This window comes from Tauraco erythrolophus, chromosome 17, assembly GCF_009769465.1.
Source record: "Tauraco erythrolophus isolate bTauEry1 chromosome 17, bTauEry1.pri, whole genome shotgun sequence".
Lineage (NCBI taxonomy): Eukaryota > Metazoa > Chordata > Aves > Musophagiformes > Musophagidae > Tauraco > Tauraco erythrolophus.
The window spans coordinates 10,454,098-10,526,186 of NC_141481.1; the positions used below are offsets into that span (position 1 = coordinate 10,454,098).

The 72,089-nt window shown below is 40.6% G+C and overlaps 1 protein-coding gene across 1 annotated transcript; it reads right to left on the reverse strand.

Annotated features, from left to right (window-relative positions):
- Positions 1–8,790: 8,790 nt before the first annotated feature.
- On the reverse strand, positions 8,791–54,624 carry CARD11 (caspase recruitment domain family member 11). Its single transcript, XM_086622078.1, has 24 exons — positions 54,598–54,624; positions 32,255–32,467; positions 31,489–31,626; positions 30,524–30,849; positions 29,439–29,618; positions 27,340–27,492; positions 27,121–27,246; positions 26,431–26,628; positions 25,764–25,943; positions 24,672–24,726; positions 23,312–23,427; positions 22,046–22,149; positions 19,331–19,383; positions 18,373–18,505; positions 17,599–17,800; positions 16,615–16,741; positions 15,267–15,507; positions 14,757–14,853; positions 13,579–13,674; positions 12,495–12,627; positions 11,777–11,956; positions 10,505–10,629; positions 9,551–9,666; positions 8,791–8,995 (listed from the first exon to the last, which is right to left on the reverse strand). Exons 1-24 carry the CDS (start codon positions 54,608–54,610, stop codon positions 8,791–8,793), a joined length of 3,510 nt encoding a protein of 1,169 aa, XP_086478204.1. The 5' UTR covers positions 54,611–54,624.
- Between the last annotated feature and the right edge of the window lie 17,465 nt (positions 54,625–72,089).

Below are 72,089 nucleotides of genomic sequence, written 5' to 3' on the forward strand. Positions count from 1 at the left end.
CCATCCTTTGTCTTTTTGTTGACCCACGTGCCAACTTCCATAAACCACCACGTACCTCCTGACAGTAATCATCTGGTCTTCCCTGATGTTATAGCTGTGCTGGCTGAAGTCTGCAAGATCCAGCTTGTGAACAGTGATCTAAGACGTCAGAAAAGAGCTTGGAAGAACCAGGAAAAAACATGTGTCATCATCACCACCATCTCCGTTAATTTTACTGCAAGACAAAACCTCATCCTAAAACCACCAGATCATCCTCGCCTAAGCATATGTATATGCCTGTTCTGCATGTTCTTTATTATATCTTCTAGCTGCTTCAGCTATAGCCATGGTTCTGGTCAGTGCTGAGAATTTGTAAGATGCCATCCTGGAGATCTAATTTTCAGATGTGCTCAGTATCCATGATTCTCATGGATTTCCCTAGGACTCCACCTGCAGGACTTCACACGCTGGTGGAGTCTAATTATCACAAAATCTCCATATGCTGTTTTATAGCGGAGAAGGTCACGACTTAGTTGCCGGAAGAACCTAGTGTTCTGACTATCATAATAGAAATAGCAAGAGCTAAAAAGAAGAGAAATTCAAATATGTACCCCTACTGCACAGTGCAATTCAATCTTCCTGAGGCATACAAAGTAAATAGTGGTAATAAAATGTGATAGGAAAATCAATTGGAACAAATGAAGCACTGTCTGTGCTGTATTCCAGCTCCTCTGTCCCATTGTTACTGCTGATTAATAAACAGCAATCTGATAATGAGCAAATCAGCTCAGCACCAGAATATGGTGAAGTAAATGCTGCAGACATGCTACAATGACAAAGCTAAATCTCACCAGCATGAGGTTGTCTTTGGAAGAACACTTGACTCTTTCAGGAGGGTGGTCAGAGAAGGACCATTCCTACAGCAGGGCAGGCAGTGCGTGGAGGGCAGAGCTGTTTGGGAGGGAAGCTGTTGTAAGCCACTGGATTTGATGTTATAAACGTGCACTTAGAACCAGGCATCAGTTTTTCACATTCATTTAGCAGCAGTTTACCCCACTGATTTTCTCTGGGGTGCAAAAATGAAGGTAAGAACTAAAAATTGGCTCTTAAACCAGTATTTTAACAATACAGGAATGTTACTTTAAAGAAGTTCGACTAGGTCAGAGTCAATATCCAGCTTAATTCCTTCTGTCTTAGGTGCATAGACAGAACTGAAAGGTAATGGAATTGTGTCCATTTATGCCAGGAATCAATCAGTTTAATTATGAATTATTCTATTTCTTGCCATGTTTATTTCTTTCCTGATGATTCTGGATGTCATCATGATCACAGCTAGAGATTGCCTTGTGCAGCCCTTCCTGAGCGCTGTCCTGATGTGCCCTGGTGCCTTCTTAAGCACTATGTTAGGAGATACTCTCCAAATGCTGTTTTTTGAGCAGGGAATGGAGCTTCATCGCATTTCCATGCCTGTTTCTGTTTCCTTGCTGTTTTGCTAATGCCCTGGTAGATGCAATCACTGCAGGCTGTGCCAGAGATCCTTGTTAGTTCCCCACTTCTTCTGTGAGCAAAAATTATCAGATTCACTGACATTTCAGACAGAGAGACAAGGAGAAGTGTACATAATTGATGTGAGACCACTAGTTGCAGTGAATTTAAATCAGAAAAAGGAAGCTGTTCTCCGAAGGACTGGATATACCCAACACCTGTCATCAACAAATGGTTCCAGGATCTGACCGCTGACCACAAGAACACTTTCCTACCAACTTGTGAAAAAGAAGTTAATGAGGCAGAGAATAAAGGAAAAAACAGTTGCATCTTAGTTCTTAGGTGGAATTTTCCAGATTGCCAAGGTGGCAAAATGGCTATTTTGCCAGCACCCTGAAAAGTCAGGATGGCTGCTGTATCTGAGAGTGGGACAGGTGGAGTGGTAGCTATTCCTGTTCAGTCTGATTTGTAGCAGTTAATGAATGTATCCGCTGAAAACAGCAAGGGAAGCAAGCTACGCTTCAGGGCTCTTCCACACTCCATCTCAGCTCCACTACTTTACACTACTTCCCATTTTCCTTGGTGGAAGCAGCCTGGTCCTGGCCCCAGTCCCAGTTCTACATCCCTGGGATGGTAACACTCCATTCGCACTCGCTGCCTAGAGGCAGCTGCAGTAGGTGTTTACCATGTTGATGGGGACTGGGCGTTGCAGGTACTTTACTGTCTGGTGATCTTGTCTTGTTATGTGCCCAGGCATGATGGGGATCCTACCAAGGAGCTGTCTCTCCGTCTTTGTCTTTCTGTGTCTGCAGTTTGGAAGAAAATCAATATTGCTGTTTGCTGCTAAATTGTCAGGCAGCTTTTGATGCTAATATCTGATGAAGCAGACATGCTGCTGTAGATATTTACTCTCAAACAGGTTCTCTATCACCCACCATCTGCTTTTAAAGGGTCTTTTTTTTCCCTTTTTTCCAGTGACTAATGGTGCATTTAACCCCGGAGAGTCTCTGATCTGAACATCAGAAAGTTTCTGCAGCAGAGGAACAGAAAAAAGGAGGTGGGGGAGGGAGGGTGGATGAGCTTCCTGTTGTTCTAACTTGGCTTACTGGTAGAGTTCTCAAATCAAACTAGAAATCTCACCTCTTAAGGCAGCCACCACTCAAATCCTTGATACAGCTGCCAGACTTGCCTTATACTCTTGTTCAGAGTCTTGAGACTAGAGCAGCGTAGATCGAGGGGAGCCAGACCACGACATTGACCTGCGTGAACAAACCACATCAGCTCTCTGTCCACTTGCTCTATCCGTACAAAGATTTTAACAACACCTCTTTGATAAAAAAGCATTAGTTCCACAGATGAAAACTACAGGGATGGGAGACCTTCTGTTTGCTTTTGCAGGGCCAGAGGCAGAGATCAAAATTCACACTAGAAAGAGTTGGGGGAAAGTCCAGGAGAACAGCACAGATTCATCAGTGTTTGAGTCCGGTATCGTCCTTGAGGGCCAGAGATATTTTGCAGAAATATCAAGTGTGATTTCTGGGAGTACAGCAGAATTCTGCAGTACCTGAAAGATATGGGAGGAAATTTTGCGTCATAGTCTTTCAGCACTGTGTTGGCTGAGTTAGGTTTTCTGTTCAGAAAAGCGTCAAGACAGACTGGTTACCCCAGTTCCTCCAGGTACTGCGTGGGCAGGACTGTTGCACAGAGGTGTCAGTGTAACTCCTGCTGTGCCAGGAGGGTTGTCCCAGGCAACGGCTGCACTGCCATCCAAGCTGCCAGAGCAGAAGAACCCTATTCACTGTGCTTGAACCAAAAATCACACTGGGATATGGTCTCCAAAGTCAAAAGGCACATTGCATTGATCCACGAGAGAGCTCTTTTTTCTTCTACAGACAAGTCTGCTAAAGCACAAGGTTTTTCTGGCATTACAGTCTCAATTGACACACTTTCCTTAATCTTTTGGTGCACGAGACCACTGCATAGAGTAGTGCTCTGATGAAGGATCTCAATGCTACAAATCCTGAATCAGCCCACGCATGATGTGGAGTGGAGAACAAACAAGAACTCTGGAAACTGAGCAAGCTGGAGAAATAGAGAGAACAAAGAAGCTTATAAGAAAGAAATCACAATCTTTTGGTTGAAATCTTGTATTCCTTTTAATGGCGTATGGCACAAAACAGTGCAAGAGAGATAGCAACTGCACCAAAGGGGAACACATTTGGTAGGCTTCAGAGTATAAGTTGATTAATGCTGAATGACTTGGAGTACTCAATTCAAATAATTGCAAAATCCTTGAATGTTGCTCTCCCAGAAGTCCCAAACCCCTAGCAGTGACTGGCTTCTCCAGTCTCCAGGGGACAGCATAAAAACTTCTGCTTAAACATCTCAGCTGTATGTGCCCATGCAGCGTTGTAACCCGTGTGACAGCTCCAGGGTTCGCACAACCTGACTCCCTCGGAGCTGAAGTCAGTCTATCTGAATAGTGTCTCTCCGACTTCATCCTTGCTACAGAGTTTTCGAACCCTAGGCCATGAAAATAGCTTGGCAGAAAAGAATACAGAAACCTCTAACAGGTTTACAGGCGCTTTTCCAGCTTTGGCAACTATCTCCACTTAAGGTTCATAGGCAAAAGTCTGCTTTGTGTGTGTTCCTGCTTGCAAATTGTGCTGCCAGAGCTGTCTGTGCTGCAGACAGACCGATTGACAGCTTAGCCTCCAGCCAGAATCCTGATTCAAAGGAATATCAAATTCTGTGTAATAAAGTTTGCATGAAATTTTACCTGCAACAATTCCCCAGTGTGGTGGACTGCATGGTACTGACTTACATAATACATCATTTTAGCAGCAGAGTTAAACAAAATGCAAAGCCAGATTCAGTTTGATTTTTTTTCTTGTGATCATAGACATTATACCACATCTGACAGCTATAAACCATTACTTCCATATTTTGTAATATATAAACATCAAACTTTTCTCCAACAAGTGTTTCAATCAAATCAAATGTTTTTATGTAGACTTTTAAAATATTTCCACTGCACAAATAATAATAATAAAAAACAACAAAAACTGTTTTGAGGTAAAAGATTGAAAGTATGTCAAATATCCAAATGGACTTCTTCAGTATTATTGAAATATCTCAATTTTTTAAAAAATTGAGATGTTAGACTAAAAACATTTCCATAGTCAATTGATTTGGATTAAAACACATTTTCTAACAGAACAATATTCCATTGAAAAATTTTCCAATTGCATTTTCTAGTGGACAATTTTTCAATTACATTTTCCAAAGAACAATCTACATCTGAAAAGTTTTCAGCAAGCTCTTGTGAGCTTTTAAAGGAAAGAAGTAGTTTTCCAATAATAGATTTTGAAAGGTGGTTATTATTCTATGCTTTACACATTTTTACAGAAAAAAAGTAGTATACCAACTGTATGGCAATTGCTCACACTTTTTGTTAACTCCTTTTCTAACTTAAAATACAAATTTCTGAGAGAGGTTCTCAGACGTCAATTAAAAACCTTGAGTGATTGATTTTAAAATGTATTAATGTAAATGTTGCTTACCTTAGATAGACCTATCCAACGTCAGGCAGCTTGGTCTGAACTCCAGTGTCCAACCATGGTACCAAGCTCAAACTCGGGTCTGCAGCTTGAATTTTCTTTTATTAGACTGAGTTAGAGAATTCATCTGAATTTCAGTGGTACATGCAAGTCCAGTTATTGATCACAAATTTTGCACCAAGTGCTGCCTAATGATACAAAACCACCCAAATAAAACCTGTCAATCTTTACACTTTGATGAGATCAGGCTGAGATCCCGCTTTGGCTTCAGTTGTGATACTGTTTACAACAAACGTTTAACAACATTTCCAATTTCCATTTTGTTTCTTAGTCATTGCTTCCAGTTTTCCACCACACAATCACTGCTGAGCTGGCTATGCCTTGGTGGGCATTTGTCTATGTGCTGAGGAGCTCAGGTTTGTATATATTTCATGTATACGGAGGAGGGAAGTCGTTGGTAGCTTAAAGCAATACCTCACAAGTGAGACTTAGCAGAATGAAAAATACTGCAATGGTCCAGAGCCCAAGTTCCAAGTTTATGCTTCAAATTCGCCAGTTCAGGACTTGGACTCCACGCTGATTCCAACACTCTGACATTTAGGGAAATTTATGGCCTCTTTTCAAACCTGCAGATTTGAATATATTTCAAAAGATGCAGAGGTTAGTTTATTCCAGTTTAGATGGACAGCATTTGGATCTAGATCAGAAGCACCTCTCCAGTTAGTGTAAATGATAATGGCCCCTTTGCTCTCTTGCAGTTCTGCAATTCATGCTCCAGCTATAGCTTTGCTCTTTGAGTTCACATCCAGAAGTCAAGAGGGAATATTGTTTTCAGTCCTCCACTGAGTCAAAGAGAGATGAGAGTTACGTGGGCTACAGCACACGGCTCTGTCAGTGAGCTTCACTTAACAGAGTCTGGTTGCTTTGCATCACATGAGCAGAGAACCACAATGCCTTATAGCATCTGCAGAGCTGGAAATTTACAGGAGATGCACTCAGATACCAAGAGGAAAAGTCTGTTCCATGTATCTACTCCTCTTGTTTCACAGAAATAATTAGATCTCTTATTGTTCTCTGCCTCAAGCTCTTGTTCCACCTTTCCCATAAGGTGGGTTAGCTGTCCTAAAATACAGATCAAAAGCTAAATGCTAAAGGCTTGGCTAATTCTCTAGTTTCTTACGAGAAAAACCCAGACAGTTCAGAGGGCAATTAATCTCATCCTTAGATAGCCATCTACAGTAAGTTAGACAAATAGCTCTTTGGAGGTGTATCTCCATTCATTGTAAAAGGAACCTCCTTTAGACTTTGGCATATACCTTTCCTATGACTGAAGTTAAGTGAGATAAATCACGTCCACAGCTGTTGTCCATGTAAAGAGGGCTCAGAAATGATGCTGTGGTGAGAGGATCACTGCAGAAACCACCATGGCAGTTGGAGATGCTTCATCCCCTCTGCCCCACTAGCCGTCTGTTCCAGCCATTCCACCAGATGTTACCAATCCCTGCGGCACAGTCAGTGGGACATGGACATCCTACAAGTTCTGTCTGGTGAGCAGTCTGTTGGTTGCTCCTGAAGGGATCAGACACTGACCTGGCTTACTTTTTGCTGAAGCAGCTGGGAAATGTTCTTACAGTCCCTCCCATTGCTCCGCTGTTGACTCGAAACTATCACAAGAGGGGCAGTAACAAACCACAGGCAGCTGTTGCAAAAGGCTGGGTTATCAGGACATTAGGAATGAATGCAAAATGCGCCTGAAAGGCTTAGCTTTTCCAACTGATGCTTCTTATTTCTGGTTGACAGACGATCTCTGAAGAATGATCCAATTTGTTCTATATATACCCCAATTAGTGTTATTCTCTGCCCTGCAGGGAGTTGCAAATTCTGCATGCAGCCCGTACTTTGTAAAGAGATGGCAAAATAGTAGTATCCTCCTGTTTGCACAGTCCAAACAGATGGCATTGGGCAGGTAAAGAGCTATTCTCTGAGAAACACTAGCTATAAACAGTCTTTCAAACATTAATAATCTGAGAAACACAGCAGCAGAAAGTTAGATGTAAAGTGACATAAATGACTTCTAGAAGATACCGTTACTTAAAAAATGATATGCATAAAAGAGAGGAGCAGAAAAGCACAATCACACAAGCCAACACGAACTGACCAAATCTACCTGAGAGACACTCATCTCAGAAGCTCATTGCAAGGACAATGGAGCAGTTAATCTAGTCAGGGCAACCAGGCCAGAGGTTTTGCCTGGATTCTGTTTGTCTTTTTTTTGCCAGCAGCTGCACACCAGCCTGAAGAACCAAGACGGAGGACTTGGGACAAACACAGAAGCAAAGGTGAATTTGTTATTAAATACGTCATAAAAGGGAGGGATATGGCAAGGAATGAAGGATCTAAGGACAACAGGATGTGCAGCTCTTCACCTGTAGGTCAATTTTTATTGCATTTCAGATCAGCAGTTGTGCAGGTCATTATTATCTGGTCAGTTTTATTGAATCAATTTGGCAGTCTCAATACAGTATCTAATGTGTAGAGGAAAAATTTTAAATGCCTGGAGGGATTTAGGAGTCTAAGTCCCATTCATTATCAGTGGAACTTAAACTCTCTGAGGACTTAAGTGCTTTGAAAATGGGATGTGGCCTCCTATGTCACGTACACACTTTTGAAAATATTATTCTACTTGGCCACAGCACAGCGTGATGCTTGCTGGTCTCCTTGCTGTCAATCACGGCAGAGAGTTCAAGGACTGAGTGGCTCGCAGCTATTACTGGCTTATGAAATTCTCCTTTTCTTCTTCTCAGAACAGTCCCTCCTGTTGAGAGCAGGCATGTTGGCAGGCGATGATGTTGCAGAGAAGTATAGATTTCAGTGGAGAAACAGAGAAACCTGTTGTCTGGAGAAGGCACCATGGTATTTTCCATGAGTAAAAAATGTTAAAAATTGAGAGATGTACAAATGAATACAATGCAGGGATAAACTAAATGAAACATTGCAGGGGTGGGATAAACTAAATGAAACATCGGCAGATCTGGAAAGATCTGATGTGCCACTGGGACAGTGGAATCTATTTTCCTGTAAGTGCCAAGACTACAAAGGAAACCAGCAAAAGTGTTAATAAAACTAGGGTTTAAAAAGGAAGGGAAAATTGTCATTTTAATTAATGCCAGGAATAATAGCTATTTTCTTCTGACTAAAATGGTTATGGGAAAACAGGGTTACAGAGCTGTTATGGCCATCAGCGGTAGTGTTTCTGTTGCTACCAACCAGCCTTCAGCTTCCTTCGGAGTGTGTTCAGAACCTCACCTCAAGGTATGTGTGAGGCACATCTCAAGTCCATACCCTTTAGCCCAGTCCCCATGCTTTATTCCTCTTAGATTCCACTTATCTGGTCTCATCAGAAGTTTTCAATGAGCCAAATGATATCCATATTTTCAATGTAATAAATTACCCCAAGCTCCCTCTCGAGATCTTGTCCTTCTCACATGTTAAACAGCTGCCGTCCCTTAAGAGATGCTGGTGGGTCAGAAGTAGTGGTGGCGGCTGTGGTCTGACCCACATCCTAGAGCTCCAGCATCTGAGCCGTTGGCTATTTAACACAGCTCCAGTCCCATTCCATACATACATTCTGCCAGCAGGAAGTCCCCAGCCAGCAAGAGCGAAACAGGAGTGAGCGCTGGGCACCTAACCAGAGAATTCTGTGAGCCCCTGCTCCACCTGGGTATGTCCTTTTGTCATCAAAGAGCTCCATTTTACTTATTGTTTCTTATAGCTGATCTTCATCTATCCAGATGGTTTTACGCTGCTCCTCTCCAATCCTGTCTTTTATTGTTCGGATAAGATCTTCAATACTGCTCCATGCGTCTGCCTCTACAGAGGCATAAAGACATGGCAGCGCTTCCAGTTCTTTCTCCTTCAGACGGCACATACGTAAAAACTCATCTTCAGTCTCTGGCTTTGGCAATAGTTTCCTGTATCAAACGAGCAAACAAACAAACAAAAATCTTACATTTTAAGTAAGTAGTAGTCCCAGCTGTCCCATCAAGAATTTATTTTCTACTGACCATATACAAGCAACAGAAGCAGTGGAGAATACAGCTACTCCAGGTCTATCCTCCCCTTGCCTCCATGCTGCACCCAAGGGAAAATACTTGCTATGGGGAAACAATTTAAGAGGACTGAAAGCAGGGAGAGTGCAAGTATTTACAACCTTTCCTCTTCCAGCTAGCATTACCTTAAAAAATGCTGTGGGAGTGCTGAGCATGGAAAAAACCCCACGTATTCTCCAGTCTCATCCTCCCACAATGCTCACTGCTGCCAGTGACAGACTGCTAAATTTGGGGAATTCCTGCTTTCTCCAGTTGTAAGATTTCAGGGAGGAGCCATGGGAGGAAAGAGAGCACATAGAAGCACCAGATGAGGAGAGAAGAGGTTCTTTATTTCTCTCGGTGAGAACATTATTGGACTTGAGAATTATTCACTGAATAAAACAGAATATCAAACACACGAAAGGTTTGATATGTTACCTGAACCTCTTGATGTTTTTCTCTGAGACTCTGATAAAGAGAACAATAGGGTATATCTTGGCTTTGATTAAATCCTTTGTGCAGCTTATTCCAGCTTCCAGGAGACAATGCTTATTCTAAAAACAAAGTGAGAACTGTGTCACAAAGGAACATTCACTGCTGTGGGATCTCGGGATAAAGGTATCCATAACTTATGGGGTCAGCTGAAAAGCTCTCCATTTACCATTGTACAGATTTAAAACCTTTTAATCAAATATAAAGTCCAAACTCCTCCTACTGGTTTACAATAAGTCAGTTAAATAACAGGTGAGCCTAACAACTTTCTGAAAAAGTTTAAAAAAGAAATGGATTGATCTAAAGATGAAGAGTATGATAAAATACCTGTTTTACATACATACACAAACACACATACTTGCTCTTTGTTCAGAGAGAACATCTACTGCGACTACTTGTGAGAGAAAAAAACATCACTTTAATTCTCCTTTTTTTTCCATGCTGTGCATCAAATCTACTCTACTTGATATAAGATCTCTGTCTTTGACATTGTTATCTTTGTACTGTACACCCCTGTGCCTGTGTTTCAGGCTATCCTTTCTTTTGTCTGGGTCCGTGGATCTCTTACTCTCTCGCACATTCATACACACTTACAATATGAAAAGGAACCGAATAAGGGATAGTGCACAGAAAATGAAAGGATATTTTGCTGCATCAATGTGGGTCATCCCAGGGAATGAGCGAGAATATAAAAGCACATGGCTGAGGATGAAAAGGAAAAGCAAAAGCAAGAGCACAAATAAAAGCCATTTGGGAGAATAAATATAAATCGGAGCTTGAAGGTGGGCGAGAGAGGGAACATGCAACTGTAAATTGGCGAGTTTCTTATTCAAGAAGAATTACACGTTGCAGACAGATTCACGGACAGCCTGTCGAAGGGATACAGAGCACTCTAAGCACCTTGGCAGCAACAGCCTCAATATTGGCAGGTACGATACATTCACATGTGTTCAGATTCTTTTCTCTGCTGAAGATGATGGTCTCCGTTCTTTGCTTCCTTAAGAGCTCTTCCTTCGTTACAATATCTGGAAAGAGATGTGGATGAGGACAAAATCAAGATCACAACAACAGAGCACCTGAGTAAACTATCCAATAGTACCTCACATAGAATGTAAGGATGGCTCAGGGAAAGACAACGAACAATGAATTGTCTTAACAATTATTCCATTGAATTCAGTTAAAGTTTAATCTGATCACAGCTGAGCATCTCAGCTATATCCTGCACCAGTGAGTCTTTGGGCAATTACTACAACACTATGAAGGCATTAAATTAAAACAGTAAATACAGTTCCAGCACCTAATGTTATGTAGTAACATTTCAGGGCTGGAGCATGCTGAGAAGTGCTAAAAAAAGAAGGTCTCTTCAGTATAAGCTCCTAAACCAAGGATTTAGTGTTCCAACATTTGTGTTTAAAGTTTCAAAAAATTTGGCTTAGGTTGCAATGTGTGGTACTGGCCCCCTTGTGAATTGCAGCTCTGCATCAAAGCTTTTGTTTTATGTTGCAAGACAGGGGATATTTATTATAATACTTAACTTTTCAGTTTCTCTGTCTGGATAACTGTAAGACTGCATACTATGTGGTGGGTGTTCAGTATTAGTGTAAAAATGAAACGTCAGCTGTGTTTAATGCTGTGTTGTATACAATCCTGCCCTACGGCCATCATGGTGCTACACATTGCTTTAATAGTAAATACTTAGCATGGAAGAAAATCAGTCTTTCGAGTAGATCAAATGCATAATCTTCACAGCCTTGGATGAGATAGAAACCTAAAGTCGCTCTAGGGAAGATATTCCTCATAATAGCAAATACTAGAAACAAATTAATCAAAATTTCACATTGCCCAGATATGCAGTATGCAAACAGTATGCAAACAGAAAGAGCACTCACAGCATTTCAGTCTCCGAGGGGCATCCTAGCAACCACACAGCATACACATGGATAATATTCATAGACACAGCACTTCATAACCATGCACACTGTCTGTCTCAAAAACATTCAAATATCTCAGATATGCTCAAAGAGCAGGATTTATAGCTAGACATCACTCTGATGTGGCTTGAAGTACCTCAAGCAACTATCACATGTGCATGCCCCTATGTGTGTGCGCATATATCTGTTCATATTTCCAACACTGAGAGTTAACAACCATGGTCCTCTTTTATCCCATTACCTGGTTTGCATATGTTGAATTCCAGGGCACCTCCAGAGTTGAGAAGCTTCTGTACCAAGGTCTTGGCAAGCATGGTGGGAGTGAAAAGTACGGGGCGCCTGCGCTCACAGTGGATTGGTCTCACCAAGCTATAAGGGATCAGGCTGAGCCTCTTATTGATTTCACTTTCGGAATCCAAATCTGAGTAAAGAATAAGACATTTATCCTCTGGTTTCCTTTCCATCAGTACGTGGAGAAAAAGGAGAAGCACTAGAACCAGATATGACATGGTTAGGTCCTCCTTTCTCTATTGCTGCAGTTGTCTATATCTAGTAGTACAATGGCCAACCTAATACTAAACAATTCAAGTGTCTTTTGCTTTCAAGAGATTATTTAATAGTTTAACAGGACACTTGCTTGGAGAATCTTTCTGCTTATCAGCTTGACTTACTTTGAGTTGAATGTTTTTGGATAAAGAGGAAGAAAGCTCCTAGGAAGAGCTGCCAACCAAACAGGAAGTCCCACTGTCCTAAACTTGCTCATGAAGGTTTAGTGCTCCAAGCACTTTTTGCAAAATCAGTGTTTTGGTCACAAATGCTGGTGAAATTTTACACAGAGTGGGCCACAGAAGCTAGTAATAAGAAAGAACTATGATATTTTTCCACAGCCATGCTGTTCTGTAGGTGGCCTTTATATAAGTGCCATGTGTGTAAAAGCTATTACTATTTTATATCCATACCTTCTAGTTTATCAGGCAACGGCTTCTTTGCTTCAGATGAGGTCCGTGCCAGACCGGAGGGCCAGCCAGTGACGATACGGACTCGCTCATTGCTATTCATACGCTTATATTTGTTTTCAGACCTACTGACAAACTGAAAAGGTGAACAAAGAGATTTGACCCTCATTTCTTACATTCTTTATTCTCCCATGTATTCATCAGCCCACACTTGTTGTCTACAAGATCTGAATTACCTATGCCTATGAAAGACAAGACTCCATGGATCTGTTGACTGAATTCTAAGGCTCTTTAAATATCATAGATCTGATTCAGAGCCTTTGTTAATCCCCTTTGGGATTTCTTATTTTGTTCTCTGCTCTGAAGCAGCATGTTCTTTTCCTTTGCAGAGCTTCCTGTTATCACCAGTACAAGCACTGATGTGTCCACAGCACAGTAACATACCCACTCTGAGTATTTGCACAAATGTATCACAGGTTATACCTGAAACTCTACCTCTTCTTTGCTGTATCAGAAACACTTAAATCCTCCCAAATGGCACATTTTTACACTGAGAAATAGGCTTCAAGCTTTCATTCCCCATCCACCCAATTGTTCCTCTATCCAAATATTAATTCCTCCTCCTGTACGTTTGCTAACCTTCACAACCATCTTCTTCTACAAGACTTTTTATCTTTCACCCACACAGTCTCTGTCACACTCGGAGTCACTGACCTACAATTAAACAACAATTTTCTGAGGAACCTCATCTCACAGAGACTTGAGGATTTGGTCCAGCCCAACGGATTTGTCCTTATGCTTCAAGCAAAACACATTTCAGCCTCTGAAGGCAGACACGTTTGATTCATCAAGCTACATTAGTAATGGAAGGCACACACTTAAAAATAAACACCTCACATGACAAGAGCAGTTAGAAAACACAACCCTTTCATCTTTTTCATCTATTAAATCTCTTTTAGATAGGAGAAATCCTGATATAACCTCTATACCTTAGGTTGAGTTTCTGGGGAAATTAGGATAGCCTGAGAATATCTGCTGATCAAATCCACTATTTCAGACATTGCATTGAGGATTTAAACTTTATTACCTGTAATATTTGGCCCAAAAGAAAGCTCGCTCTGGAGAGGCGAGGGCTGGCTTTTGGGTCGTTCTGTGGGGCAGGATCCTCTGGCTGCAATGTATTCTAGGAAAAAAAAAAACAACACAGGAATTTTTCTTTCCCTCTCTTTTCTTTTGGTTTGTTGTCGGGTTTTTTAAAAGTCACAGCATTCGAGAAACAGAACAAGCAAAAGCAGCTATTTTATATTTCCATCCAATAACAGGGTTAGTGATTGATTCGTATCCATGCCAAATACAGTGTTCTAAGCGAACAGTAGACACGGCATGGCCTATGCTGAGAAACACCACTTCTGTTACTGCTCTTCCACATTCCTTTTTTCACAGGAGACTTTCCTCCACAGCTTATGAAAAACTTCATTTCTGCACCAAGAAACAGCACACAAAGCTTTTGCTTCCACTGGCATCTCTGCCAGTGATCTCTGTCCCTTTGATCAGTGGGGACTGGAGTACAGAAGGAATGTGTGACACTTAACCTTGATTGAAATCAAGTACAAGCACTGGCTACAGTGTCTCTCCAAATGTTAGAAGCACATATGTCTCCCAAACTCTAAAAACAACTTATGGTAACTAATACACCAGGAAGTTAGTTTTTAATTATGTGAAGATGGAATTCTTGGGTCTAAAGAAAGAGAAATCAAATTACTTCCACTGAGGGGAAAAGAAGAAATCGGCAGGGCTGTTGTTTGTGAAGACCTGATAATCCCACTTCTCTCCATAGTGTGTAGGTTGGAAGAGACAGGTCTTCCTAATATGGGACAATGATAGCTCTGTGGATTAGATGCTTGTTCACAGTAGGAGAGAAATAATTCTGATTATTAACTCCAAGGACGCAGCTTCTTCCTCATGTGCATATGAGGGTGCATTAGAGGCTTACAGGCAGAGAAGAATGAAAAGGATTAACTAAGACACAGAACAGACATTAGACTTTTAAAGTGCACTCCCTCATAGCTTGAAGGGTTAATAGTGTGCTGGAGCTAGGTTCATTGCCAGAGACAATATTTTTTAAAGCAAATATAGGTGCCCATTGCCTGGGACAATCAAAACCTACCTAGAGTGTAAACAGGACATTCCATAAAATTAACATCATGAGCAACAAGTAGCCGTGGAGTAACAGGTGTCAGAAAGACCTTGTTTGTAGAGACTTACCCGGAGTGCCCGAAGGGTATTATATGAGTTTTCTGTCTCGTCTCTGCTTCCTCTGTGCATCAGCCGCTGCAGCTTCACCAGAAGAAGTTGCTGTGCTCTGAAAGAAAGGATGGAATCACATAGATCAAGATAACTTTGAAACCACTGGGAAGAAGGCTGGACTGCAATGGGCCTGTGCCTACAGAAAAGATTAAATGGAAACAGCTGTGAGGACTGACTGAACCATACAGTAAATGCAGGAACAAAATAATGAGCAGGACTGCAGTGCAGTTAAGGATTAAAGAATCTCCATGGCATATTTTTCTATGCTACTTTTTGAGAAACCCGCATTATTCTTCCAGGTAACATCTGGAGCCTCCTTTCTAAAGCTTTATAGCTCATATTACAGTTTAACATCACTCGGCCTTATCTCAAAAACTAAAGCATATACCTCTTTCCTTACAGCAGTTATTCATTTCCCTGTTTGCAGAACCACTGCCCTCAGCCGTGGTCCCTCAGCACTCCACTCACCTGCTGTAGCTGGGAATGGTCCCCGTTTCCAGGTCCCTGTCCGTGAAAGGATCAACTCTGGCACACAGCCACTCACACCTCCCCTGGTACATGGTGTCAAGAATATGAACTATCTCATCACATTTCACCGACAGGGAACAGCAGTCCAGCTGGCTGGAGATGTTCAGATTCAGGCGGATATGGAATGAGTCCCCCGACGTGACCAGCCCTTCTTCCAGTTCCGACAGCAGTTTCCGGTAACCTGCAGGAGTGAAGGAAGGGGTGAAGCATGATCGTAGCTGGTCAGACCTCACCATTGCTGTGGTCATGGGCACCCTCTGGGAGAAGCACACAGCACAGGCTTCCAAGGCTCTTCCCAGAGAGGGTTTATGCTTCCAGAGTGCTAGTTGGAGTAGTTACAACAAGGTTACGGGTCTGCACCTTACAGACACTAATGGGGCACTGATTCAGAAACAGCTCGTGCTGCTGGGATCAGAATCTGTGAGAATATTCTCATCATAATGATACTTTTAGGTAACTCCATTTTCAGTATTCCATGCATGACCTGGGAAACAGAGAACTCAGCAAAGACGCAGGCACAGCCATAGCTCTATCCAGTAAGTACAGCTTGAGTCCTGCCACCGATTTTAATGACAAGTTATTCTCTTTATTATTAGCTCTAATTGGCACTCCCACAATCTATAACATGCTTTATCTGCAGTTAAGTGGTGCTCAAAAAAAATTGCAATAGTCTTTCCTACCTTTGAAAACATCAAAGAAAATCAAAGACATCACTTCCTGTGTGATCTGTGCAGCTGAAATTCTCTAACCAGTTTTAAAAAAAAAACCTGCAAATTTATATACACCAGTAAAAAATGGATTTTGGAATGTAATTTTTGATCCATAACCTGAAATTAGCATTACAGGCCATGAACACTAAAATAAAATTCTGTTCAGCACACATGAACTCCAGCTGTTAAAGATAAGATAAAGCCACAAAGGTAATAAACAGAGAAACTCCGTCAGGTAAATGCTAAATCGACTTCAGCTGGATAAAGAAGATGCAGCTCACCACATTGTGTTACAGAAAATTATACAGAAAAATAAGCTCAATGAGTGAGTCATGTCGTTATTGGCACACCATGTAAATTCTTCAGAGTCCTGTAGTGACAAGCATATGGGCTTTTTTTGTTCTCAGTCACAAAGCTAAAAGCTGGAGCAGTTACACAGAGTGCCTATAATTAACATCAGTGGACATGCTTCAGATTTACACCAACACAAAGGATATTGTGGTTCTGCCAGTCTCGTCCAGGCTAGTTAGTATAATAGACCTGGGACTATTTGAGATGAGAAATACTTTTGGTCTTACCTTCATGATTTGATTTGTACTGGAGTGTTACTGGACCACTGCACCTCTGAATTGTCCAGTGAACTTCTTCCTTTGTGCAAGTATCCAAGGGAACGCTCTGATTTTCCCCTTTGATGCAGCCCTCCAACTAGATATGAAAGAAATATTACTCTCCAGTGCAGGTTCAATCTCTGAGTCAATTATATCATTTTTTTAAAGTGACAATATTTTTCTGATTAAACAATGTGGATACTTTGCTATCAACATGTAGATTACATTCTAATTATTTAATTTCTTTTCTTTCAAATTAGGAATGCTAGCAGTCAACAGAACTGCAGCTCTTTGATAATCCCAGGCTTCCCAGAAGTAAGCAGTGCAGGAATATCAGTTGCAGAGTTTTTTTCTGCTTGGAGGCATTTTAATAGGAAAATTGTTTGGGAACGTTGTCAATGGAAGGAGAACTAAGCAAAGAGCAACTTGGCAGAAGCACCGTTGAACTCCTGCTTATGTGATGCCGGGGGCAGCGATGCAGGTGTGCAGCCCTTCTTTCCGTTCGTTTTGCAGCTGTATCCGTGTCCGTAACACATCCAGTCCCAGAATAGGCCACTCTAACGAACAGTTCGGGAGTCGTCATGCTAAGCTAGTTAGCATGAACATCCTTTCAGGCAGGGAAATACTGGGAAGTTCAGAGCAAATCCCTGAAATTCTAGTCTTTATAATGGGGCTGTACTACACAATATAGCATCAAAGTAAGCAGCAGTTGCTTTGATCTCTTCCACATAGAGCTCCTGTAAAGTGTAAAAATGTGTGTGTGGGGGGGGGGGATGACCACAAATACTGTTCTCCTCTATTTTCATAGTCAATAGCAGATTTTCTTCTGCATAAGTCATATGCTTTGTCATTAATACAAGATGAAAGAAGAAACAAAGGAAAGTATTACGGGGAGTGTGCACGCGTGTAGGTGGAGAGACATCCAGTACTGTTTGTTGATTATTTTATGCTCACCAGTAGGATTTGGTGTCCCTCCCGAAGGCCTGCTTTCTCGGCAAGCGATCCCGTCTTGACAGAGCTAATAAAGCTCCCTTTATCATTACCCCCAACCAGAGTGATTTCTGAATTGAGGCTGTCTCCGTTCAGTGTCACGCGCTGGATAGTATGGCAGGAGGTTCTAATGCGACCCACAGATGTGACAGAGGGACGAAAAGGTCTGTGTTCACGAAAAGAAGTAACAGTTAGACAGTTATCCCAGCTTTTAACTATCACTTCAGAGTTAAATGCATGCATGATAAAAGAGAGATATAAATAAACTTCTAGTGTGACCAAGCACTAGGATGTAAGGACTCTAAAAGAAGTCCTCACTACTACATAAGTTCTAGAGAAGAGCACCTGGGTAGCTTCAAGTGCTCAGCCATGACTGAACGTGTATTACACACTCAGATGTGTAACAGTACCTCACCCAGCAACCTGTGCCACCAAGACAGCAAGATAAATTTAAGCCTCTAGAACATTTTGGCTGCCTTTAAGTTCTTGAAATTTTAGGATGACCTTCCTTGGTTTACAGGATATGAAAGGGCTCCAAAATAACATGTTACACTGCTGCTGACATAAAGAAGTAAAGACTTAGCTCAGTATCATGAGATATTTGTGTCAAATAACAACTTGTGACATCACATTCCTGTCATTATATCTTCAGAAACTAATAGATAAATGGAGAATCTCACTTTGGCAGCCTTTCCCCTCAGTGTCTGTCTAAGGTAGGTAAACTGGAATCTCAAATACCTTTCCAGAGAGAACTTTCTAAATATGGAGTTGACATGCTCAAGCTCATAGGCGTCCAGGCCTTCCGACTGATGAGAAGAAGAGGAAGAGTGCACCGAAGGAGCTCCATGTGACTGCCTGTCATGGCTGTCATCTGAAAGAGTAAAAAGAATGAAAATGAGTCCTAGATACAGTCATAAAGACGGAAAAGGGGAAAATAAATGTTTGATTGTCCCAGCCAAAGCTGAAGGAGGAAATTCCTGATGCAGAGGCATGATTCACGTCCTCAGGCCATGGCAAGTAATGCCAGTCTTGCTTTCTGGACCTACTTGATCACTGTCACTGAGCAGCAAGTTGGAAGGGACCTCTGAAGACTGTCCAGTCAACTCCCTGCTCAAAGCAGGGTCAGCTAGAGGAGATTGCTCGGGACTTGTCCAGCTGGGTTTTGAATATCTCCAGGGAGGGACACTAGTCAACCTCTCTGGACAATCCTGTTCCAGTGTTTGACCACTCTAACAGTAAAAAAGGTTTGTTTTTTGTTGGTTTTTTTTTTTTTTTTTTTTTCTGTTTAAATGGAATGACTTGTTCTTTAGTTTGTCCCTATTGCCTCTTCTCCTTTCATTGGGTAGCACTGAGAAAAGTCTGGCTCTGTCTTCTTTACTGTTTTCCTTCTCAGTTTGATGCTTTCCTCATTTTAAGGCTGAAGGTCTTATCAACTTGCAAACCTCAGCCAAGCACCCTCCATCTACTAATTCAGTCTAATCTTTCTCCCACTTAGTTTTTCAGGAAAAACTGCTTTCTTATTCTCACCACTATTCACCTTTGTTTTCTTGTTACGACGAACTGATTTGATTTTTGCTCAGACTATGTATCACATCTTACTTAGGCCAGGCGTTGATTATTTGACAGTATCTGTAGCTGGTGAACTAATCACACAGATCTCATACTTCAACTATAAACGTGATATCCTCTCACTTACCATCTAGCTCCAAAGCATCATATCCAAAGCTGTCATTGTCCTCTTCAACCAGGCTGGAATTAAAAACAAAGCATGAGATAATGGAAGAGAGAGCTGTTAAGTTTCCAACTTTCACCAGATTTCATTAAGTTCTGAAGGAGGAACTTCCTCTGTGAAAAGAAAGATGTTGGAGGTGTTGCATTAGGCAACGGTTCAGCTGTAAATAATAAGCAAGTAATGTACTTGAGGCCCCAGGGAAGAAGTAGGAAGATGGCAGGAAAACAGTATGTGTCAGCCAACACAGGAAGCAGCAAGAAGATTCAGAAGGAAGAACTGCTAACAGCAGTGAGGGAATGAAGATTTTGCTGAAGACAAAGGGAAGCTGCTGACTGATGGTCTCATATGTGTGACTTACACCACACCTGCTTCAGCACTGAGATAAATGGTTGCATAATGCCTGCTGTATATATACTGCAGCATGGGGTTTTTCCATGATAGATCAAAAAAGCCAGAAGCTCACTGATGGACAGAGAGAACCCAGGGGAAGTGACTGAGGTGCAGCAGCAAAGGAGTAATTTACTTGCTTGATCTAAAGTCCTTGAAGCATTTTGTACCAGGTCAATGGTACCTCGCAGGGTTACTCGGACGCCTACGGTAACAGAACAGCAAGGTGTACCAAGCTTTTGCACAGAAACTCTTACACCACAGCTCTGGTCTCAGTCCAGCTCCCACTGACACAACCTCTCCTGCTAAGGGTGACTAGATTGGTTGGCCTTAAAAACAAACAGAATTCACCCAAATTTTGCTCTTAAAGGTACATTGGGGATGTCCAGCCAAGTGAGTGACCAGCCTGCTTCAGCAGAAGGACTTCACTAAAGCATGTCCTTTCGTTGCAAAGCTTGTTGTTTTTCCCATTCAGAATGATTTGTAGGTCTCCTGCAGAGCTGATATTCCTCATATTTGGCTTCAGGTGCCGGGTGAATTTTGGCAGCCAGTCTTGGGACAATCAGCTGTTTTTACACTGTGCATAAGCAGGAAAATAATACACATTTTCCTACATATTAAATTATGATCTCGTTTTTTTCGCCACACAAATCAAGATCAGATGAACTGTGAAACCTGCAACTTGGCGTGCAAATAGCAATTATTTTGGATTATGTTCACAAACAAGTTAAAAAATCTTTGCAGACTGATTATGAGGTTATAAACTATAGTGAACTTTTGGGCATGCTCTTGAGTTACTTAACTTTAGTGATTATTAGCTCAACAAAGGAAGGCCACATTGACCTTGCTCCAGGGTACCTTTTCCTTCCACATGCCAGTAGGAAAGAGTATCTAATATGAGGAAAATTTTCAGATTTCAATACAGCTCAGTCTTCCAATGCCTTAACATATGGAACAGGATATAGTCAGAGCTATAGTGAAATAAGTCCACAAGATGAATAATATCCAAGTAATCTTTACTGCATTCTGTAATATACTGCAAGTATTTATGTGTTCAGACATGCCAAAGGCTTTTCAAGTTCAGCACCTGAAACATGAAACATTCCAATCATTAACAAAACAACCCTTTCTCTCCATCATGAATTAACACTTTAACAAGGGGCTTGGAGGACAATATAGGACAACCTAAGGAAGACCAGAATAAACTCTGCCTAAATCCTCAGCAGGCTAGAAAACTGTGTGGGAGAACTGGCTGAGCATGCCCTCTATGTAAAGCTGTCTTGCAAAGTTTACACAGAGAAAGAGAGGCAAAAGCAGCAGTCTGGCAGAAATGAGTTTGTCTTGAAAAACATTAAAAATCTAAATAAAGTTCTAATAAAGATTAGATCTAAAAAATAGATCTAATAAGGATCTAAACCCTCCACATATATTGCTTTCTTCTAAATTGGTTTACTTGGGCTTTGTTCTTTTCTCCTTCTGCTTGGGACCTTCAGGAAATATATTTGTATCTTCTGATATTTCTGTTATAAACATTATTGACATCAACACCAAAAGAGTGTGCCCAAGTATTGCATTGCTATAAACCTTCTAGAAAAAGGGTCAGTGCCATTTAGGGGTCTGTGGGGTGGCCAAGGTCTCTCTCCTTCCTGCCACTAACTTCCCATTCCCCAGCTGATCCGACTTCTCTCGCAGCGGAAGTCTGCAGGGCCATGACCCGACAGAAGTGGAAGCTGCAGCAGAAGGTGAAGTGGAGGGCAATGCATCTGTCTCCCTCCATTACTGTGCTGAGATACAGAGCCCTGAGCCCAAGAAAGACCACCTCCCTCCTCCACTTCTCCCCCTGCCAGTTCCTCACAGACATTCAAGCATCTCTGCTCTATTTTGGCAGCCTACAGAGCAGAAGGAGGGGCTCTGAGAGAAGGACAGGGACACAGACATAGGCAGCATGAGCTGAGAAGCAAAAAGTGAAGCCACATCAGTCTACAAAGGTAGAGCACGTTCTCCAACAGCATTGGTGCCTCGTCATTTTAGTATTTTCTTGTTATGTACATTTAAACAGCCAGTGCTGCAGCGGTATCGCTGTGCCATTCATCCCAGCTGAACTATCAGAGACTCCTGAGTGTTTTGGACAAAATTAGGGATGAAGGACAGCAGCCCTGAGTTTAGCAAGTCAGTCCTGCTGCCGAATAGAAGGTCTCCAACCGGAGACAGACACAAGGACATCCGAGGCCCTTTTTACCTCCTCCTTGTGACAACACGTTCCCGGTGTATTTCCCCAGCGTGGCTACCCACCTGCAATGAGGGGCGTCCTCTTTGCACCGTCGGACTATCGAATCGTTTCCTGGAGGCTCAGGGGTGGTAGACATGATACTGTCATTGCGATTTCTCAGGGTTTGCTTTGGGAAAAAGAAGCGACAGAAAGGTTCTCTGTAAGAAACGTGCTATCATTTCCAACTCATGGAGGCATTCGGCTGCCAGCGTGCCAGCGGTGAAGCACGCACAACAGTAAGAAAAATTGAGTCTAGATGTGCAGAGTGCTCCACACAAGAGCGTTCACATTCATACATTCCAGTATTTTAGCAATATGCACAGCTTGTGTGCTGGCACAGTACCTTTTTTTGTGACCACACGACTTGGTGATTGACCAAACAATTTTAACTTTGCCCTCGATGTGGGGAGTGTGTGTTGCACAGCTGACATACAGGAGGAAGAGGATGAAAAGCGGAATGCATGTATACTTATAAATAGTAAGAATGAGGAAGAAAAACACAGATCTCCATACATTCAATTATTAACCTAGTACACTGGAAACTAAACTCTAAATTGCACTACAGCATAAGTCGTCTAAATATCCAGGAGATATTCCAAAGAATACTCCTAACCCAGCTAAGCTTATTATGAGTGGCAGGGAGTTCTCTCCTGGCTATTCTTGGGTATAATTTTAATTTCCTAGGGGCAGCATTTTTCATGGTGTTCTAGAAAGATGTTTTGTTCTTTGTTATTAACACTCTGTAAGAGCACTCTCTCTGTCTGCTTGTCCTGCTGTGTCAGTGCTCACATACGTATAATGGAATATCTGCCTTGGGAGATTATGGGGATACAGCAAGCAGGGAAGAAGTGGTTTGGCGATGGTATGCAGAAATTTCCAGCTGTGATCTGCACCCTTTTTCTCACTCACTGTTACTTATAGACAGGAAAAGCGTTAGAGAACTCAAAAAAAATCCTGAAAATTTTCTTAAATAAACTGCAAAGCAGCTTTTAAAGAAAATCTCTTCCTTCTAACAGTAAATATGAAATGGCATAAGGAGGCAGCAAGAGGTCATAAATACCTTTGAAGTATCTTTAAATAAACATAAACCAATTCTGTGATTTTGGAACAGGCTAATAACATGGTTCTAACAAAATGCTGGTAAAAGGATTAAGGGAGCCTCTGACAAGGGCCTTGAATTTGATCACAGCTGGGATGCTAGTGAAGTGCTAATACTGGATTGCAAAAGCTCTGAACCACATTAGGAGAGGCAGTCGTAGACAGGCAAGGGGCATCTGAAGGCTCCTTACAATTTTGCTGACTTCACAGCTGCTGATGGAGTTACTGATGGAAACAGAATTAGAGGAACTTGTGTCTGTGCGGCCATTGCTGGCATCAGCCCCATCTTCATCGTGTGCTCTGACTGCTGCGCTCACAGACGACGGAGGAAAAGACAGACACCAGAGAAAATCACATCAGATCACTTTCAATACGGAATCTTTTGCGGATTTGCAACAACATTTAGGTTATCTTCCCATTCCTGCTTATCTTATTTCCCCCACCCTATACTGGCCAGAGGCCCCAGCTGCTGGGCACAGCTGCTCTGTGCCCGGCAGCTCTGGCTCCCTTTCCTCCCTCGTCAGCTTCCCGACAAAGTGCAGGAATGTACACCACTCTGGACAGCCTCTTGCCAACTTCTCCTTTCAGCTCTGCCCCGTACGTTTTTATTAGCTCTATGAATACTATTTGACAAATTAAAGAAGGATTGTTTCATTAATTTATGTTTTAACTTCATTATTTGAATCTGGTGGTCTGCGATAAGGTTGGCTCACTGAATTACGCTTTTTTCACAGTAAAAAATTTACAACAGGGACCAAGAAGCTTGAGATCTCTCAGCAGCTTCAGGTAGCACAGCATTACTGTCTTTGTGGACTCCTTCCCTTCCTCAGCACCTTTAATTCATACTCATGTTGACACCAAACATGCTGTTTACCATGCAATATCTTGCAGCAGGAACCACGTTTCCCGTCGTATTTTGTACAACAGTGAGCATGCTGCTGCACATAAAAAACAAAGGAAGTGCTGCCTAAGATGGTGCTTGGTTCGAGAACAGTGTTACATAAATAAGAGGAATTAAGAGTAGCTCAAACAGGAGTATACAGCAACTGCTTTGGTAACTTGGCAGCTGGCGGATGGGTAGGTCAACCCCCCTTCCCTCAACCTTTGCAATGCTTTAGATTGAAAATTAATTCCTTTTTGCTGAAGGACAAAGGAACCCATTAGATGATCACTAGATAAGGGTCGTTTCAGCTTTTTTTCCAACAGCAGAAAGGGAACAGTAAAATGACTTTTAGTACAGGTAGTACACTCATGACTTCAAATTTTTTTTAAACTGAAAGGAATATTGAATAAACAGAAAGTTTAGGTAAGCTATGGGATGCAATATTGTGTGTCTGTGGAGGTATCTTTGAATGGAGTGGACATTCAGATAGAACACTGGACTACTTTAAATTATGACATTGTTCACTAGGAGAGAAACGGTCTATTTTATCGACTTGGGCTTAGTTAAGAATTTCCCAGGTTGGCATATTTGTTAAAACAACTTAAAGAGATTAAGTGAATGAGACAAAGCAACAGAAAAGGAATAAGGACATGAGTGCTCTTTCTGACCTTGAAACTCTGATGTTTTGTTCATGCTGACAGGGGATTTAGCTCTTGGATTTATCTAAAAAAAAAGAGGACAAAAATCAGCACAAATGCAGAATATTTGCCACACACTGTAAACCAGATATTTTCACCTCTTTTTTCACTGCTACAATACAATAAATTTGCCCTCCCTTAAACAACGGGACCCAAAATTTGGAAGATATTTAGGTATCTAAATGCCACTGCAATCAACAGAGTTAGCTACCTAACTTCTTTTAAAAGTCTGGCCCAAATGCATTGCAATTCCCAGATTCTGCTGAGGGAACAAAGAGACAAAAGGTGAAGTGGGTGCCTTGGGACTGGTTTCAGGCAGCTGTTAATACAACAGGCATCCTTTTGGAGTGTGCAATGTAAAAAATGCAGCTCTATTCCCATAAGTAATAATGACAGTCAGAGCTCAGAAAGGTTATGAAGGGCAGGGAGAATTCAAATGCAGATGAAAGGAAAGAGAAGCTCACAACCCCAAATGTGAGATTGTGTATTTTTTACAATTCGTGAATATAGCATTGGATAATAGCTGCATGAATGCAGCTAGTCGGGGAAATCATGGACCTAACTCATGCTACCCCTTGCTCTTAAGGGAGAGGAAATGGCCATAATTTAATTCTAAATTAGGCAGTTAATTTTGTTCTAGATTGTGTCCATTTCTTTCTATTATTCTTTCCAGCTGATGTGAGCTTTTCCACCAATGCTTCGTTTTCCACCTTCAGTTACTGTGTGCAAGTCTTCGGGCATTATGTCATTTTTTTTCACTACTGTTAAGGAGGCAAAGAATCAATTTATTGACAACGCTCCAAGAATGTGAACGAACTGCAGAAGCAAGGAGAATACACAAAATGGGGAGAAGGGGCAGAAAATAGTCTATGAAGCCTGATTATACCTGCTCCTCAGGATGCAAATCACCACAGGGCAAAAACTGACAGCTCACTATCATATACAAATCTGTTCTTATCTTTATAGCACAGCAGTTTCAGAGGTGTGACTACAAGTTGTATTATATCTCTCAGTTCTAACAGTCCCTGCATTATACCATTCCAGCCTCACATTCAGACACACCTGGATTCCCTTTAGATTCACTCTTCTCTTGAGTCGAGCTTGGTCAGGCAAGAAGAATTTGTTGTCTTCTGGAGACTCTTCAGAAGTGGAGGAGTCATCTGCTTCCTGACCATTGGCTTTTGGGCTTGGAGTCCCAAAGGTCTGGGAGATAATGGTAATGGGTAGATTCCGTGGTAAACTCTAAAGATCAGAAGGAAATGCTTTACTTCTGAGACCTGTTTGGTACAACTCATGATCTCCCTTTAAAGTAATCTGATTAAACTTTCTGTGACTCCAGTGCTTCAGAAGCTCACGCAGAACGTAGCTTCAGACCCAAGTCAGTAACTTAGATTGACATTTGTGGGAATTGCTGTTCACTGGGGCACATTCCTTAAAAGAAGTATTTGTAGTTTCTACCCCAGTGTAGAAATTAATTGTCTTCCTTCATTTCCTTTCCTTCCATTAAAAATCAAGTTGTGGGGTGCCAGCCTTTGAGAAGCTATGTGCATGACACACACAACTGGAACCCCACTGTACTGAAGAGCCCACAATGTTGACACTGAGTACAAGGAGATTTCTTTTGGTTAATTCACGGAGGGAATTAAGAGTCCCCTCTCCCTTCCACACCAAAATGTTTTTAAGATCAAGCCTTATAAAAAGAACTCACGTCTGTCTTCCTCAGCCCCACCTGGTCGTGAAAGTTATTGTCCTTAGAGAGCCGCCGGAGTTTGCACTCCAGGTTAACAATGCAAGCTTCTTTCCGAACCACCTCAATTCGCAGTTCATCGTTTCTCTCCTCCAGCTCTCGAATCTGTTTCCTGTATTTATCTTTTTCAATCAGACAATGTGAATACTGTGTCTGAGCCTCATCGCGCGAGCGGAATGCCTGCAATGGAGAGAAGAAACCTGTTCTGCACCTGTGCATCAGACACATTCTCCTGCCGGTTTTGTTTGTAAGGTGCTTGGAACTGGGACTTCAGAACTGGCAACCATTCGCCAATTAACACAGCAGTTAGGACCAGGATGTGCCACAGTAGTACCATTAAAAATTATGATGATGAGGGTGGTTCATTTCCAGCTCCCTCTTGGTTGGTGGCAAAATGCTCCAGAGTGCAAACCGGATGACTTGTCGCTAATACAAAGCCTGCAGTAGCTCTTGTTAAGATTTTGGTCCTGCCTGCCAGATGCTACGCTGTGGAAACAACCCAATATTGTCCTATGTTTAATTACTGTAATGCAAATTCCAACAAGTAGCAATTTCTTGTTGCTGTTTATTTTTTAATGGTATTTTGTCTCCAATTACCCACAATTCCCCAAAGTGACACATATGAGATACAGGCTTTTGCTACTAATTTTCTCTACTTTAACTGCTAGATACCTGGTCTCGCTCCTTTTCCACCTCTTCTAGCTGTATCATCACAGTGTTCATACGGTGCTTGTACATCTCACAGTCTTTTCCTAGTGTTGAACACTTTAACTCCAAATCTTCTTTCTCTTCAAGATACTGGAAATGACACACTGTTAACCACCACTGCTCTCAGAGGTCTTTTGGGCACTAGCCTGAGATATTCCAGGTTTCTATCCTTCCATTTCTCACCTTGTCTCTCAAGTCCTCCACATGACGAATCTCCTCTTGGAGATTAAAGATCTTGTTGACCAACTCATGACGATCTTCTAGTGCCTCCTTACGGTCATGTTCCAGAATATCCAAAATGGCTTTGTCTGAATCTGGCAAACTCCGCTTGTCAGCCTGAGGAAAGAGGTTTTTAAGAGACAGGCCAGGGAAAGAGAAAATAGTATTGCAGGGAGAAAAGCAACAAAGACAGTAACAAGCCAGAGGAATAGAAAATGAACACGATACTGCAATGGGAAAGCAGGAGAAGAGATGGACATTTGTTCATATTTTAAAATAGTGTCAGAAAAGATGAATAAAGGCTGTCTTGCTGTCAGAATAGTCTGATGAAGGAACTGTTTTACTGTTTTATTGTACTGGCTATAATTTGATCCATTTTGGATGCAGTGACAATTCTTCACTCCAAGCCCTGCATTCAAAACCCTTCTCTATTAATCAGCTCTCGCTGAGCAGAAAAATCACCTTTTGCCAAAGAGCAGGGCCTAAGAAAACATTCAGGGGAATTTTTAAAGCATGCATAGGCTTTGCAGGGCTGTGCTCAGAGAATATTAAACATGCCTGGAGTAGCTTGTATCACTGCTTCATTTTCTGTAGTGTCCAGCAGTATTTTTTCTTTCAGGTTTGAAATTAATAAGATTACCAGAGCAGGTTCCAACAAATAAATTGCCATCCAAAATTAACCATAAACAGAAGAAGAAAAAGGCATAAAATGCAAGCAATTAATGTGCATATTTATTTTTAAAATATCTAGATTATGTTGGGGATTTCAGCGACGTTTTGGTTACCTGATATTTCTAAGTATATCTACATATTTCTAAAAACAAACTGCCTTTTGTTAATTTATACTTTCACTTAGGATCATTTCAATCCTATTTTTAGCTATTTCATGATGATTTCTCTGTTTCTTTAGGTGCTATAAGACCTAAATTCTACATGGAGCAGAACTCTCAGAACCTTCTGTACTACGCCCTTCTTCAACATTTGAATTGGGTTTTTGTTAGAACCAACAATCGTTCGGCACCGCGAGAGGCTGCAGCCATTTCTGAAACGCGTTCTGTCGATAATGTTTTAAGTGTCATTTTAAAATGCCACAAGCTTTTTCCAGCAAAGCGCTAAGCACTCTCACATATATCCTAATATTTGGCCAAGCTCTTCAAAGAGTAACGCAGTGCTAAATTTGCTGCATGTCATCCTTTCTCCCCATCTTCACAAAGGTTAGTTAAGATCCCTGTGCATTTACAGCAGCCTTCTACGAGGCGTTTTGGTAACTAATGACCACCCAAGTACAGAAACCTTGATCACCCTCTGCTTCATTGTGACCTTTTGGCACAGATATGACAATAGCCCAGCACAGGGTACACAGAGCCACTGTCAGAAATTTCTGGGCTGGCTATTTAACACAGCTTCGTAGTGACAGACTGGTACAAAGAGCCACAGCGGGGCTAAAACACGGAGCTGAATGCTCAGCAATTAAACAGCTGCACTCTGCACCTTGAAAGAGCCAATCTCTCATGTACAGCTTGATTTATCAGCCTACAATTTTTTTTTTTTGGTAGAACACCTCCTCGTGCATGTGCTTGTACACGGAGTACTGCAGACAGCTGGGAGCTATATAACCAACCTTCTGTTTTCCCAAACCTTACACTTATGTTTATTGTGGCTTTGCAGGTAGAGGTTTCACCCAACGCTTCCTAGCATTTTAACAGGAGTATGTGTTGAGTTTCAGGTGAGGAGTAGTAGCAGAGACCGTGCCACCTCCTCTTCATAGCTATCAGTTTCCCTATTACGTACTCAACTTCCTGTCCCTTACTAAAAATATGTGGGAGCTGTCGCCACTTCTTGCTCCTTTGTCCCACTCTCACAGCCTCCTCCAGACACTTAGATCCTCAAAGGTAGCCAGCAAGGCAGGTTTGAGGAGATGTGGGGTATGTGATACAGTATGGGAGGGAAACATGGGGGTGCCTGCAAGGAGTGGTTGAAGCTTGCTGAATCCATCATGTGGGTAAGCAGGAGGGGTAAGCTGAAGTGGCTGGAATTTTAAGTGTAGCAATCTGCTTTTATACCTGAATGATGGACTGTAACTCCTGGATTTTAGTCTTCATCATCTCATTTTCCCGCTCCAGCTCCAGAACCTGTTCCTTTTTGGGTCTGTTTTCAATATCATTTTTCAGCTTCAAAGACTGGTTCCTCTCCAGCTTGCATTCCTCTTCCACCTTATTCAAGCGATGCTTCAGCTGGTCAATCTATTCAGATTGGGAAAAACAGAGGCTTCGAGTTCTGGATAGGAAAGAGGGGTTCTCAAAAAATAAAAGTGGTTTCAGACAGAAGGGAGCCTGGGAAGAAGGTGACGATGATCCCGGCTGGAGGAAAGGTTTGAAAGTGGGAGAATATCCTGGAGCTCAGGGAGATGCACAGGGATGAAGGGCAGGGGATGCTCAGGGACCTTGGCCAGTAACGCCTGCGACCGGTGACCGTGAGCAGCTGCACAGCACAAATCGACACGACTTTGTGCCCAACCGCCCCACACCAGCAGTGATCTCCCTGCAGGGAAGGGATGTGGAGCTAAGACAAGGCAATGCTGAGGTGGGAAAATGAGCAAACGACTGTGAAAAAACAAAACGGGCTAAAACATGTGATGTCTTTGGTTCAAAAACAAACCCCAGTGTCCAGATCCACTATGGGCAGTTGTTTACTCCATCTCATCTGTGACGCACACTAAAGCATGAATTTTATTGCACTTGAAGCATTTTTCTATATTTCCCAAATAGTCTCAAGCTGTTCCAATGCTCTGTGTGAGACTTTTTGAACAAACCACCAGCAGCTGTAGTACAAACCTGAATAACTGTCCTAAGATACTACTGAGCTTGAAAAGCTGAAATTATGTTTTTAGCAAACAATTATGTTTTTAAAATTCTGTTTTTAAGCACGTTATGTTCTGTTACTCCATTACAACTATGTAAATTATCAGCCATTAATACGCATTTCTGCAGTTGGCATTTTTGTACAGTGATGCCTCTAATCATCTGGATAAGACGAGCAAATGAAAGCTCTGCACCTTCTGCTCTCAGCGAAGGTCTCATTTTCCCATCTGCCACTGGCATCCTCCATTGCTGTTCCTGATTAAAGCAGCCCAGAGCATTTATCTCACCTCTAACTGGAGGTCTCGGCTCCTTATCACAGCCATGCTCTTCTCGTCACTCAGCTGGGCATATCTCATGGCCAGATTGTAGTTCTCATCTTTCACCTTGACCAGCTCATCATTGTAGTTGTTCCTCTCCTCCTTCATCTTGTTGTATCTCTCCTGGAAGGTCAGCAGCTCTATCTTGTTCAGTTTTAGCTGCTTTCGCTCATCCTCCAACTGGCGAGACTTAGCCAAGAGTTCACAGCGCTGCACATCTTTTGTCTTTACTTGCTGCTGAAGCTTAATGATCTCATTCATTAGGAAATGGGTAAGGCCTTCATGTCCCTCCTCCACTGAAAATGTTTGAACAGCTTATCAACATCCAGTAAAGCAACTTTATACTAAGTAGGATCAGCAGAACTGAGTAAGAAACAAATGTCCCCGAATACGTACAGAGGTGAAGAATATGCACAAATACATACACATTTGTGTGTCTAACTGGCAACAGTACCAATATTACACAGCACACTATTGCCAGAATCACAATATACATGCATACAGCTTGTCTGGATGGAATATGAAGCCTTTACATTTATCTTGTTTCAGCTGAGCTGACAGGCCTGTGGAAATAGCACAAACTTTGTGAAATGAATCTGTACGAGTACAATAAACCTGAACCCTTCAAATTTGCTGCACACATGTAGGTCATCAGTGTAATTTAGTCCACTGTGTCAATGTTTCTTCTCTTGAGAGTTCTTGTAATGCCTGTCATTCAATTTGAAGCTCTTCAGCTTCATGCAGACAAGCGAGATGTTCCTTTTCTTTATACGTTACCTGCTGCTAGCTCATTTTGCCATTGAAAGAGACTGAAAAACTGCAGAACGCTGCTACAAGATTAGCTTTTATTTCCATTTCTTGCCTGAAAACATCAAACCTAGTCCTCAAGATAGTCCTTATTTCAACAGGCTTCTTTGTAGACTGATTCTACTCACCGACAATAGTAGAAAATCTTCGTGTAGGTTCTTTCCCAGTCACCAGTTTGTAGAGTTCAGGGTAGTAAAACTCTAGGCTCTCCAAGAACACTACATAGCCCCTTTGGCCCTTGGTGTGGAGGATGTCCAGCAGTCGGCCTGAGTACAGAGAACAGAGGGAGAGGTGACATAACAGCATTATGAGCAGCACACGTGAGTTCCATTTCCCTGAAGTCACATCTGCTTAAGGTTCATCTCTAACACAGCAACACGCTGTGGAAAATCTGGCTGATTAATTGAGTTCAGCTGAACTCATAAAGCAATGCCACATATTCTTCATGTTCGTGCTGATCGTTACTCCGAAGGAGCGTGGGCAAATTGGTCTCTGGAACAGAAATTTCAAAAGACACGTTATCCAGCGCAGCCTTCACCAGGCAGCACTGAAACGCGAGGACGGCAGATCCTTCAGTGACAAATCCTGAAGCACGGCAAGACAGATGGAAACCTGCTCTTGGAATGGCATTGGCTGCTGCTTGTGTTAACTGAAATATTTGCCAAGGCTTTGATGGGAATATGAACCCCACGAGCTCCAGTCTGCACAGCACTGGAAAGAATCATTGTTACGAAAATAGCAGCAGCAGATTCTCCCCTTTACATTAAATGTCCTGCAAATGAGATATAGAGTTTCCATTTGATAATCTGTAATTTGAAATAGGCTCCCTCCAGACTTAGTAAAAGAATACTGTTCAGACAGGGATACAGATGTCGCCATTCACAAAATAATTACCTGCTCGGTTAATTTTGGAGGGCAGCATGAGTGAGTTAAGCACCTCGTCCTCATCTTGCTCATCGATTACTTTGCACTGCCGTAAGTACGGGGTCAGTTTGGCTGGATTGATGTACCGGCTCAGCATGTGCCGGTTGCATTCCACGTTCTCCCACAAAGCTTCCTCCTCATCTTTCAGTGTCTCCAGGCAGTCGTCCATCTCTGGCTCTCCTCCTTAACAAAGGAAACAATCGGCAAAGGAACATCAATCAGGACAGCTTCTATCCTGTTACTTTTTTGTGCTTCCATGTCACATAGGAAGAGCTTAGAATCATTTCTGACTAATGCTGACTTTGCCCTGTGTTGAAACTGTTTGAACTGAAGTGCAGCCTGTCCACAGCTCATCTGGAAAGTGACAGATCGGAGAAGCACTATCTTCAGTCTATGAACTGTTGCATATTGCTCTCCAGTGATGGATCTGTAGCTCAGCCAACTCTAAGAAGGTCTCTAGAAGTCAGAGAATCCCTCTTCATGTTAGAAGCAATGGTAAAGGACATGGTGTAATGCAAGAAAGGGTATGAACATGCAGTGCTCAGAGCAAAGACGAATACTTGCTGCAGGCAACTACGGCTTCCAGCTTCCATTCTCACCTCCTTTGCTCCTCTCAGCAGCACTGACTTGAACCGGCATTTTTTCCTGCATATATGTGATGAGCCAACACGTGTAAATCACTGCAGCACAAGAATAGTTAACTCATAAGCAAGCAGTTACGTATGTCTGACTTCTGCAGCTGTGCATGGATTGACCGACCGGTGGGCATGAATGGAAGTACCCATGAGTTCAGTCCTTGCCTTTCTCCGAGAGTGGGTAAGTATGAGCATTGTATCACTGAAGTCTGAAAATGTTCTTGACTCATGCAAATATCACCACATGATTTCTGAGTGCTTGCTAAGCAATTTCCTGCCAACTCCTAATTTGTAACCATCTCATTAGAGGAGGTTATAAGGCAGGGAACAAGGAGGTCAGAAAACTTGTGCTGGAGTTAAGAGCAAAGAAACTTTGCAAAAATCTTTCCTTCTTCTATTTTGTTATAAATGATAATGTCTGAAACAAGTCGTATTTTTGCATTCTAGTTTTCTCAAGATCTTGTGACCCAGGTGGCAGAAGGAAGATGAGCTACTGTTTCAAGAGTTATGTTATCCCATCACAGACCATGGTATAAGAAGAATGTGCAGTTCTTAGGTCATATGAGATGAGAGCTGTGCTTTATGAGACTTAACTGGTAATCAGTAACTAAAGACCTCAAAACCTGTTTTTCTTGGACTAGCAGAATTCTCTCCATTGTGTTATAATTCCCTCAGCTTCCAACTTTAGGAACTGCAAAGCAGCCTGTGTTACACTGAACATCACTGGGCGAAACCAGCTATTAATCTGTATAGCCAGGGGCTATTAAGTCCTCATTTTGAAAACTAAAAATAAAAGCGCTAATCTGCTAAACACTGTGTTTGTCACTGTTCTATCATAAAGAAATACAGAATAGTCCTACAAAAATGTGTTTTCTTTGCTTGATGCTTTCAAAGGCCTCCCCAAATTGTCCAAAATCCTAGGCTGGGGTTCAATATCTCTATGAGAAAAACTTGAATGGGTTCCTCATACTAAGAACAGGTTAGAGGAGTATTGCCAAGGGTTTTGTTCTTCTCCTGTGCTCCAGTAGCTGCCCCAGAGTTCTTTTCTTTGTAGTTTCACATCTTAGGAACCACATATGTAGCATTTGCCCTCCTGCTTGCATGCAGATTTCATTACTCCAGTGACAGCTATTAAACGGGGCAGGAGAGACAACAGTCCTCAGAGGGCAAGGAAGAGCAGGTCATCCAGAATCATGTGGGCATGGCTGTAGTTAAGGGGAAATCTCTCTGGTCTTATAAACTCCTCACAAGCTGGATGAAACTCTTACTGAATGCCAATATTTATGTATGGTAAAGATGACACTGTAGTAATGAACAGTGTAAAGGCAAAACAATAGAAAAAGCCATATAAAGTAGGTAGCAGTGGGAGGAATGTTAAAGGTGAAATAACTTCATCTGAAGTACATATACATTCTCATGATTCTTACTCTCCATTCTTATTCTGTAAATCACTGTATTTCACCTCAAAGGTGAATTTAACAAACACTACCTAATTGGAGAAGCTGAACTTTTGGGAGTAGAAGCCAGTCAAGCAGAAGGCCACACAATACCTTAGTCATCTAACAGCCACAGCTACTCATTGCATTTAAAAAAAAGGTGTGTTGCAGGCCCTTTAATTTTGGGGAGCGTACCAGGAAGCTCATAGATGGATCTCAGAGTGGAAAAGAAGAACTTGCCTGAATTTCATCAAATGCAAGATGTCTTGTAATCTGCTGCACTGAACCAGAAGTTATTACGCACTGTCAGCAGTTCCCTCAGGACATTAGTAAGGGGTTTCTCCATTAAATGATTCGAAGAAAGAGTTCACTCATCAGTGCAATTCTCAACACGAATACATTTTTTTACCTGACATTAAAAATACCTTTATCTAATAGTCCCTCGTGTACGGACATAATACATCCATACTGTTATTTTGAGGACGTAACGTTTAATGGGAAAGTAGCAAGTACATTGCATGAGTGGCTCAGAATTTTAAAAGGAGATTTCTGATAGAAAACTCTTGTTAAACAGTCTATTATTAGGACCAAGCCCAACTTAGTGGAGTGTTAGGACCAAACAACACTTAGTGGAGCGGTCCCTCATTGCCATGTAGGAATTTCAGAATCTTCTTTTTGCACCCTGCTTCAGAATCCCACCTTGGAAATGCCGGACCAGAAGCGCAGCTGAGCTCTCTCCTAGCTCACTGTGCTGTTGCTCGTTGTCTCTCAGGAATTTCTGCTGTGTAACCGGTATCATTCCTCTTTTTCCTAGAGCTTGGGGTGTTGCCTCTGTTGTGTTTCTTTGGCCAAACTGGTCTAAGAGTACAACCCCCAGACAGCTCTGCTGTCTCGTGGAGCTATTCCAGAGTCAATAGCAATGGACAGCTGGTATCAGTAGAGCACCCTTCTTAGTGAGCAGCTATTTATTTGATTTAGTGTTTAATATAATGTGGACTAGGAAATAAAATGCTAATGATTGGTTGAAATTTTGGTGTGCTGGTCAAAAAACAGATGTGACAACTGAAACTCAGTGGGAAATTAATAAAGGTATTGTATCAGTGGCTTTAATCTTAAAAGATTTTCAGCAGCACATGCATTTTCTACGTGTTTAAAACACCTTATTCCCTGTTTCTGTTCTTCCTTCTTGTGATGGTATTGCAGAAAAGCTGTTTTCATTTAAAAATTAAAAATAACAGATTTTAAAAGTTTTCAAATGTGTAATCGTTTATTTAATCTAATCTTCATTATTGCCATTATCTAGTTTCTGATTCCAGCACCTCTTGAGTTGTAACCTAACACATTCAGAAGTTGTGACATGTCATAGAAATACTGTGGCATCCAGTACAAATTACAGGTGCGAAGTCACAGACTTGGACTGACTTCAACAGACCTTACCCCAAAAGAGATAGGAACTGCCACAGCAGTTAAAAAATTGCTCTCCTGCTGCTCCTTTCTGTAGTTAGTATACAACATCGCTTTTAACTGCAGGAGATCTTAATCCAGTAATAATCTCAGCTAGTCCCATCTATGTCACAGATCTCTCTAGATGCAGACAAATAAAAGAGAGAATCCCTTTTTACATTAAAAGAAACACTCTACTCCCCTCATCTCCTCGCCTCTCTCGGGGACTATCCTTCTCTTGGCTGTTACACACAAATGAATCTTTCTGTGTGTTTGCTGGTTTTTTTTTGTTATATTTTTCAACTGAACAAATCACGTTGCAGTTAAAGCTGTTCTCTGTTCTCAGTCAGACTCCACACTTTCATATGTCAGTGACACTCTCCCCTGATCAAGAGAATAAAGCCTGCAGGCTTCAGAACCAGGGGTTCTGTAATGCTCACCGTCAGGTCACGTCTAAAGCTTCATTTTTTGTGATTCATTTCACGGTGGTGCCGAAATTAACCCTTCAGCCGTTTAATTATTTGCATCCCTTTGCTCTGAGCTCTTGTCAGCCTGCAGATACTGAGAAATCGCCCTGTAACAGACTGTAAATGCAGGCTTCAGCTGGGTTTTCTGATTTCTTGATATCTCTTTTGTGAAATATGAATAAAGGGTATTGTCCTCATACTGAGAAGAAGGAGGAAGTTTACTTTGGAAGAGGTGATCTATTTTAAAGTTTTAGACTTCTGCATTTGTCACAGATGTTCACAGACTGGCAGTATTTAAAAAGAAACCACAACACACAAAATGTTTGTGCAAATTATATGTTAATAAGAACAGAAGTTTATGTTAAATACCAGATATGTGTCTATAAACCAGGAAATGATTACATATAAATTATCACACTTTAAAGCAAAAATAAAGATGAAAATAGCACTTTAAAACTGCATATATAATTATCCTCAACATTTTGAGGGTGTTGCATTACATTCTCTTTCTATGCATATCTCTAGATTTCATGGGACAATACCCTTTCTCCCTCAAGTTTGTATAGCACCTCATGTAATAAAGTATAAAAACTGGGCAATTTTCTCAAAAGCTGCATATATGGATACATGCAGATTTGCAATATCAGAGAACCACAAAACCACAAAGGGATTTAGAGTTGTTTTTAATTTTAGAGGAAGGTCACAGTTTAAAGTGTGATAAGGAAATTATATTCCTTTGCTTAAGGACAGGAAAGCTCTATTTGTGCTCCAGCCTTTCTGAAATGCTGAACACCAGCAGTTTCCATCCAGCTGCACTGCTGGATGTTCCATGGTACTGAAAACCACTTTTAAAGGGCTTAAACACTGATTATGAAGATTAAATTTGCTTACCTATACTTGCAAATTTTTTCCATACGGGTGCCTAAATCTGGACTCCCAAAGGAGAAGAGACAATGTCTTCATTTGCCTTTAAGAATTTACACTTCATATTCATTCTTTCTACCCCAGTGTCCCCACTTGAAAACAAGGCTGGTAAGAAGCATTTTTATGACAAGGTAGGACTTGTCAATCAGTGACTGCAAAGCACTTGGAACCACGAAGATGGGAAGGTCCTAAAAAAACATTTATTATTAGTGCAGTTTTATAACTTCAGATTTTGCAGGCCTTAGAATACTTTCTGAAGCCAGCAGCACTGTTAAGTGGACTGGGCTGTTTTAGGTCACAGTGGCTGTATCTGGATAGAACCATTCTGTATATATCAGAACCCCCTATTTATATAAAAGATTCAACCAGCTTACTGAATGCCACAGTTTCAACAAAGTCTAAAAGACAAATATAGAATAAGAGATACCAAAGTAATAGAAAAGCAGGAAGCTTTAAACACAAAATAGGATTATTTTGGCACAAATGTATTTTGTTCAATTCCATTGAGTCAATCTTCCTGTTACATATAACCTACAAAAAGACTCCAAAATTCTAGTAGACTCGCAAAGCTCCAGTGAGGTAAAGCTAGATCTTCAGTGAAGCCAGATGATAGCCATAGTCATAAATACTACTCCCATTTTCTGAACAGAAGAGAGACAGAGACAACCAAAACAAACTCCCTAACTGCTTCAAAGGGCTCTGGAGGCATATTCATCTTGCTTCTACAAGCAGAAGAGGGAAAGAAAATTCCCTCATTTTCAGAACTATTAACTCAACAACAACCAAGTGAGAGAAAAAGAAATGAAGAATTCTATTGTTACTCTTATCCAGCATCTCTGCTGGATTGCTGGAAAGCAATAGAATATATCAGAATTTGTCTCTAATCACTATTCCTGTCCTAACAGAAGAGGGCGAGAAGAATTAATACAAAAGAAGTCTCTTTAATTATCTCTGCTTTGCCTTTATTTACTCTCCTAAGAGCAGATCCGTATAAAACTGTCTCAGAAAAACAGAAAGTGTAATCCATACATAAGGCACGGATCAATTACTAGTATTGTTTGTCATCACACGCAGTGGTTTGCTTAGTATCACCTAAACCAGAAAACACTGTATGCAACAAAGATACACAAGTTTTTCAATATTGCAGGATAATATTGCTTAAGAGCTGAACAATCCTTGCACTGAATTACACACTTATTACATTTAGCTTTTGTCTGCTTTCGAAATCGCATATGAAATTCTATAAAATACCTCTCACTTTCTGGAGGAAAAAACTATTTACACATTAAGAATGTTGTTTTGCTCAATGAAATACTGTTGCAAAAGACCTTAAGCAGTGCAGTAATACTTATTAGGATCCTGTAATGATCTCTCTTTTATAAAAGGCTGAAGTCTCTGCTTTCCCATTTTGCACTCCATCTGGTGAGAATATCTTAAGTCTATGTGTTCCTCAAGCCTGCCAGCTTTAGAACTTTGCTCTTATCATCTTATCACACAGGAAGGAAATGACTAATTTTGTCTCAATAGCAAACCGACAGCAGATTGTGCTACCTTGAATGTGCAACATCCAATCAGATTTGGTCGTAGAACATATATTATCAATAATAAACAAAGAAAATGGAAAAATCCTCCTCTATTAACAGCTTAAATGATGTTTTGACAACTCTAAGTTTTTCTACGTGTCACTATTTTCTACATGCAGTGAAGATGATTCTAGGTCCTGTCTAAGCACGACTGATAGAGGGTGGATTCATCTCACCAATCTGAATTAGGTGTCTAGCTTAGCTTAGAAAGCTAGTTCCTCTCTAGCAAATGGCAAATTCAAAACTTCATTCCACCATTTCATGCTTCTACTTTAGAATGTTCTCTCAAGATTAGTTTCTAGCTGCTTCTAGTTGCTCAGGTTCCCTCTACGGTCAATGGAAAGAGATTCGTCCCTTCAGAGGGCAATGTCTACACTGGTGATTAGATGGATCTTACTCTGTTTTCCTATATTGTTTAAGAATCTGATACCCAGATTTCAGAAACTGTTAGTAGTACCATTATTAAATGACAATATATGTGAAAGCAAACGAGAAATGAGAGGTGAGCAATGAGAGGTAGAGGAAAAAAAATGAAGAGGAGAGAGAAAGAAGAGATTTGGGGATGAAAAATGGTGAGGTAAAGGGAAAAGGAAATATAAAAAGGGAACAGGAAAAGAAAAAGAAAGTTAGAGAAAGGGGAACTCAACAGAATGAAAGTGAGGAGCAGAAGTGAGGTAGAAATGAGAGCAGGAAAGGCCTTAGAAAAGAAAAACCGAAGGAGGGTGGGGTGTAAAGCGAATGAAGGAATAAACAGGAAAGGCTCTGCCATAGATCCTGACACATTACAAATTGGTGTTAGTTCTCAGCATGCAAATCAAGATAATGGCTCAATAATTTAAATAAAAAATGCACCACAGGAATTTAGTGCATCTATTTTAAAGGATTTGCGAAGTAGCAGTGGAGAGCTGAAAGCCTGACATCTAATAAATGCTCTAATCTACCCCTCCTCCACGCTGTGACGCATGATGATGAGGCAGACAACAGAAATCACTGTGCTAACGTACTACAAACATGTATCTATAGCTGGCCTTTTTTTCTTGAGTGCAGCATGAGCTACTGACATGAGTGTTTCCTTTCAAATAATGGGTGCGAAAAGCCAAGTTCTAAAAAAGAAGCTGTTGTCCTCAGGCGGCCAAGGGCTCATGAGAATGCTGGTCCAACAAACGCTTCCGAAGTCATTACTAGGTCTCAGGTTAATTTTTGCTTGAGACTGACTCATTTGTTTTTTTACAATTGGTAATGAGATTCTCATGAGTTTAGGAGGAGGAGGAGGAGGCACAAGCGGAGGCAAGCATATAGCACTGCGTGATTAGGAGGAGTCTTAAATCAAAAATCCAAGTTGCCCAAACATGCAAATGGATTTGATGTTCATAGATTAGGTCCCAGTAAATGTGCGCTCACATTACAAACCCCAGCATGTTCTTTGGTACAGAAAGCCAGCATTCATAAGAGGTTTGAATAGGCTGAGCTACAAAAGAACCTGGTATGGACAAATATTCATTAGCTGATCCATGCATATGAAACTTGCATAACCCTTGCAAAGAGAGCCTGATTCACTGGTGTTATTAACATTTCACTTCTATTAATATGATGAATCACATCATAAAACAGGAAAAGAGAAAAAAGTATGGCTCTGCCATACAAAACTGCTACTTACTTTGTTTATTTAAAAAATGCACACTATCTACAAACTCTTATGTTACATGAGTTTAAAAAAATAACTGAAAACACCCAGAGACGAACATCTTCCATGCAGTCAGATAATGATTCCTTACTGGTGATACTCTTGTCCCCAAACAGTCAAAGGATAATGTGGAACACATTAGATGGGAGGACTGCATTCTAGTCTAACCATCTCCAAATTCAGCAACAACTGACTGTAAACGCGTTGGCCATTCTTACAACAGAAAAGGTTACACTCCAGTCTTGAATACTGTCAGACAATCTCACTGCAATTCACCACGGCCCAAGAAAGTTCGAAAACAATATTTCGTATAGCGAGCTTTATAACATGACAGGAAAATCAGACAGAACTGCATATTAAGAATCCTACAGTTAGTCAAAATACAAGGAATGTACAAATAAAAGCCAAATCTCATAACCCTTGTATAAAGATCAACCTTAACAAAGAATACTACTCCAAACACACGAAAAATAACCTAATGCAAACTATTTACTGCACTGTAACAGCCGCAGGCGTTGATGGTGATGAGAAGACGATTCAGTTAAATATCTTAACTGCACTATGCAAAGGTACAATAGCTCCCCACCTCGCTCTGCAAAGTCTTCTCCATTCATGTTTAGCTCTTAATTGCTAGCAATATATTCTGTGGGATCAAACACCGTCCAGTCTCCTAAGGGTGATGACTGCTATGGTTCACATACACATTTTGTTCATTTTATGTAAATGCACAGCTTCCTGTACCTAGAACAGATACTTCCACCTTACTCCATCTGTGACCTCTTTGTAACTATTACTTTGAAACAGACCCTAATTTTAAAGAACAGACGGCTGCCTTGCATATGCTAGTTTGATTGTGGCTTGAAGAATGACATACGTGCCTTACATAACAAATACTGTTTGTCTTTCCACCTCAAAGTCCCTGGGAGAAGTACGCTTCACTCCTAGTTGCAGACTGCCATAGTCACTGATGTTCATTCATTGACAAAATCCTGTAAGCTCGCATAAAGATGCATGGGTGTCTCGGCCAGCCAAGCACAAAGTACACAGAAGACCAATGGATGCCATTTGACAAGAAAAAGTATACAACAGACCACAAGCAGCCTGGCCTGGGAAGGACAAAACCTCACCAGAAATTTGAAGGAGCTTGCTATTTCACTGCTGGAAATAAGAATTCTCCTTTCACATGGAAATGGTTGTACTTATTTTATTAATAGATTTTCCCCACTTATGCTTTCTGGTCACCTCATCTTCTTGCTCTGCGTCCTCCCTCTTCTTGTACCAGTGTCGAGGGACTGTGTCACATAGCTCCGGAAACATACACCCACCATCCTCTCTCTCAAACTTACTGTCTATATATAGTAGATAGAAAAATGTTGGGGGCTGCCTTACTTCCCTTTTCTTCTGAACAGAGGTTGTGGGTAACTTTCAAATATGACACCATTGCAGAGGAAAGTCTTAGAGGAAGTGTTCTCGTAGCCACAGAGAGCTGTGTGCTCTGGATGGAGCAGAGGAGACCTGAGGAGTATCTCAAACAGGTCCTCCTTTCCTGCAGACACTACAGCTGGGGTTCATCAACAATTCTATGTCACCAAAGGAGCCTCACTGTAAGGCCTGCATCTAAGAGCAGGAAAGCAGTCTCTGGAGAACAGAGAGACAATTCACTTTCCATCCTGCAGGAGGGCTCCTTTAAGTAACTTCTTTAGCAATTTAAAGCAAAAATTGTCTGATTCTTTACTTAATTGGACTTTATTTATGTTAGCAGCAACCTCTCTGTGAGGTTGCCTTGCTGTCTTGGGGAAGAGATAATACCAGCTACTTGACAACTCTATATTTCCTACCTTTGAAGCATTGCAAAGAGGAATTAAGTATCTTCTGTTACCTTCTCCATAAGTAAGTTCATTGCTCTGATGAAATAGAATAAAATGCTGTAAAGCTTTGGTGTGGAAAACTTATCCCAGAAGGATGAATCAACCACTGGAAAACACTAAACTCTATTCTCATCAGGAAACTCTGGCCAGTTCAGTTCATGGTTAACATGTATTTTTTGAAAAGATCAAAGAAGCAAAGTAGTAAAATAGTAAGAAATCTCACTCTGTGTCTTCACCTGAGTGTGATTCTTGAGAATGAGTCAACATACAGAGAAGTATGAGAATTTTATTGAATTCTCTTCTGACTGTGGAAATAAATATTTGTGAAAATAGCAACTGTAAAGTGATGCCAGAATTACACTCCATCTGAAGCATCCCAGTCTTTAAGCACGGGCAGCTGCTGCTAAAACAGCATCTACAAACAATATTAGAAAAGCAAGATTTGCAGGAGTATATGCACCCAAATCCTGGTCTTTAGGAGCAGACATGTAACAGTACAAAGGGTGGTAAGGCATCACAACCAACTAAAAGTCAGTGGAAGTTTTGTTTTATTCTCCTAACTCATGCCTTGAAGCATAACGATTCCTTATGCGCTGTCTGCATTAACTCTACCTCACAGCATAAAGTATCACAAGCCAATGACAAAAGCATTTGCAGAGTGTGCAGAAAAGCATTTGTTTTAAATGCAGCGTTGTATTTGCGTACGAAGTAAGGTTACATGCAATATGAGTGCTAGTAAATGGCTCCCACACACGAGGATTGATTTCCCCTATTTCTCATTCCTACTCAAGGGCACAACTCGTAATTAGGGTCAGATTTTCAAAGAGCGTAGGTGGCGTTTAGGCATCAGAATAAATGGCCAGATTTTTGCAAGGCTTGCCTCAGAGTGTGGGATAACATAGTGTTATGAATCATGGAGCTGCTGAGCATTAAGCACTTTTAAAAATCAGATCTTTCTTACACGCTTAAATTGAAGCTGAGCTCTTTCAAAAATCTTTTCTCAACTGGACCATTCTTCAAATGCTAAGTATTTGAAAAATGGGCCTTTAAAGATTTGTGAGATGCTAATTTTTACATGAATAGGAAACTGCTCTATATAGCACCTATAAATCTGTCTGGCAGCAGTATTTAAGCAGCTCTGATTCTTCAATATTGTATAAACTCTCCAGTAGTACACATGCCACAGGGAAGAGGGCAGACACTGCGTGTCAGTGCTGACTCGTGTTAATTCTAACCCTTCTGAATCCATGAAATACGTATTTTGCTAGCTAACAGGTGATGGTAAACACTGCTGAAGCATCAGTCTCTTTTCAGCATATTGTCTCCAACTACCATTGAGATTTTAAGAATTAGATGAAATTTTAAGCTTTGAACCCTCTGAGACATAATAAAAGAAGGGCTCTTTCTACATGACTAGCAATATTTCTTTCTATGAGGAACAAAAACAAAACTATTTTTCTTATGCTCAAAAATTAATACAGTGTAAAAATTATATGAGGTTTTAGATTAGAATCTCCTTCCATCATTATTTGCTCTATTTATCTTTTTTTTTCCAAAGCCGGTAAGTTCAGCCTTGCAGAATCGATACTGCTGACTCAGCTAACTGAGGCAAAACTCATAAAAATCTATTTAAAAAAGGTCCAATGATTTTATTTTCTAATCGTAAATATGAAATTTAATTAGCATCTCGTTGCTAACGAAGTCACCATGGAAGGCAAGACTGAGGAATTAGGCACAGGGATGGAACATCAAGCGTAAAACAAAACAACTGTTATACAGGAGCCAGTTTAACTCCTGCTTTTTTCCACTCAGGTTTCAGATCATTTAAGAATTACCTGCTGTGTTCACAGGTCTCCTTCTTTGATGGGAAGGCCCTTCTATCTTTTATGGCAGTAATTAGCATGATATATCGTCATGTGAATTACAAAATAACAACAGATAAGGTTCATCCTGGATTAGAAACAGAAGCAAGACAGAGCAAGCTGGAGCTGAATTCAGAATCCTGTTTTATCATAAGCTACCCAAGTCAGTGTTTCAAAGCCTATAAAAGCAATACACTCATCAACCGAGAAAAGAACTCGTGTTATTCTCCGGGGTACTGCAAACATCAGGAAGATTAAAAGAATTTTTTTAGAGGAAGCATATGGAGAATTTCAAAAGCCTCTTTAAAATAGGAAACGTGTCCAGCCTTTTCATTAATAGCATTCCTAGAAGGTATGTCCTAGGCTGACATCAGCACTGATATTGGCATCACTGGGTGAAATTTTGTCTACTGCAAACTATCTCTGCCATCTTTGCTTCGGAGTTCTTGAGAGGACAGGAGCTCGAGATCTGTCTTTACCCACCCATGCATGTATGAGAGGGTTACACGAGTACATTTTCCTGCACAGCAACACAGATGGTTACTTGAGGTGAGGGCAGGGACAGGCGTTCTGCTGCTGCTGCTCCACGAGGTGCCTCGGTGTGGGAGCACAAAATACAGAACATCACGGAAGAGAGGACTCGGTGAGAAGTGGGCAAGTACCGTGGGAGAGCTCTGAAAGGGCTGATGAACTACAGTAACCACAAAATTGTACTTTCTCCTTATACTCACAGTGAAATTGTTCACAGCAAGTTAGTGTGGGAGGAAGTGTTTGCAGGACCTGTCCTGAGAGCAAGTAATTATTAACAATTCCTGGATTGCTAGAAAACCTTTGGGAGTGACTGTGTGTGGGCATGCCCCTTGGTTGCTCTCTGTGACAACATTCTCTAGGGTAAAAAGTCCCTTATTAGTGCTGGTCCTGGCTACCTATCGGTGGGCAACGTTTTAATTCTTGAACACTCCCTGATGTGACTTGAAAGCTGGATACATCTAAGAATGTGGTTGCAGCATTATAAAATCTTACTGCTTTGCAACACGCCAAAACCAGCTCTTCTTCATTATCAGTAATGGAAAGCAGAATTTCCACATCAAGCAATGTTCTATGCAATAAGGCAGAAGCAATTCTGGGACAGCGAATGCTGTCTTGGGTGCTGTCAGACTAATTTTCTCTGGATGATCTCATAACACTTTAAAAGTACCGTTCAGTTTACAGGGCAGCCACCCAGTATAGCAGTATTTTCATACCAGTTGCAAGGGTCGGCAGACAGAGTGGGTAAATGATACTCATGTATCCATATTGCCAAAAGCAAGTCTACATGTTCTGGTGATCAGCTGTCCTGCTATACCTGGAGCATCTCCCTCCTTCTCTCATCTGAAAGCCTCCTAGTAGAAGTGACAGTCTACACTCTCATGAAAAGCAGCAAGAAGACTCTTTAGGAACAGTTAATTTTCTAGATTCTGTCTTCACTTTCCCCCTTCCATAGAGCAGGAAAAATGTTGGCTCTGAGAAAGTAAAAATACGGAAGGAGAACCATATACCTTATTTTGACAACCTGACCGTTTCTCTCCCCTAGAATTAGCCTTTTCTGTCCTAGTATCCCTGCCTGCTTGGAAGTAAGGAAGCTGTAAGAAGGAAGACTGGTATTTCACATTTCTAGTATTCATGTTCTTTGTCTTTTAAAACACATTTAATACATAAAAAATAATGGTAAATATTGCAAAAAGAGCCCAATTTACCTATGTCCTGTTTTCGAAAGTGGTAAAAATATACAGGAGCCTACGTTCTCATTAACAGATAATGAGATTAAGGATTCAATTCCGAAAACTTTTGGAGTTTAACAACTTGCAGAAATCATAAGAAGAGTCCTTAGCCTAATCCTGGCTGCTCATTCCCGCTTCTCAATGGGTGGATGAGGTCCCGTGGGAAAAATCCCATTTTTTTGCATGGTTAAATTTCAGCTGGATCAGTTTCTTCATCCAGCTCACTCCATGACCCAGCAAATGGTTGTGTCGATAGGGCACAAAAAGTAGTGCAAAAGCAGCAACAAGTGGCCAAAGCCAGGTTTTCAGCAGGGTTGCTGCTGGATGCATAACCACAGCCTCAGAGGCTGGAGCTGTTCAGGCATTTTTGGAATGCTGTCCCACATAACTCAATGAGTCAGCAGTTGCAATGAATGTGAATGAAGTGTAGAGATACTGCAACATACAGACAATGCTTCTTAGTACCCTTCCACAAACTCAACATTTTTTTAATCACTACGAAATAGAAGTCTTACCAGAAAAAATAAAATTCAGCAAAGTTTTAAAATAAAATTTGGCAAAGCTTTAATTGCAGTGAGTTGAAATCTGACCTGAAAAAAAGTAAAAGGGAATGGAGAACGTCTGTTGAAAATAGAATTCTGCCTGTTGCTCTCCTCTGATAATGTTTCCTCAAAATGCAAGGCGAAAAATATCTAAAGTCACTATCAATTTTTATTTTGCCTAACGATATAGATTAGGACAATTTTACATTGCTGTTACACTATCATTCACTTGGAATAGAAACAGCCACAACCCAGAGATGGTATTGATTTGGGAGACACTGGACATTTTATTAGCAGTTGTAGTGATGAGGTGAATGGTGGAGCTGAAGTGAGCTGAGTGAGCACCACCAACTTTCTTCTGACAACTGATACCCACAGTCCCCGGTATCTCCAGTGGAGTGGTGATGTCAGTCTCAGTAAATCAGACTTATCCCAGTTCAAATTTCCAGAATAACTATGTTTCTTTCTAGTATTTATGATGTCACTCACCCTAGCAAAGAAAAGGAAGGAATTAAACTTTCTTACTCCACAGTCTGAGGACCTGAAATGGATAATTCTGGCAAAGCATATTCTTAAAGGATAAAGCAAGTTTAAAGCAATGATCATATTATCCTTTTCGATTCTTATACGCAAACTTCTATCACTTAGCCAAAAATTTTGTCATTCATTTCAGGACAGAATAGTCCAGCTGGTGGCTCATAACCCACACCCAACCATCAGAAGGCGCTTACTCAATTCACTATCTTTTTCTCTGGAGCATTGCTGGTTTGGGCAGCAGACAGCTGCACGTCTCCTCTTGGGCTTGTGTAAGGCCAAATTCACAGCAGAACAAATTTCTGGTCCGAGACTACAGAGTTCACTGCCTCCACGTGAGGGGAGGAGGAAGATGGGGAGTAACCCACTTCTAGAAATGTAGAACGTAATGCAGAATGCCAGGATGTGGCATTGCACAGCCCGCGGAGTCTGATGCAGACTCTGTACAGTGGCTCCACATGCAGGACCAGAGGATCAATACTGGACCACGTTGCCTGAAACACAGCACAACCACCTGCCCTACTACAGCCAGCTGTATGTGTTAACCATTCTCCACAAGAGAACAGAAAAGAAGTGGAAGCATCTCCCAGATGAAAATACAACTTTCTCAGTGAGCTCTAGAAACCTTGGTAAAGCAAAATGGCCTGTCTCTGCCTTCCCTCTGATTTTTGATTTTTTTCATTAGTTGTGCTTGATGCATTGCTTCATTTCCCTTCAGATCAGCCGCAAGCTGGGGGTGACAGATACCCTGGGTTCTAAAGCGTGCTGCATAGAGAGAAGTTTGTTAGTTATCTTCATTCACCTGATGAAACTGCTGTATATGGGATGGTAATCAGAATCAGAGAGGAAGAGGAAAGGCAATATTAAACAACAAGTGAGGCAAGTCAGACCAACGGGTCAGACTGAAGGTAGTGAAGACTTGCAATGTCCTGTGAGGACCAAAATAACAGCCAACAAACCACCCGCTGCCTTTCTCATGTTCTTTTCTCACAGTAGTTGAATGTTCAAATTCTCTTTACTGCTCCAGTCCCTTTGTGCAGAGATCGTACTCAGCTCTGTGCTGATGGCATTACCTATTTCATGGGTTTGCATCCAATATTTCTAATAATATTTCTATATCCTGCTCAAATAGCTTTGGATTTATGCGCTATTATCCTATTACAATGATGCAATTGTAATGAGTTTGCATTTTTCTGCATTGCAGAAAGCGGTACAATGTATCAGGAGCTTGTCATCAAATTCACAGCCTTCAAAGTGGCATACAAATTCTGACCATTTCTGCCTCAGACCTCGCATTTTCCAATTGTTCTTTGCAGGTGAAAAAGTTCAGTCCTTCCTGATGCTGTATTCTCACATGGCTTCTAAAGTAACTATCAAGCCAGATGCTACTCTCCCAGGTGAGCAACCCTAGCTGTTCAGTGATTCAGTGAAGGTGTTGCTGTCAATAGCATTAATCCAGCAAAACTGCCTGGATACTGCTCTCACTAAGGATATGGGCAAGGCACAAAACCTCTGTTCTGTATTGTAACACTCCGTATGAAAATGTCCAAGTATCATTTTTCCTTCAGACCACAAACTTGCAGATTAAAAAAAACAAAAACTGATTCAGTGTTTCCAGACTTACAGGAAATGTAATACTCCTTCACTTTTTAATAACAATTAAAGCAGAAGAAAAACATACTCTTTTCTGTCCTAACACAAAAGTTTAAATATTTTTTTGTTTCATGCTACATTGATATCTTCCATGGCATAAATTGAAAAAATGAGAGAATAAAAGACAGAAGGAAATGAAACTTTCTACAATAAAACATGTTAGTCTTGGGTCTTCCTGAAAAATATGTAACTGCATATACAGGAATATGTTACTGGAAGGATGAAACACTCTCAAAATCTTCTTAAGCAATTAAATATGGAGATTTATTCTGACTTGTTTTGGCAGGAGCTGTGAAGGACGACTAGCAGTGTAGTAGCAGAGAAGAGTCTTATGTTAAGCTTGGTTTTTTGTTTTGTTTTGTTGTTGTTGTTGTTGTTGTTTTTTTAACCAGGAGAAAACCAGCTCAGTAATAGTAAAGAAGCTGGAAACAGTTTATGGAATTTTATATTTTCAGTCAGTGTAAGTAATTAGTGAAATTAGTTTGATGATCTCATTAACTACATCATTATAAACTATGAAAAACCTATGGAATGGCAACTACCTTGACGTGGCACTCCAGGACATGGTTTAGTGTTGGACTTGGGTTAATGCTTGGACTCGATGATCTTCAGGATCTTTTCCAGCCTAAATGATTCTATGATTCAGAAAGAGAAAAAGAAATAGAGATGCAGGCAGCAGCTCAGCTGCTGGATAGACACTATGACTTGTTCTTGTAAAAGACTGGGATGCACCAGTAGACTTCAGAGAGGATCCATACAAAATTGCAACCAGGGAGGAAACGTTCTTTTAAACACAGACTTCTTGCAACAGAACAGTTTGGTCAGTGAAAGGTAAATGTCACTGATATTTTAATTGAGATGTTAAAAGCCAAAAGCCTTCAAATGATCATATAAATGTGATAATATTTCAACTCATGATCAAGGAGAAAAGATTCAATCACCAGTTGCACTGTAGTTTGGAAATGAAGTGTATTCGGTGTAAACTTTAGAAAAAGAATCAAAGCAACATTCAGGTGTTTTCCCAGTTTGCTCAGGATTCAGAATTCACAGAGGGAAACATTTGAAAGGTTTCTTTATTGGTATTTCAAACCCTGGAGGGACTTACTTTTGTGCTCAAATATATTAAATGTGTGTAACAACCTACTAAGCACACTCATACTGATTTCAAGTATGGGCACAGCTAGAATAGAAATGTTCATACACATATAGAGCTGTAAAAAATGAAATGGAAACAATCCATTAACTGCTAATGATAACCATATATGTACTGCTGGCACACAGCTTTTTCTGCATTCAAATGGGAAAAAAAAAATCTTTATCATATTTTAAACAGAAACTCTACGTTAAATTTATTCTTCAGCATCTCGGTTACAACCTGAGGAAAATTTGCCAGCAAACAACCAGCGCTCAGGAGGCCAGTGGGAATCCTTTCACTGGTCACAACGAAGCTGTATTCCTCCCCTAAACTACAAAACCCAGGGCAGACTAACAGACTTGGGCAAATAACAAGTATCTTTGTGTAAGGCCAAACTGGCCTCAGGGACCAGAACAAACACATCCTTTAATACCAAACAACGTTACCTTGCACAGAAAAATTCACTGAAGCAACAATTACTACAAATAACATCACATACACAGCTGTGTATACATTTATCCTTCTGACAAAACCTGAATGTTACAGCATTTCGTTTGACATCTCTGAGAGATTTCCAGTGAGATTTGACAAATTTCTCTTTCCTCTTGAGTTGCTAAACAGATTCACTGAAGTAGACAGCATTAGAAAGCAATGCCTCATCCAGTACTGAAGATAAAACAGGTTTTGTGGGACTAACATAACAAGAATATTCTCTTCACTATGCGTTCAGCAGTGATAACAGGCAACGCACGATATGTTGTCAGCTTCTGGTGCCATTAGTAATGCACTTTTATGGGCTGGGAAAAAAACCCTGTGCGTTTGCATTTTGTATAAAAAAGTACAAAGGCCTTAACCACTGGTAAAATTTTAAGTGCATCCCCTGTAGATCATTAAGCATGTGAATTCATGGTACTCACAAACTATCACTGTTCCTAGATCCCAAATCTTTGGCAGAATATTATGAAGGAAGAGAGGTGTTCAAAATCAAAAAAGTTCGGAAAAGACCTTTGATTTTAAATAAAGTCAGTGTGAAAACCTCCAGCCAAGGAATAATTCACAGCCTGCAGCTGGGACACACCACGATGGGGTACATGGCAGATCTGCTGTTTTATCAAATTGCACTTTAAACAGACTGGCACTGTATTCTCCTTTTGCCTGAAAGGAGCAAACCTGAGAGGGTAATACAGGGAGAGAATAGTGATCGAGAGAAAGAAGCTTTTATCACTTGTTGGACGTGTGCCATAGAGACCAATTATATACATTTGACAGCAACCATTATAATTCCAGAGTCCTTGAACAAATCACAAGCAGAAAGGTTACCTTCCTGAAAATGTTCATTGCCATTAAATAACTGACCCAGACTAGAGGGTGAAGGCAGCACTTAAGAGAGAGTTTGGGGGAAGGGAGGAGATGGAGAATCTTATTACATATACACCTGAGAAAACCCCATCATTTGCTCTGAAAAAGGAATTGCAGATTCACCGCAGATACTGTATTCTCAGCAAAGTGGACAGTGTTCTGAGAATGCAAATCCTATAGACAGTGGTGACAAAACAGCCAAGACAAAAATAATTTCTTGCTGCTATCAGTGGCAAAACTCCACTAAAGTTGGTTTTACCCTCCAGTTTGAAAGTCACAAGACCTGGTCCCATTTTCCTTGTTCTTTTAAGTTGAGATCGTTATGAAGGCTACTTACAGAGAAAGCTGCCACAGGTCAAATTCCAACATCAGTTACACAACCTTAATGACCACATCTAAGTGAAACATTCGTACGTCATGAAACATACATTTCAGTATCAAAGAGAGAATTGAGACATCTGCTAAAAAGTGGGTAGCTTGTTCTCTCCCAATAATATAGCCAATATAATATTGGCTATATATATAATATATAATATTGGGAGAAATAAGGATATCTATAAATTTCATCCTCTGTGAGCAATCATTTCACATATCTGATTAAAAGTTTCACCAAGCAACAATATATAAACCAAGGTCATTTGGTATATCACATTCAGATTTCTTCTGCATGTCCCAGTTATTTGGGATGCATCCTTCTAGAGAAGGTTCAAATTGCCTTTAACAGATACATGCAGTCAGATGGTTCTCTTTTCACTTATGTTGAAATTTTATTTTTACCTTAATTCAGAGTTAAATCTAATTGGAAGTAACTACTCGCATAAGAACAGCGAGTCAAACAATATAGCAATTGCTGGGTAGGATGGAAAGTTTCCAGCCTCTTTCCAGCTGAAATTTCCCTTCTGCCAGACACATGACTCAAGAAACTATACACACACACCAAAAAAAAAATAGTTTGGCTCCAGGTCCCCTTGCAACTGTCACAACTCAACTTTGACAGTGCCCATTTTTAACTCAACATGTAGCAAACTATCATGATGAAAAAGAAAAAGGAGGGAGGGAGGGAGGGAGGGAGGGAGGGAGGGAGGGAGGGAAACAGAGAGAGAGAGAAGAGACGTTGTCTCAGCCAATTTATTTCTGGGAGAAATTGAGGCCTTACAAAAAGAACCAGTAATAGAGGCACAGAATACTGAAAAAACAAAGCATAAAGTCATCATACGAGTTTTGCAAAATGACTAAAAGGAAACCAAGAACTTTTCACATCACAAGATGAGTTGTAAGAGAGTAAGAAAGAATCATAAAATGAACGTCTCTTATTTTATTGTTCTGGGCTTGAGGACTTTTTGTAAGATCCAAAAGACAAAGATATTTTAATGTACCTGCTTCTGTATTCAGAAGAGAATGCTCACAGCTCAAAGGCCACAGTTTGCTAGCTCTGAAACAGAAAGGATATATTATAATTGCAAACATAAAATTTAAGCTCCTTTCACTCATAAGGAGATGGACAATTTGAGAGAGCAGGACAGATTGCTAAGAGAATTCTCCTACATAATAATTCTCTTATTAATTCAGCTGACTTTAATATGTGATCCTTATTCAGTCCCCAAAAGCCCACATCAGAACATCCCTAGAAATAAATCTTCAGTCTCAATAGTCCTGCTTAAGAAGGTGAGGCTAAAAGGCTTCATCAAAGAAATGTACTTATTTGTCATATCTGGTTGAAAGCTTACAAACTTAAACAAGGAATAACACCAGACACTGTCTTCGTATGCATTTTTAGCCATGCCTGACCTTAGTGACTCACCAATATCTCTGGTATAAAAGAAATTAGCTGTTTCCACAGCCTAGGAGCAAAGTTACTCCAACTACAGCATTAGAGTTGAGAACTTCTACCTTTGACATCTGAAATCCCATAGGAATCAACAGGACGAAAACTACACCAATGTCAGACCAGAAGCTCTGTTGTGGGGCAGGAAGACTAAAACTTTATTAAAAGGCTTATGATCACCTAGAATTATTTCTACAGTTTTCAAAAGCCATTCTGGATTGTGTTCTCCCATTTTTTCATCTACCTTGAGTCCCATCACTAAGCTCTTACTCTGCTGCAGCCTGCATATTCTGCAAAGGAAAGAGGAGCTGAGATACTGCAATACTTCCTCCAGTTCCCCTACAGGTACTCAGTGAAGATGCTAAGACAGCAGAGAGTAAGACCATCTGCATCAGTAGTTCCTCCCAATATGAATGCAACATCAAGATAAAAACAGACAGAGAAACCTGGCGGAGAGTTGCGGTAAGGATTTAGGAAGGAGTGGGATGATAGAAAGAGGAGGCATAGACGACACCAAGTCAGGGCAGGCTGTATCTGTGAGTGGAGAGGAAGCTATGGGGTGTTATAGGTGTTAGAAAATGCTGTTTGTGAGACAGAAAGAAACAGAGAGACAGGATGACAGCAGTTATTTGTTGTGAATGACTAAATACGAGTCTGAGAATTGGAAGGAAGCTGTGCAAGTATAAAAGTCTTGTATTTTGGGATGCATTTGAAAACCTGCAAATATTCAAATACTGCACATGTACATGAAAGGCAGCCAGCAAAGAAGCATGTGTGTGCAAGGACAAACCAGTGAAGAGGTAACACCACTGTGTGTGCAAAATTAGCTTTGCAGGGCAGAAATGCATGCTGTGCACGAGAAAGTGGATGGAGCAGGAAGTAGAAGTGCGTGTGAGAAGCTAGAGGAGCAATAGGAAAGGGGAACACAAGATAGAAAAGGAACTGACAGAGGGGAAGGAGAGAAACATTAAGAACATGGGGCAGGATGTACAGTCTATTGCACAGGCAAGAAAGAGAAGGTGGAGGGAAAGGAACAGAACGAACAAGGGGAACATTTGTCACAAAGAAAATATGCTTGATGAAAAACAGGCATAAAAAGATGGTGAAAAAGATAATAAGAGATACATTAGGGTTGAAAAAGAATAAAGGAAGTGAGAAGAACAAATTAAAAGAGAAAAAAACACAAAGAAGAAAGATTTTATTTGTTAATAGAAAGCTTAAATCTCCAGTGAAAAAGATTTAAAGAAAAGGCTAGGGCACAACACGTTATGGGTAGAAGTAGAAATTCCCTGGAGGTCAGTGCTGATGGTCAGTCCTTTCATCTCCACTCCATTTCAACCCTCCTTCCCAGTGCACACCTTTAAGAACACGTTTGTACCTTCAGCCACAGCCTGTTTACCTGGCCGAACCCCGAGCCCCACGGATCGGAGCGTGCAAAGCACAACGAGACCTGCCGAGGGCACGGAAGGCGCCAACGCAATCAGAGAAACACACTCTTGAGAACCAACACAAAAAAGGTGAAAGTGGAACTTGCAGTGATGAAAGTCAAGTGCTGTCCTGGCCAGCAGCGAGGTGGAGCTGATCCCACAGCTGCTTTCCTTACCTTGGGTGCTCATGAGTGACCGGCTGCAGGCTGGAACTCCCTACGTCGCCTCCATGCAATTGTCAGTGTCTCTCCAGGAGGCTCGGAGAGGTGCTTTGTGCTCTGCAGCTGTTGAAAGGAAAAAGAAACACGAGGAGCAAAACACCCCCTGGCCCCTAAAGTGCCAAAAGTTTAGGGAGCATCGGGAACGGAGGAAGCAAGTGCACCAGTGTCGGAATGAGCAAAGAGCGAGACAGAAAGTGAGAAAAAGTGTGTCAGAGGCTGGGAGGGGCGGAGAAGGAAAATGCAAAGATCTGACAGGAAACCAGACTATAAATCTGCTTCGGGTTTAAAAAAAAACGCATCTCTGCTCCTCAGCGATACAGCCTGTTTGCAAATGACTCTGCACGAAGGTGACAGCAGAGCCCTGGGGTGTCCCTGTAAGCAAACAAAGAGGCACTTCTGCCCCTTCCCCAGGAACAACAGCGGGCAGGGTCGGCAGCGGCACAAACGACCGGCTCAGACAGAAGAAGTAGGCTGCCTCCTCTGCCTCACTTCCAGTGCTCCAGACTTTTAGTGCCTGTTTCCCTCAGGCAAGAGGGGACATGCTGAACACCAGCCTCTCCGACAACAAAGCAGCAGCCCTTGCTTCTCAGTCCAGACGCTGGCTAGAAAGCAAGCAGGAAAGAAAAAAGAAAGGACGGACCGAACAAAACAGTTTCAAGAACAACAGTTCCAAGCAGGAGTTCCGGGTTTTCCCAGGGTTTCAAAGGCTTTTCAAGAAAACATCTATTAATAACTTGCTTTTGCTCAAAAAGTAGTCAACAAGGTTTACTTTCTGCAAGTATTAGATTATTTTACAGTTGAATGATACTTTAAACCATCTGTATTCCAAAGGGGGCCTCTGCTGACATAAAGAAGCCGCAGTATCTTGTATCGCTTTACCACTAGACTCCAGGCTTAAGGCCACACATGCAAATCCAACAGTCGGTGGGTCTCACTGAGAAAGCCAATGAGATCGAAGTCAGTCAGTCCTCTCCCTTACTGTCCTCCCAGTCCTGCAGGACCAGGAGCCACCACCACCACTACTAGCAAGCTGCCATCTTGCTCGGGGATCGTTAACCCTAATTACTTGCATGATGTGGAGGTGGTTCTTGTTCTGTTATTGCCTATTCGACCTCCAGGGGGAAAACCAGGCACGGATATGGCTCTACTCGCAGTTGCTCCTTAGGCTGTACTCTTTGCACTGGGTGAACACACACAAGCGAAGCCTTTCTGGAGTTGGCAACAGATCCTGAGCATGGGTGAATCAGAGGCAAGACCCCTTGAAGGAAGAATCACTTGTGGGTAAGAGGGATGCATGTACACCAGGGTCTCTGTGGCTAAAGAAAGCAACTGCGTACATACGTGCACGGGTATGTTTTCATCTCATGAGAGCAACTCACAGAAAGAAAAGCAGAAACATTATGAATAATAAACATGAGTGACAGAAGATAGATAACTTAGGAATGTGGGAAGGGAAAAAGCATGATGATAGTAACGGAGTGAGAGAATGAGAAAGGAAAAAATAATTGTTAGAGAATAAAGGAAAACACAACAAATGGAAAGTAACTATAAAAGTACAGCGGAAAAACTATCAAAGGATACAGCGGCGTCAAAGACAACAGAATGGAGGAAGTGAGATGATAAAGTGAAAAGAAAAAATGTAAGGGAGAAAATATATGGCTCAAAGTGTTATTACAATACCATTCAAAAGTGTTCTTACCAAACTGAGAATCTGAACCTCGTGAAAATCATGAGGGAGTGGAATATATTCCAGACAGCACAATGTGTGGGGCAGCTGTGCTTTAATGCTCCGTTATCATTCATGTAATTTCGTGTGTTTTCACCTGCACCTGGACTGGTGAGGCCTCAAGTTTAACCATATGGACGATATTGGAAGGGATTCCAGTTCTTTAAATCAAGAGCTCAAAGACTAAGGAAAGCAGGAATTTCTCTCTCCCAGTGAGCAACAGTGGAATATGCTATGCCTCTACCAATTTTTTTCCAGTGAGGACTATACCCTTATGTGCTGCTTATATTCTTGTGCAACTTTACCAAAATTCTCCTTTGAACAAACTTGCAAGCTGCATGTGACCAAGGTGCAGGAAAGCTTCCTGTTTTGAGCAGCCAAAAACTTTCCATGCGACAAGTGCATGGTTGAGCTTCTGCAGATTCTGACTAGGGGAAAGGCAGGGATACTTTGGAGAAAAGCTATGAAATACAGTTATAAGAATTATGGCCTATAGTTATTCCATCAAAACCAATATAAGTTATTCCTGAGCCAAGCTTTCTACTGCTTTCACAGAGGAAGCTGACTTGTGCATGAAACAGAGGAACCATTTTAAGCACAACCAGAGAAATTAACTCTGTTGGCAGGAGGCTTTGCGGCTTCATTTCGATTTAAAAACCACAGATCTTCCACACACAGTTCCTAACCTGAAAGGAAAAGCATGCTAGAAATTCAAGTCAAAACTCACCAACTCATGTTACAGCTTTCTCCTTCTGTCCTTGATTTCTTCAGCAAATGGGATATTAAACAGTAGGCTATAAAACTGCCCTCCAGAGTCAAGCAACGTGTTAGATATCATTTGTTCCTCTTTCTGCTTTTGTTTTGCTCAGTGTTGTAGATTACAAACAGCTTTCAAAAAATACAATAACTGTTTTAAAGAAGATCCCGTATTTCCCTGGGCCTAAAGATGAAGCAATTATCCAGTGGAGCCTGAGCAGCTTTAAGGAATCTATCACTGAAACTCAAAGGACCTAAAATCATAAAGACTTCATCAGCAAACTGAGGTTAGCTGAGTGAGATGCAGTCATCAATCACAAAGCCACATGTAGCTGAGTATCAACTTTCTTTCATAAGAATTTACAATCTTAATCCCAGTTTTCAGTTTTAAAAAATTCTCTGAAGTTATAAAAATGTTATGGTTGAGGTTACAGTTCCTTGAGGCTGGTAGACTGATGTGATGTGTTTCACACAACTATGTTCTGTTAGGCCACTAGAAAACTCAAGAAAATCCAGGTGTTCCACCCAAAATACAGGTATATGGCAAAAAGCTGCAGAATTTGAATCGTGGGGGTTTTCCTGATCCACATGCAGGGACTAGGACCTTGACTGGTAGAGTAACGTAGCTATCAGAGAGCAAAGGAGACTTATCTACAAACTTGAAAACTGGAAAGAGATCTAAAATGAGCACTGGAAACATGGTATTGAGAAAAAGTCCAAAAAGAGCTTTCTTAAGCAGTCTAGCTGAAAAAAAAGAATGCTTGGAAGTTTGATTAAACTGTCTTTTATTAATTTTGACCTATTCCACTCAGGGAAGAAGGAAATTTTCCTCCTTTTTTTTTTTTTTTAAGAAAACTGAATTGCCTCAAAGAGAAGCCTGGCTCTGTCATCTATTTCTCTTTTTGTGTGACCAAAAAAATCCACTGGAACTTTTAGTTTAGCTAGCTGCCCAGTTAAGGGGTAACAATATTTTTTTTTAAATTATATTTTTTTTGATTATGGCTTTTCAGTCTTCTTTCACTAAACCTGATACAGGAAACAATAAATCGCACCTGTACCTGCAAAGAAACTGCCCTCCCATGAAAGTCACCTGGCAGGACTCACCTGATATGTTTGCTGTTTCTGTCTTTGAAAGAGACTTCAGAAAAGGAGAGCACATTTAGATCCTTCCAATTGATCCTGTTCTGCATGATCTGAGCCCTGATGGTAAAACTTGAATAGCAAGTGCATCTCAAGCCCTTTGATGGTGCTGTACCTTCTTTTCCTCCAGGCTTCTACTTTGGGATCTCTGCCTAAAAAGCCAGCAAAATTTCAAGGTTAATCTATTATCCTATTAGGGTGATCAAACAGTGAAGAATACTTGGCACCTCAGAAATTTCTCTACGTTGCTGCTGGCCTCCTAAGTGTTTTGCTCACAGTGACTTTCATACCATAACATTGTTATTGGTGTCAATAGAGAAAGCTTCTCCTTCTGTCTGTTCCACAGGAATTATGTGAAATTTGTTTATCCAGTGGAAGGTTCTCCTTGTACACCGTGACTTCCTATAGAATGCATTTTTACAGAGTTGATTCATCACCACTCGGCAGGGCAGACCAGAACTCAGCAATGAAGCTGCTAGATAGCTTTAAATAGTCCCAGACTGAAGAGCTGGAAAAAACATCAGCATTTGGAAGCAGAGAAACACTAAACTGGCCAGCTCTTAATATGCTGTTCCTTTTCTTCTATTCCTTTCTTCTCCCAAGAGAGCCATCGAGCCTGTGAGGAGACTGCCCTTGACTCCTTATCAGTGTAACAGTCCTGAAAATCCCTGGATACCAGAAAGGCATTTCACAAACTACTGATTTGAGAATTAATATATTGCATTTCTCCTGCATGCCTGAGCACAGTAGCATCGTATATATATTGTTAACACAACCCCTTCGACTCTTGAGCGAAAGAAACAGAAGTATTACATATTTTCCATGTTTTACATATTTTATATTATCAGCCTTGCTCAACTATCCTTAGAGACTATCATTCTTACTTATAGATGCTCACAATTTATCATTTTTCTCTGGAGATCTGACTTCCAGAACAGAAGCCTTTCCCTATTCAATTCACCAGCCTGTGGATAAGCAGCTGTTAGTGTTCATCTGCCTTTTCTAGCCATTAACATCAAAAATGCCCCTTGATCTTAAAAAGTGACACACAGTAGGGTTTCTTTAACACCTCTGGGGGTAATGGTTTAAATCCAGTAGGGAAATGTTCTCATCTATAGGTTTATGATACACATTTAAACAGTGTTTCAATTGCCTGAACTATGAAATAAGATGACAGTCAAACATATATCAGTCGGGAACAGAGAGTAGAAAACTCTCTCTTTCATTTGACAGTGTTGGGGCTTACGTATTTTTGCACAAAATGTACGGTCTCTGTTGAGATCGACAGTATTACGGGATTTACCTGTCTGTGTCAGCTCTTAGCATATTCACCCTCCTTTTTATGGAAAAGTTAGGTCCAAATCCATCCCAGGAGCTGGGTTCACAACCCACAGCACAGTGGATAGTGTCTTGCCAAAAGAACTGCCCTCCGCTGGAGCAAAGAACCCAGATCTATTCTGCCTCTTCTTGGGGCCAAAGGGAAGGAAGCTCCAGACTCTCTGATGCTCTTTCCAGAAAAGTCAGTTAATTTCATGGTTACTCCAACCATTCCCTTTTCATACACATGTATCGTTCAACAAAACTGGGTATGAGCCATAGCTCAGGTCCTTATGCTACTTCTTGTGCTCTTAATTATGTGTCCACAGGGCTTAAAATCCAAGGATCTTTAAACTTAGTTACACAGCAACCAATGAGTTAGATATTCCTATCCATACTTAACAGATGATGAGACGAAGTATTGGGGAGCTAAGAAAAGAATATTTATTCTCCCTTAAAAGTGATAAAAATCCAGTGTTTTTCACACAGTTTAATTGAAAAAAATTCTTATGGGCTATTTAAAAAAAATGGTAAAAGTTAAAAACCAAGGCAAACACTTACAAAATAACATTTTTTGTATAAATAAAGGGGGACAGGAGGGAACGAAATCACTGTTATCACAAAAAATTTCAACAGAGTTCAGATCGTCACTAGAAAATATACTGAAAACATTAATTTTACTTCGATAACTCATGTTAAATTTTTTTTCCAAATAAATGAATCAGTCCCATATCTCATCTTTTGATTAAAACACAATGTCATCTTTCCTCACTTATGCCATAGTAACATTGTCAATACCTATTCTGATTATGAGGCTGTGAAGGATTTAACATATCTGGAATCTGAAGGATAATCTATCAAACTTGAAATTTAGTAGATGTAACAAGAGGCAAGTAACTTATTCTTGTTTGTTTGTTTTAAATTGGAAGGTTTCTTGTCTTCTTTATAGGTCAACATTTATTCTAATTAAAACGTATGCATATTTTTAATAGAGACAAATTGAAAACAATTGCAGAGTTTTAATAGCTTGCATTCTTCAACATTTTCTCCCTTTTTATTCTGCATGGCTTCTTTAAAGCTCAGAGGGAAGAAAACGTAAGTGCCAAGTGCCGTGCTTGGAGAGACAATATAGCTCACAGGAAAAATAATATTAAGGTTAATTAGTAATACAAATGATGCAATATCTAAACCAAGAGTTATATATTAACCCACCTCGTTTGAATGGTAAGGGGACATTTTCCACAGCTTAAATTTTCAGTGAATGCAGCACAGACCCTGAAGTTAAGGACTTTTTAGCTTTCAGTACAGGTCTTACACAGTCCTCTGTGATTCACATAATCTCAGAGTGCTTCACTTTCCTCATCTGTAAAGAGAAGCACAACATCTTTGAACTTGAAACTGTTATATAAATGAGATGTGTCAAAACCAGAACATGAATCTCCCCTACATGAGCATATCATAAGTGAATGTTATAAAAACAAGAATGACTGTATTGAGTCAAACCAAAGACTCATCTCTGCCAGAGAATAGAAACTGCATCTTCCCGAAGTTGCAAGTTGAGCCCATCCTTAAGGAAACGCACCTCCTCTCTTGGAAAGAAACCACTGCAGGATCGTGAGCTGGTCCATTACGGAGGAGCCACGGACAGGGGTGTGAAAGAGGAATTTGCCGGAAGGAGCTTGGGCTAAGCCAGTAATTTGATGGAAAAGTTATCAGAGACCAGATGTCAGACTGAGGTACTACCAGGTTGTTATATCTCATTTCTCTTTATTGTTTCTTTAAAATAGAACAAGATTCAGCCAACGTCATCTGCATGGGTGTTCTGCCAAAACAGCAGCAATCATGTTTGAAAGCAGAGGTCTCAGAGGCGGGTTATGAACACATCACATGTTCCAAGCAAGAGACAGGAATGCCTACCGAAGCAGGAGCAGCTTAGCACCGGTAAAGAGGGCAGAAGCAGCAGGTAGTGGAGAATTCTTGAGTGGTTTTGAACGGCGTGCATGGCTTAGAGCACAGCCCTGAGCTTATAAAAATCTTGGTGTTAAATTTGATCAGTATGTGTGATTTCTCTATGACTTGTTACTTATGAACTATTTTGTCATCTTTGGAGGTATTTGTTCTTCCAGGGTCTCATGTTCATTTTTCTTTTAACTGTGTAGCTCCCAAGGGAAGGATGCCAAGCATTCTTGCAGAAGAGCTCTTAAGATGCGTATAAACAGCAGTCATATATCACTGAAGATTTTACATATGTGAGATTAAACATAGCCATAAAACGATATGACTGCTATTTATTGATCCATAAATGAATACCTGGTTTTGAATTTTTAATACTTCTCTTTGAAACAACGGTATAGATTTCTGAAAGCTATGCATGAGAACTCTGTGTTAGAATATTACAAACTTTTACGTCCATATATAGGACTTTCATTTCACTTCATCCCAATATTCATATACCCACACACATTACAGGCCATAAACTTTGCAATAAACAGTAATTCACTTGTCATTCAGGGAGGTACTTCTGATTCACCTGATGTAATAGAATGCAGACACCACATATCAAAATAAGTAATAGAAATGAAATTAATTTAAGCATACACAGGCCCAGTCTAGGTTTTTGTCTGTAGATCCAAATTGCGACAGTTGTAATAGTTTCTTAAATTTATTACATTAATAGCTAATGATCTCTAATAAAACTGAAGTCTGATTTTACAACACATTGCACTAATTACCTGGTTCAATGTGTAAATTACCTGATTCTTATGTAAAATGCACAAGACCACTGCTGAGCTTACTGACCCCCATTCATTCACAGAAGTATGCCAATGTTATATTTTGTATGTAGGAGGGAAAGAACAAAGAGATGGATGCAGTCCCTTCATATAAGAATTTAATCTAAAAAAAAAAAAAAAAAAGTCTAAAATTTACAGCCCTGCAGTGTCCTTTAAAAGTGTAAAAAGGTTTGGATAAAACAAAGAAACCATACTGTCTATTTCTGAAAAAAAAATCAAATGATGCATTTATCCTATTTTAGCTCATCAAAATATGGAAAACTGCTTAGAAACTTTTAGGCTTAAACTTCCAGTGAGTAAAACCTGTAAATTTTAAGAAACTCCAGTGATTCCTAAATTGAACTTTTGGCAAGACAAAGAAGCAATAATCTTAAGAGTATTGACAGAAAGTGGGAACTATCATTTTATATTAGGATTTAGGGAATTATATATTCCCCTTGCAACAACTGCATCAAATTCTTATCCTTACATGATTAAACAAACTATATTCTATATTCTATCATGGATCTGTTGAGCTCTTTCTCTATTCCAATATAATTGAGGAATTTAACTGTTACTCACACTAATCCTGAAGATTTATCCACAATGAAATGGTTCTTTCTCAAAATATACCACCATACAGTCTTTTACTAATTACATACCTGTTGTTAGAGAGTTGCCTTCCTTTCTTCTATTTCTGTGATCATGACGAATGAACGTGTGCATGGGAGTATATTTGATTTCACTGTATTTAACAACTCACTATTAGGAAATTCAAGTATTTTTTAGCATCATCCACTTAACAAACAAGATGAAAAACTTCCTTCAAGAATGGTCAGTAATCCATTTCTAGCTGTGCTAGCTTCCCAGGGAAAAAGTCAAGTGGTTGAACGATACTATGGTTTGGGTCTTGAGAGACTAACAAATTGACAATAGGCTGTCATGAAGGCTGAGAGCTAAGGTGCCCAGAAAACAATCAGTCTTCTACTGACACATTAGGGAATTGGTTTCCTAGTAAGCATTCTCTGAAATTTGTCCCATTCCGTTCTTACGGAGCCTGACTCTGGTGACTGCTAGATGTAAGGTGCTCATAAAATGCTGGAAAAGGAGGAGCTGAAACAGAGAATTTGATTTTTCGCTGGCTTTTAGTTTTAGAAATTGTCTTTTTATATAAAAATTTATTTCAGTAATGGTACATTCTTAAATTAAGTACATGTTATTTCCCATATGGGAATGAATTCAACAGTAAGTAAATACAACGAAAAAAAAGATGGGTGCCTGAGGCAATTAAACTGAACTGGTTTTCTGCATGTGATTGCGGGTTAGAGTCCAGCAGAGCTTCAGCACCTCAGGGTCCAGTTTCAGGAAGTACAACACCACAGAAAAACATGAAGCCCTCACCTGGCTCTTTGACCACGTGCAGGCAAGAGGAGTAGGAAGCATAAAATGGGAAGGAAATGAAAAGGCTTGTGTTTCTAACAGGCTGGAAAACTTTACAGTAATGCTATCTTTAGTTCTGCCTGCCAGAGATGCGAGGAAGACAGATGGCAGAATTGTGACCGGCTTTAGAAATTGAAACAACCTACTGCACAAACCCTGAGAAGGCATCAGCAGATGCCCTCTCATGAGACCTCTGAAACAAACCGTGGTTTGGTGTATGGCTGTATCTGACCAGCTTTGTCCAGGAAGATATTTCTGGTCATCTCTTTAATGTGCGACTGGACTTCCTGAACATTTGTAACTTAGTTAACATTACTACTCTCTGGAGGATCCCTATGCGCTTTTAGAAGTTGCATATTTGTTTCCAAGAGTGCTGTAGTACAAGCAAAATTAACTTTGGTAAATAACATCCTACTTTATTAGTGAGCACACATAAAATGTTCTCTGCAAGGACCGTTAACCCACACAAGACAGTAACAAACAGATAGGCTGTGATTTTCTGGAATCTAATGTAGAGTGAGAAAGAGGGTCGGTAATCCTCCATATAGGGGTATAATCCCATTTCATAGAATCATAGAATCATAGAATCATAGAATGGTTAGGGCTGGAAGGGACCTTCAAAGGTCATCTAGTCCAACCCCTCTGCAAGGAACAGGGACAGAATTATCATTAAATTTAATCTATTTTTTTAATACAGAAGGTCTAGAAAATGTTTCACATTTGGACACAGCCTGTGTATGAAAATACAAGCAAAGTAACTAGGTGATGGTGTAGTAAACAGGCAGGATTTGGAGACAAGAGAGGAGTAGTGAAGATGGGTACATGAGTTTTAAAAAACTTAACTGAACTCTTTACAAAGACAAATGTACAAGCTGTTAGTAGCCAGCAGATGAAGATCTGCTGGCCAAAAGTTATGGCTCTCCACGGTTCCGTATCGATAAGGAAGGAAAAAAAATAATGGAAAAGGAAGGGCAGCGAAATTGTCTTATAAGTATTTCATACATACAGAACACTGTTCTGGTCCAAAAACTGTAAAGCAGTCACCGGCCTGAGACTTGCACGAGAAATACGCTGGTACTCGATGGTTTCATAGAGAATAGAGGTGATAGCAAGGCAGCAGAGAAAGCTCTGCATATGGAATGTGCAGGCAGTCAAAAAATCATGCATCAATATTGTACTTGAGATGACGGACCGGAAAACCAAACCCTGGACACAAAGTATCAGTGAAACAGGCTGCTGAGCAGGTGTGGAAAAATCAGTAATGGTGAAAGTACAAATATGCAGACAATGGAGGAGATTTTGTACCCGTTTCTTGAAACAGACCAGGAATTAGTTTACCTTTCTAAAGATAGTGAAAGTGTTCTGCTTTCAGCAAAAACTAAGAAATAGACATTTGCCATAAATAGTACTGTACACTTCTACGAGCCCTTCATCTGAGGTTCTCAACAGTTACCGTTTTTCTCAAAGAAAGAAGCTCAGTAATATTGACCTACAGGTGCAGAAAAAAACAAGACTTGAAATTTTACAGAACCGATACAGACATTCTCACTACAGGCAAACAAGAAGTGCCCTTGTAAGACATGGCACAACTCGATCCTTATTACACTAAAATCAAGGTCCAAACTTTTTTCCGTATGCGAAACCACTGTGGATGCCTTAGGTGTAAGAAACAAAAGAAGTATGATAGTAAGTAAATAAAGGCTAGTAAAGATGAATTAATTAGAGAGAAAAAGTGAGGAGAAAGAAAGTGAGGCTTTCACTCTGCTGAGCCTAGTCTGAACTGACAGCCCTGGCTGGAAGCTGAAACTCAAGTGTTCAGAGGAGTGGAGGAGGAGAGCTCACTTTCATTTTTTGCTGAGTTGAAAAGTGTCACTTTTCATTTTGCTTTTATAGTTGCTGGAGACCATTACTGCTCACCCCATATTGGCTTTCCCTGCCCTGGAGAAAGTAAATGACATCTGAGAATGCAGTAACTGTGTGGTTTATCGGCCCATTACATGGTACCCCTACAAAACTACTGCAGCCTTCTTGCAACGTTTTAGCTTTACATCACTTGGATGAATCAGTGTACCAGGGGCAGCTACTTTTGTTTATATAAATCTCAATAATTTTACAACAGGGAAGCAGGAACACAATGTCTGCTATGACAAGCCTAGAGGAAAGCATGATCTTCACAGGAGACCTTGCAGGAACTTGCTGTCCTTGAAGAGAGGAGGGGTGATAGGGAGAAGTATCAGGGTATTATGTGGAATGTGTACATGGTGTAGACACCAGGCAAATCTTATTTCTGGAGTGAGGCTTATACATCCTTTTTAGCTGAATTCAGAATGTGTCCATATGCTGTGAGGGGGTGAAGGTAACGCAGTAAGGAAGGATTCTTTCTGGCATAACCCTGAGAGCAGAAAAAGGGGGCAACAAAAGGCCAACTGCTTTTTTATTACAGAAATTAGATTAACCCACTGTAAGACTTTCAATGAAGGAGACACCTCTGGGTATGACGGTACCTCTCTTTTTTCCTAATGAATATTCAGCGCTCCTATGGAAGAGAAAAGGAGGAAGAGGAGGCAGCACCCAGCTATGCTGCTGGAATGGTCAGAAGCAAAGGGCGATTAGTTCTGTCATGGTACAAAAGAGAGTAAGAGAAAATAAGAATAAGCGTTGCCTGTAGGTTCAGTGACTGGATGGTACCAGGGTTGTAAAGTCATAGATTGTAGGATCAATGCACAAACACAACCTGCTGCTCTACAGCTATCTGTAATTGAGGTAGCTGGCCATTGTCTGTGAACACAGTGCACTGTTTTAGTTAAGGAAGAAGACTAAGACAAAGTTAGCATTCGGGCTCTCAGTTCTGCAGTGTCTCGTGTAGGTTCTTACCCTTCCATGCCATGAACAGTCCTGCTGAAGTATCACTGCATAACATTAAGGCCATTAATAAGTCACTGCAGGATCAGGATCAAGGTTTGTATTTCAAATCCCATGTTAATCCAGGAAGGTGGCTTCATGAGAAAGACATTAGAATATAATAGCCTGAAAAGTATATTTCACAGATTCGAAGATCCCAGAACCTACACATGCTGGGCTATTCATTAACATTTCTGGTCTTCCCTAAAGTCGTCAGAGACTAACATGATCGCGGCAGCAAAGGGCTGCAAGTACTACTGAGAAGTAAAATATTTACACACGTATAAATCCAGACTAAGTTTGATTGCCTTTGTATAGCATCTCCATATTTATACTGATATATCTGATGTCATAAAGCAGTAAAAAGAAGACACTAATTTCCAGTGTTGAATGTATCAATAGAATGAAACAGAAGGTAAAAGCAGGAGAGAAAGGAGAAAGAACATGCACCATAAGTAGCTGTGCAAATCCAGCATTTCATCGAACCCAGGGTACGACATCAGCCACTTAATTATCAATTGAACAACAGATGTAGAGAAAATGAAAGCTGGATTAAAATATAATTCTGCTCATTTCTTTTGCATTTACTGTGGATTAAATTATTATAGTTGCCTCTTTTTGAGATTTTTTTCTTTTTCCCTTCCAACTGCCCTACTCTTTTCCCAGTTCCTGTATGAAAAGAGACAATTCTATTCCTTAGTTTCACGCAAAATCATAAGAAAGAGATTTGGGATTATTTAAGGTAACTTTGCCTGCAAAACCAGGTCTTTGTATGTTTCCCAATGCCGGTTTAAGAGAGAAGTGATCTGAAAATATGAAACCAGAGAATGCATACACTTTGCAATTTCAAACTTCTTATTCCCATATACGTCCAGTCACTTGCAGTGTTTGCTGTCTCTGTTTAGTCATCCCAAACCCCAGCAGTACCACTGTCTCAGCTGCCTTGGTGTTACTGGCTTATTTCTACCATCTGCACGTGTGACACTGATTTATTCAGCCACTGAGTGGGCTTCATCGTTGGGGCTGGGAGGGCTAGAGGCAGTTCCTTTCATCAGCAAAATACTTGCATAATCCCCAGCACAAAGCCCTCGGCTCTTACTTGCACCCGATGTGCCAGTTCTATTTGCCAGTGTGAACAGAAACAAAACGTGCAGGTCGCCAAGGCTGCGAGTGCAGTTGTTTCCACGCCACAAGGAAACGAAAGCAAACGCTACCCGTTCCTCCGTCTCCCCGCCGCAGTGGTCACTCCCCGCCGTACCAAACGGGTGTGACAGCTGTACTGTGGTCTGCTATTTCAAAGACATCATTACTTTTACAAAATATGTTGCAGCACATTTACCAATGCACTGTGAAGTATTATAAATAATTAAAACGAAACCAATCGTGTCAGAAATAAATGAGCGAAGCCCGTTTTGCAATGCAGCATCCCTGATTTATTTTTATTGCATTCATTCAGAGCATTTGTTAATTCACAAAACCCAGTGGTCCACACAGAGTGGGTGTCCAAACGTTACTGGATTTTAGTGATGTTGTGTGTTCTCTTTGGGTTCATAAAGGAACAGGTCACTTTGGGTCAATAAAAAAACATACAGAACACACCAAATTAACAAGCAACTGCTTCTGGATTTCACATTCCGTGTTTTCCAAGTGTATGCTATTCAGAATGGCTCTTTTTAAGAATCTTATCTGCATTTTGCATTTACATAGGGGTACAAAATATACAGAATCACACTCCAATTATAAGCAATTGTAAATACAGCTATAGTTAATATCTACACCTTGAGAGACTGATACTATCTTGACTGCTCCCTGACTTCCAGTGTGCTTGCTTGTAAGCATCATAAATAGCTCTGCTTCTTTTTAAAGTTCCCGTTTCACAAGATGAGGATTTCTTTTGGGGATCTAGGTTATGGCAGTGGTGATCAGACATTCTTTCCTTACTGCTGTCACTATTGTCATTGTCCATATCACCAATACATTTCACAAGAAAGCTATGATCAAATACAGGAGAAGACAAATAAGCATATAATCTCAGAACTACTGCTAGCAATATAAAGCCAAACTGTCAAAAAAAACCCACTTTTTTGCTTCGTCTCATTTAAAAGGATATTTGGAGTAAAGGCGTATGCAAACGTGTAGCTGAATTCCTGTATTAAAAACTGAAACAATTCCTCAAAATTAATAAAAATCATAATGAGATTTAAAACCATATTTAAAACTATTTTAGAACAAATATACAGCAGCTGTGGCAAAATAAAATCCTGGAATAATCTCGGATCCTTCCCATTCCATTGATTTCATCACAAATCCAGTGATGAAATCAGTCCTGGACAGCCATGACTCCCTTAACAGAAAGACATCACTGGGCTTTCTTTACTGGAAGAATGCCCAAGAAAGTTGGAAATCACAAACTTATATGAGAACCATGAGAAAGCAGAATGCTCATCTCTCTTAAGTGTTTTTTCTTATTATTCTGCCAAAAAATTTCCAAACTCTATCTGTGTATTTCTAATACTATGATTAAATTAATTCATACTATTCCAATATTAATTATCCTACAAAATTTTGCAACGACTCCAGAGCTATGTTTGGTGAAATTTCATAGGTTTATTGATTGTGTGTCAATACTTTATTTGCAAACAGTTTCACAGATGGAATATTTTAAATCTTTCTTAAGGTTTCTCTGAGCTTCTCTGGGCTAATTTTTCTTGCCATTCAAAGAGGAGACGTTTTCCCAGAAGTTAAAACGGGTATGAACAGGTAAGAAAGCAAAGGCTTTGCTTCTGTTGTGTTCTGTTCTACACTGTTCTGTTCCATTCCTATGCTTGTCACTACACTGAAAGTGGAGATGTTTGTAGTCCCCGTTCATTGCACTTTTCTGGTAGTTTCCCCATCCATGAAGCTGTTGTACACCCTTACGTGCATTCCAAGTGCACCACAGAAATGAGTGCATTTCATCTTGCTACCTTATCACAGCAAGAACACCTATAAAAATGAAGAGGATGCAAAATTACGTACCATACTCTTTAATTCTGAAAACAACTTGCTATCACGCATGATGTTTCCCAGCACAAATAGCTCCTTGATACCTGGACAAATGACCAATTACAAGTGCACTGCTCCCCAGAGGGGATATTTGCTCATGTAGCCCTACAATCTGCAAAATGTACTCAATCTTGCATAAAAAGGACTTTGAGAAAAATGTATTCCTCGCTGACACGAGTACAAATACTCCACGGTGAGTGGGGCTTTTCTGCTATGCAATGGGGCGCTTTATGCAAGGAGATCCAAAGCAATGAGTATTTGATGAGTTAAGATGTAAGGAGACTGGAGGAATCAGATCATCTGCTCTAATTCATAGTGAGAGAGAAACTTTTGCATAGCCTCCATTGTGAAAATCTTCATGGAGGAGCAGCTGAGCTCACTTGAGTCTCTTAGCAAGAAATGCCTGTGTCTGCACCTCCACAGACGGGACTTGACACAGCTTGCTCAGACACCAGAAATAAATTTCTCCTGTGCTCAGTAGGATAGGAGCATGCATTTGCTGAACATGGAGTCTGGCTTCTCCCAGAAGGTACTACACTCAAGGTCTGAACTTAATGCACATAATTATTATTCTACTCCAATCATCTTTATGCATGAACCGGATTTATTTTATTTTTCTAAGCTATTATTTAATACAATAGGCAGTGCAGAAACTAAGCAGCTAATACAATCACTTCTGCTGTGTACTGCATGTTTATCTGGCTGAAAATGTAAAAATGTCAGAATGCATGAAGTATATCAGAAGTGTCACTAAGCCTGTTTGGTATGCAAAAGAGCACTGGAGGAGTTATTTTATTTAAAAAAAATATTCACTCCGAATGACATTTCTCCTACTATACCTTCAATACTCAACAGCGAATTTTAAAAAAATTTCCTGACTGATTTTTAGATATTTGTGAGTAATGCAAACCAAACAATTAACAAGACGCAGATCTAGACTGAGATGTAAATACGCACAACAGCTTTAACCTGAGCAAGCTTGTCACATCTGAGCTTTTAAACAAATTTGAACAGTTAAGGTGCCTTCCAGTTCTTACCAGAAAAACAGCTCTGATACCTGTTTTGAGTTGACTAATGCTCCAGAGACTGAAATCTTCTCAAAGGACCCGTATTTCAACAAGTGCTACTCAGTTTTAACCCTGAATGCCCCTTATATTTGGTGTTGCTTACTTTCCACTTTATACATAATTTTCATCAGAGGGAAGCAGCTACAGAAAGATCTACTGTGGTCATCTGAGTCCTGTAAATTTTTTGTACATGTGTACTTTGTCAGGGATCACAGTTCAATTTTTGTCTTGGGGAGACATAGTTATGTTACTGTGATAGTTAAATGATGCAATAACGTTTGAAGCAGTAACAAGTAAAGCAGAATACGTGACTCTCCACCTTCAGCCAGAGAATCAGTTCTACCAGCAAACAGGCAGAGTCAGTCAATGGACGTGTTACACCAGAGCTTACAAGTGCCCTTTAAACACAGCCCAAATCCCATTTCCTAACAAAGGCAGGGGCTGAAAGGGAGAGCTCCATAAGTAGGACCACAAACAAGAGCAACTGGAGCTGGAGGGCTGGCTACCCAGCACCAGCTGGGAAGCAGAAGACTCTGTCTGTTGAGTTACGCTGAGACTTTAGTCTGCAATATTTATTCAAGAATGCCTTAGCCACTAAAGCAAGAAGCAGTAGAGTATTAACACAATCACCATAACAATGTCGACTCTTCATTATTGAAGAAACACTATTTAAATCACCCCCTTTTTCTATTAAAACATTAACAAAAATCTCTATTAAGTAATCTGCATTTCACAAATGATAGTGACCTAGGTCTTCTGCTGCTACAAGCATATGGCTCTTAACAACCGCCAGTTTACAGCAAATGAACATTTATCTGATTTTTTATTTTACTGTATTGTATTTCTGTAATGGTGCTTGAAATTAACATTTTTACTCTGTTTTTTCACTCTTTTTTGATCATTAATGCAGTAAATTATACCAGCAAAATGAGTACAACAGTTTCATCTGTGTCCTAAAAACCTATTAACTTTAAATGTCTGAGTAGATATTGTGTAGTTGACTGTCTTATTTCTAAGGTCATACTTGGGCCTATTGACCTAAACCAAACTGACTCCAACTCAAATATTCCCAAGAAGAATCCTATCAAATTCAAAGCATAAAGCGAAAGACAAAAAAAAAGTGTTTAGACACATGGTTACATAATCAAAGCTAAAATAATCTATAACTAGTCAAAATGTTTCAGTGACATCCGCAGGGTATCTTCCTGTGAGGCCCCTATCGTATTCTTCAGATTTTACAAAACCTCATAAGTTGAGGTATTCAGCAAGCTGCTGGGTATAATT

Excerpts from the sequence above, each read along its gene's own strand:
- CARD11 (XM_086622078.1), bottom strand. Across the intron at positions 19,384-22,045 it reads GAGGACGCCCCTCATTGCAG|CCTGGTTGAAGAGGACAATG; the intron begins GTGGGTAGCCAC and ends TTTTAATTCCAG. Across the intron at positions 9,667-10,504 it reads TTGAGGCTGTTGCTGCCAAG|AATAAGCATTGTCTCCTGGA; the intron begins GTGCTTAGAGTG and ends CTTTGTTTTTAG.